At 47.4% G+C, this 72,089-nt stretch overlaps 1 protein-coding gene across 1 annotated transcript; it reads left to right on the top strand.

Moving 5' to 3' along the window:
* The first annotated feature begins 12,735 nt into the window (after positions 1–12,735).
* LOC140457008 (membrane-anchored junction protein) lies at positions 12,736–52,453 on the top strand. The gene is made up of 6 exons (XM_072550906.1): positions 12,736–12,777; positions 20,582–20,701; positions 27,245–27,290; positions 37,740–37,815; positions 46,795–46,920; positions 50,583–52,453. The coding sequence occupies exons 2-6, from the start codon at positions 20,601–20,603 to the stop codon at positions 50,633–50,635; spliced, it is 402 nt and encodes a 133-aa protein (XP_072407007.1). The 5' UTR covers positions 12,736–12,777; positions 20,582–20,600; the 3' UTR covers positions 50,636–52,453.
* Positions 52,454–72,089: the final 19,636 nt, after the last annotated feature.

The raw sequence follows: 72,089 nt of genomic DNA, 5'->3' as shown, positions 1-72,089 counted from the left end.
ACTGATAGCTGATTTATTCTGAAATAGGGACCATTCAGCCCCTCAAACCTGCTCAGCCATTCCACCCGATCTGCCCATTGTCCCATGTTTCCCTTCCTGTCTAGCCATTGGTCACTTTCCGTCTCGGAATATGTTCAATGACTAAGCGTCCGCAGCTCCCTCAGTAGAGAATTCCAGAGACTCACAACCACCTAAGCAAAAAATGTCTTCCCTCATGTCACTCCTAAATGGCTTCCCCCCCCCCCCTTCCTCAACCTGAGACTAGGACCCCCATTTTTCTTGAATTCCCTGTCGGGTTTGGAGGTGTCACCTCGATCCTGTCAAGCCCCTTTGGGAAATTTGGCACGCTTGTGTCGGTCCCAAGGTGAAAAGATTCGGCAACAGGGTCTCCTTCCCAATCGTCCTAAAACTCCAGATCCACAGGCCTAGTCCATCAAGGAGGGAATTGAGAATTCAGTTAGTATGAGTGGTTATTCCGGACAGCCACTTGGCGGATTGGATGCCCCACCTTCCTGGCATTGCTTGGCTCATTTGGCGTTCTCTGCATTTTTCCAGTGCACCCACATCAGGCAGGATGCAAAAGGTTTTCGGGAATGTGGAGTGGGCACCAAGGATTGGCAGGGTTGGGCTTCAGCTCATTGGAGAAGCTGAGACCGTCCTTCTTTAAACCAGTGAAGGTTAAAAGGAGCCTTTACAGATGTGTTTGAAATCAAGGATTTGGTGGCAGGGAAGGTAGAGCTGTGCAGCATTCTAGGCTTCATCACTAAAGGCACAGAAAGGGGGAGGTTACGGTGAACTGGGTGGCACGGTGGCTCAGTGGTTAGCACTGCTGCCTCGCAGCACTAGGGACCCTGGGTTCGATTCCCGCCTGTCTGCGTGGCATTTGCACATTCTCCCCCGTGTCTGTGCGGGTTTGCTCCGGTTTCCTCCCACAGTCCAAAGACATGCAGGTCAGGTGAATTGGCCATGTTAAATTGCCCATAGTGTTAGGTGCATTCGTCAGGGGTAGATATAGGGTAGGGGAATGGGTTGGATGGGTTTCTCTTCAGACTTGTTGGGCCGAAGGGCCTGTTTCCACACTGTGGAGAATCTAATCTAAAAGAAAACCTTATTTAGGACGCTGTTAGATCCCAGTTGGAGTCTTGTGTGGACTTCTGTGCACCACTTGGTCCAAAGGAATGGTACATGGAGAGAGTAGTGAAAGTAGTTCACAAAAATAGTTCCAGGGATCGGAAGTTTCAGGTAGAGGGTTGGAGAAGTTGGGACTGTTCTGCTTGGAAAGTAGAAGTCAAAAGGGGGGTTTCATCGAAGTCGTTGGGGGTCCGGACTGAGGGAGAAACTAGTCCTGCTTGTCAAAGGATGGAGGAACAAAGGGCACAAGGGTTTTCAAAAATGTTCCGTGAAAGAAGCAATTGTAAAGTTTAGAAAAAAAGCTTTCTCACACCGCAAGTGCTCAGGGTCTGGACTCACTGCCTGCTGGGGGCAGGTTCAGTTGAGGTGTTCAAGAGAGACACTGGGATGATTATTTAAATGGGAACAACTTGCAGGTTCACAGGGAAAACGCAGCAGTTGGGCACTGAGGCAAAATGTGCAAACGGGCCAAATGGTCTCCATTCTTCGGTTCTGTGATGCCGATGGGGTTGATAGAGTCAAAACCGTTCCCAAGGTCGGGAGGCTCAGTAATCATGGAGGTGGGGGGGAGGGGATGATCAGCAAAGGCACCCAAACAGGAGACGAGAACCTTTCGTTAACGCAGTGCGATCTTGGAAGTGCAGCCTCAGAGAGTGGTGGAAGGAGATTCAATCGGAACTTTTGGGAAAAAAAAAGAACAGGGGTGGAGGATAAATACCTGAAGAGAGGGGGAGAAACGTAATTTGTAGAAAGATGGCAGGGTGGATTGGGGTGGTGGTGGGGTCAATCGGACAGCCAGTGGCCTGAATGAACCCGCCAGTGTCGTAGGAATCCACAACCTCTTACCCCCCTTCCCCTTAGTCCTTTTGGGGAGAAAAGTGTGGATTTGTGTGCATTAACCCCTGGGGCTTGTGAAACAGATGAAGTCCTGCCCATGTTGCTCTGATGTAGCGTGCTCTCTCCACGTGCCACAGAGTTGATGGAGGAAACGAGCAGCATTACAAGAAACAGTTCTTGCCGAGGAGATTTATACACTAAACAGAAATAAGCTCAATAGACACCGTCCCCTTACCTCAGTGTAAGATACGCCTTCATTTTGTAAAGTTAATGTATAAAGTTGTGTAAGTCCAGTTTTGGATGTGCATCCATTCTTGTTGAATTCAGTCAATCCTTTTTATATAATAAAAAAATAAAGATAAGAAAACAGACTCAGACTGTGGACTTTCCCACATGACACGTTCGAATTGAGTGGGCGCTGGAGGGGAGGGGGGGGGTAGGTGGAGATGGTCTCCCAATAGTAACTCACTCTGGTGGGTTCTGAGGCCTCACTTGAGGGTGCGGTTTATATTTGAGGGGATATGCTTGGGGGAGGGGGGTTGGGGAAACCCACTGGCTGAACATGCTTTTAAAAATAAAGCCCCGTCGAAGGGAACATCGAAACAACTAAACATTCATTTTAGCTGGGGGCGAGGGAAGGGAAATTTTAAATAGTTGTTGGGGGGGTGGGGGGGGGGGAAGATAACCCGCAGAAAGTGGGTCACTGGCAAAGAGCTCACGGTGGTGTGCGAGGGGAAAACTTCTCGCAAGCGGTTAAAACGGAGGAGGTGAGCTATCAGTGCTCTGCCGCACAGGTACCTTTACCCAAGAGAGAGCTGCGTCAGAGTTGGTCCTTTCTCCCTGACCACGCGTGTACTCGCAGCTGGAGGATTGATACCTCTTCACCAAGCAGACACCCACCCACATCCTGTTTTGATCGGCTTTCCAGTAAATGACCTTTGTGAGATTTTTTTTTGGGGGTGCTTTAGCCGACATGACGTTCTGACATCCTGGTGTCTGAAATTCCATTCTCTCGAACAGGATGTTTTTTTTTTCAAACCTCTGCCTTTTTTTTTACTACGAGAGAGAGAGAGAGAGTACAATTGTCCTGGCAAAGTCTCCACAGGCCCATTTTGTGTTGCACCAAACTCCCTCCACCCAGCCCATCATCTTAGCCTCATCAACATGTCCTTTCCTCCCCTGTTAAGAATCACCAGGTTACAGTCGAACGGGTTTATTAAGTCGCTCCCCGTTCAAGACACGAGGCAGCAACACACCCCATCCGCGTCCCCCAATCCTGCCCCTCCGTCCGGATAATTGATATATTGGATAATCGAGGTTCCTCTGTAAAGGTTTGGAGAGGTCGGTGTTGGACAGGGGTGGACAAACTTAAAAATCACAGATTCTGGATTAGTGGTGCTGGAAGAGCACAGCAGTTCAGGCAGCATCCGAGGAGCTTCGAAATCGACGTTTCGGGCAAAAGCCCTTCATCAGGAATAAAGGCAGTGAGCCTGAAGCGTGGAGAGATAAGCTAGAGGAGGGTGGGGGGTGGGGAGAAAGTCGCATAGAGTTCACGACGTGGTTGAAGAGCTTCAGGGCAGAGGAAATGACCTGGGAGTTGCAGTGGGAGAGGGACTCCCTGAGATTCTTGTAGAGAGAGGAGGAAAACTTATTCAAGGCAGGCATCCTTGCAAGAGGATTCGCAGTAGGGTTAAAATCAACTAGGTAAAAACAAGGACTGCAGATGCTGGAAACCAGATTCTGGATTAGTGGTGCTGGAAGAGCACAGCAGTTCAGGCAGCATCCAAGTAGCTTCGAAATCGACGTTTCGGGCAAAAGCCCTTCATCAGGAATAAAGGCAGTGAGCCTGAAGCGTGGAGAGATAAGCTAGAAGAGGGTTATCACACAACACCAGGTTACAGTACAACAGGTTTAATTAGAGGCACGAGCTTTCCGAGTGCTGCTCCTTCAGGTGATTGAAAGCTAGTGTGCTTCCAGTCAAACGTGTAGGACTGTAACCTGGTTTTGTGTACTTTTTAAGTTTGTCCAACACCGGCATCTCCAAATCATGACTTTTCTCCCCTTGACTTTATCCATCAGTCCTCCGAGGAATGTGTCTGTTGTATTCACATCCGTGGTTGATATTTCCACATTCGCCCACTCTCTAGTGAAGGAGGTTTCTCCCATGGAATTCCTATGTGGAAGCAGGCCATTCAGCCCACACCAAACCCCTCCCCTTCCCAGGGAGTATCCCACCCAGACTCATCCCTCTGCTCTGGGCACTATGGGACAATTTAGCATGGCCAATCCACCCTAACCTGCACATCCCTGGGCACTACGGGACAATTTAGCACGGCCAATCCACCCTAACCTGCACATCCCTGGGCACGATGGGACAATTTAGCACGACCAATCCACCCTAACCTGCACATCCCTGGGCACTATGGGACAATTTAGCACGGCCAATCCACCCTAACCTGCACATCCCTGGGCACTATGGGACAATTTAGCACGGCCAATCCACCCTCACCTGCACATCCCTGGGCACTATGGGGCAATTTAGCACGGCCAATCCACCCTAACCTGCACATCCCTGGGCACTATGGGGCAATTTAGCACGGCCAATCCACCCTAACCTGCACATCCCTGGGCACTATGGGACAATTTAGCACAGCTAATCCACCCTAACCTGCACATCCCTGGGCACTATGGAACAATTTAGCATGGCCAATCCAGCCTAACCTGCACATCCCTGGGCAATACGGGACAATTTAGCATGGCCAATCCACCCTAACCTGCACATCCCTGGACACTATGGGACAATTTAGCACGGCCAATCCACCCTAACCTGCACATCCCTGGGCACTGTGGGACAATTTAGCACGGCCAATCCACCCTAACCTGCACATCCCTGGGTACTATGGGGCAATTTAGCACGGCCAATCCACCCTAACCTGCACATCCCTGGGCACTATGGGACAATTTAGCACGGCCAATTCACCCTAACCTGCACATCCCTGGGCACTATGGGACAATTTAGCACGGTCAATCCACCCTAACCTGCACATCCCTGGGCACTATGGAACAATTTAGCACGGCCAATCCACCCTAACCTGCACATCCCTGGGCATATGGGACAATTTAGCATGGCCAATCCACCCTAACCTGCACATCCCTGGGCACTATGGGACAATTTAGCACGGCCAATCCACCCTAACCTGCACATCCCTGGGCACTATGGGACAATTTAACACGGCCAATCCACCCTAACCTGCACATCCCTGGGCACTATGGGACAATTTAGCATGGCCAATCCACCCTAACCTGCACATCCCTGGGCACTATGGGACAATTTAACACGGCCAATCCACCCTAACCTGCACATCTCTGGGCACTATGGGACAATTTAGCACGGCCAATCCACCCAAACCTGCACATCCCTGGGCACTATGGGACAATTTAGCACGGCCAATCCACCCTAACCTGCACATCCCTGGGCACTATGGGACAATTTAGCACGGCCAATCCACCCTAACCTGCACATCTCTGGGCACTATGGGACAATTTAGCATGGCCAATCCATCCTCGCCTGCACATCCCTGGGCACTATGGGACAATTTAGCATGGCCAATCCACCCTAACCTGCACATCTTTGGATTGTGGGAGGAAACCAGAGCACCCAGAGGAAACCCACACAGACACGGGGGGAATGTGCAAACTCCACACAGACAGTCGCCCGAGGCTGGAATCGAACCCGTGTCCCTGGCGCCATGAGGCAGCAGTGCTAACCCACTGAGTCACCGTGCTGCCATAAAGCGGCGATTATTGCTCACTGCCCTTTGTAAAGGTGAGTGGTGAGCTGCCTTCTTGAACCGCTGTAGTCTATTTGGTATAGGTGGACCCACACTGGGAAGTGAGGTCAGGGACCAAAGGTTGACTGATTAACATTGACTGATATAGAGGAAGGTGGGGACGTAGAGGAGATTCACCAGGATGTTGCCTGGGAGGGAGCATTTCAACTTTGGAGAGAGGCTGGATAAGCATGGGTTGTTTTCTTTGGTGCAGTTGGGGGGGTTGGGTGGTGCCTGACAGAGGTGTAGAAGATTATGAGGGTGGATAGAAAGCAGCTTACAGGAAGGGTCAAGAACAGGAGCATAGGTTTAAAGTGAAAGACAGGAGGTTTAGAGGGGATTTGAGGAAAAATAGAGGGTGGAGTGGGTCTGAAATGGAGGATAGTTGAGACAGGAAACCTTACAAACAGTCCTTGAATGAGCACTTGAAGTGTCATAACATTCAAAACGCTATGGCTAGTGCAAGCAAGTGGGACTAGAGTGGTTTTTTGAGCAGTACAATCTTGATGGGCTGAAGGGCCTGTATGATCCTATGAATGTGGACTGCTTGAGGCCTGAATAGTGGCAGTGTGTACAAGAAGAGGTGGTGGTGTTGCGGGAATGTCTCAGGTTCACCGATCTGGTGAGTCAGGCTAATGGTCTTGGAGGCATGAGTTCAAATCCCATCACGGCAATCGGTGGAATTTGAGCTCAACAGATGAATCTGGAAGTTGAGGCCATGGTGATTGTCATAAAAACACATGGGTTGGTTCACCAAAGCCCTCAAGGGAAGCAAATTCCCTTCACTAAACTGGTCTGGCCGACATGTGACTCCAGGCCCCTCACAAATTAACTGCTCCTAACAGTTGTATCAAACTACTACCCCAGTCTAAAAGGAATGTACTGCATTGATTTGAAAGGTAGCTCATCACCTAACATTTTGGAGGGAGATTAACATGACCTCAAGGGGTATTTAGGGACAGGCAACAAATTCGGGCCTAGCTAGGATTGCCTACATTCTGTGGACGAGTACATCAACTGGATAAGTACATGGTGGAGGAGGGAGGTCAAGAAATAGGTAGAAAGACAGGGTAAGGTGAAGAGGGGTTGGCCTATTTTCATGCTGCACTTTTCTATTCATGTCAGATTGACCCCATCTTCTCCTCCCTGGAGATGGTAAGGGAGGAGATGAGAAGGGGGAATAATGGGCGCGAGATGGTCTTGGGGATTGACTGTCCTGCTTTGCCACCTTTGCAATTAATTTCTAGGCACAAAGGTCCACTTTCTCGACCTGCTGCTAATTAAGGCCATTAACTGATCACTTAATGGCTAGTTAAGGCACTCAAGCCCACACCTTCCATCATCTACCTCTGTGTCCAGGGTGAAGGGATGGATTGTATGGCTGCCAAACTGGCTGATGACACAAAGATACATAAGTTGTGAAAGGGACAATAAGGGGGCTATAAAACAAGAGAGACTGGCTAAGTATGTGAGCAAAGATCTGGAAAATGGTGTCCAATGTGACAACAAGTATTTATATGACAAAATGCTGAGAGATTGCAGAGCTTTGAGATGCAGAGAGATCTGGGTGTCCTCATGCACAAATTACAAAAGGCTGGTGTACGGGCACAGCAAGGAATTAGGAAATTGAACAGAATGCATGGTTGATCGTGAGGGGAATTGAATACAAAAGTAGGGAGGTTGTGCTCCAGGTCTGCAGGGCACTGGTTGGACTCCATCTGGAATACTGTGTAGTGTATTAATCTCTTCTCATTCAAGGGAGGATGGAAATGTGTTCAAAGCAACTCAGAGAGGGTTTGTTAAATTAATGGAACATAGAACAGTGCGGCACAGGACTGGGACCTTTGGCCCACTATGTTGTGCCAAACATAGACTAGAGCAGCGCAGTACAGGCTGTTCGGCCCTCGATGTTGTGCTGACCTGTGAAATCAATCTGAAGCTCGTCTGACCTACACTATTTCCATTCTTGTCCGTTTGCCTATCCAATGCCCTTAAAGTTGGTGTGTCCGCTACCTGTTGCAGGCAGGGCGTTCCATGCCCCCTACTACTCCCCGAGTAAAGAAACTAGCTCTGACATCTGTCCTCTATCTATCACCCCTCAAGTTAAAGCTGTGTCCCCTCTTGCTAGCCATCGCCACCCAAGGAAAAAGGCCCTCACTGTCCAATGTGATGCCAAATTAAACTAATCCCTTCTTCCTGCCCACGGTTAACATTCCTCTATTCTTTGCATATTCATTCCCTTCTGTAAAAATTGCTTAAACACCCCAATCATATCTGCCTCAACACCACCCCTAGCAGCATGTTCTAGACTTCTACCACCCTCTGTATAAAAAACATGCCCCTCACATCTCCTTTGAGCCTCCCCCCTGCCGCCCCCCCCCCCCCACCCTATAATTTTAGACATTTCAACTCTGGGAAAAAGATTCCGATCATCAACCCCATCTCTGCAGCTCATAAGTTGATAGACTTTTATTACGTCTCCCCTCAGTCTCCACCACTTCAGAGAAAACAACCTGAGTTTTTCTAGCTTCATCTTACAGTCCATACACTTTAATCCAAGGAGGCATGCTGGTAAATGTCTTCTGCGCCCTCTCCAAAGCCTCCACATCCTTCCTGTGATGTGGCGGCCAGAATCGAATGCAATGATAATACCTGAGTTGCTTTATGAGGAACGGTTGGACAGGCTGGGCTTGCCTCCTCTGGAGTTTGGACGACTAAGTGGTGACTTGCTTGAAAGCTGTAAGACCTCAATAGGGTTGATGTGGAGAGAACGCTTCCTGTCATAGAGAGAATCTAGAATGAGGCGCCAATCTTCCAAATTAAGGGGTCAGCCATTTGAGGCACTGCTGAGGCGAGAGGAGCAGGAATCACAGAGCGTCAAGAATCTTTGGAGTCCTCTTCCTTAAAAGTTAACAATCACAACACACCAGGTTACCGTCCAACAGGTTTATTTGGAAGCACTAGCTTTCAGAGTGACGCTCCATCATCACGTGATTGATGAAGGAGCTGCGCTGCGAAAGCTAGTGCTTCCAAATAAACCTGTTGGACTATAACCTGGCGTTGTGTGATTTTTAAACTTTGCACACCCCAGTCCAACATCGGCGTCTCCAAATCATTCCTAAAGAGGCAGTGGGAAGCAGAGTCTTTGGATATTTTTACAGCAGATGCCGAGTAAGCAAGGAGGGGGAGTGGAACGGCAAATTTGAGGTGGCAATCCGATCAGCCATGGTTTTATGAAATGTACAAGCCAGTTGGAGGGCTAAATGTTCTACTGCTCCTTGTCTGTATGTTCAATAAGGTGACCTCTCAATTTGCCTTTCTAATCACTTGCTGGACCTGCACACTAACCTTTTGGGTTTCATGTACCAAGAACATTCAGAGCTCACGCACCGCAGTGTTGTGCAATCTCTCCCCACTTAAAGTGTTTGCTGCTTTTTAAAAATTCATCCTGTTAAATTGAACAAGATTGCACTTTCCCATTTTATATTCCAGTTGCCAATTTTATTGCGGTGGATGGAGGGGAACAGGTGGATGTAGTATACTTGGATTTCCAGAAGGTGTTTGATAAGATGCCACATAAAAGACTCACCCCTAAGATAAGAATGTATGGAGTAGAGGGGAATGTACCAGCATGGATAGAGGACTGGTTAACCAATAGATAACAGAGAGTTGGGATAAATGGGTGTTTCTCTGGTTGGAAATAAGTGGTGAGCGGGGTGTCACAGGGGTCAGCGTTGGGCCTGCAACTGTTGCTGATATATATAAATGCTTTGGAAGAGAAGACCGAGTGGAACGTATCCAAATTACTGATGACACTGAATTGAGTGGAAAGGCTAACTGTGCAGGGGATGCGGAGGATCTGCAGAGGGATTTAGATGCAGTGTGAGCGGGCACGGGTCTGGCAAGTGGAGTACAATGTTGGTAAATGTGAGGTTATTCACTTTGGAAGTAAAAATAGTAGGTCAGAGTATTATTTAAATGGTGAAAGACTGCAGCATGCTGTTGTGCAGCGGGACTTAGGAGAGCTTGTACATGAATCACTAAAATTTGATTTGCAGGTGCAACAGGTAATCAGGAAGGCAAACAGAATATTAGCTTTCATTGCTAGAGGGATTGAATTTAAGAGCAAGGAGGTTCTGCTGCGATTGTACAAGGTGTTGGTGAGGCCGCACCTGGAGTATTCTGTGCTGTTCTGGTCTCCTTTTTTGAGGAAGGATATACTGTCTTTGGAGGTGATGTAGAGGAGGTTCACCAAGTTGATTCCGGAGATGAGGGGGTTACCCTATGAGGAGAGGTTGAGCTGCCTGGGACTATACTTGCTAGAATTTAGAGGGATGCGAGGGCATCTGATAGGAACATTCAAAATTATGAAAGGAATAGATAAGGTAGAGGTTGTTTCCAGTGGTGGGTGAGACTAGGACCAGGGACATGGCCTCAAGATTAGGGGGAGTAGATTTAGAGATGTGGAGAAACTGCTTTTCTCAGAGAGTAGCGAATCTATGGAAATCTCTGTAAAGACAGCTTCATTAAATATAGTCAAGACACAGCTGGATGGGTTTTTACATGGTAGGGGAAATTAAGGGTTATGGGGATAATGGGATAGGAGCAGCTGAGACGATGGATAGATCAGCCATGGTCTTAGTGAGTGGCAGAGCAGGCTTGATGGGCCAAATGGCCTACTCCTGCTCCTAATACTATGAAACTATGAAATCTGTTGCAGACCTCTAATGTCAGGAGTTCCCAAATAATTATCCACGATGAACCGGCTTCAAGACGAGTGAGAGTGAGGGTCAGGGGATGGGAGGGTGCCCTAGAGTGGCCATTGCTGTCTTGGAAATTGTGACTCCAAAGTCCCAGCTTGAGAGTCACACACCCCTCCACAACTTCCTTTCCTGCCTAGGTTTTGTGCCATCAGCAAGCTTAGCAACTGTACACTCAGTCCCATTATCCAAATCGGTGACATAGAATGTAAATAGCTGAGGCAAGAGCACTGATGCCTGAGGCGTTCCACTGATTACATCTTACCAATCCAAAGTGCTCAGTTGTTTTTTTTGCCATTTAACAAATACTCTGACCTACTATTTTTACTTCCAAAGTGAATAACCTGACATTGACCAACATTGCACTCCACCTGCCAGACCCTTGCCCACTCACACTGTATCAGAATCTCTCTACAGACCCTCCCCACATCCCCTGCACAGTTTGCTAGTTACCCAACCCTATATCTGGGCTCATCCATTAGCCACTACACCATGGATGCCTTGCTGTGTGCTGTAACCTTTGATGTGGCATTTTATCCAAGGCCTTCTGGAAATCCCAGTACACTACATCTACGGAATCTCATGTGTCCACCTTGCTGGCTACTTCCTCAAAGGACTTAATGGGCCGAATGAGTCATAGAGTCATGGAGATGTACAACACGGAAACAGACCCTTCGGTCCAACCTGTCCATGCCGACCAGATATCCCAACCTAATCTAGTCCCACCTGCCAGCACCCGGCCCATATCCCTCTAACCCCTTCCTATTCATATACCCATCCAGATGCCTTTTAAATGTTGCAATTGTATCAGCCTCCACCACATCCTCTGGCAGCTCATTCCATACACGTACCACCCTCTGGGTGAAAAAGTTGCCCCTTAGGTCTCTTTCGTATCTTTCCCCTCTCACCCTAAACCTATGCCCCTCTAGTTCTGGACTCCTTGCTTCTACTCCTATGTCTTATGGTCTTACAATAACATAGTTTAACACGGAGCGGAGGTGGACAAAGTCAAAAGTCACACGACACCGGGTTATCGTCCAACGGGTTTATCTGAAACCGCCAGCTTTTGGATCTCCCACGCCTTCCAGCAGCTAGTGAGAGAGAATACGTTGGAGACTGAATGTATCAGTAAAAGATTCTCTGCCCGATGATTCGGAGATGCCGATGTTGGACTGGGGTGTACAAAGTTAAAAATCACCCAACACCAGGTTATAGTCCAACAGGTTTATTTGGAAACACACTAGCTTTCGGAGCGACGCTCAGGTGGACAATCACCTGATGAAGGAACGTCGCTCCGAAAGCTAGTGTGCTTCCAATTACACCTGTTGGACTATAACCTGGTGTTGTGTGATTTTTAACTCTCTGCCCGGTGTATTCTCCCTCAGGAGCTGCCTGAGTAAGGGGCAGGGGCTCCTTATTGGATAGAGCTCTTAAAGATAGTGGAGTCAAGGGTTATGGAGATAAGGCTGGAACAGGATACTGATTGGGAATGATCAGCCATGATCATATTGAATGGCGGTGCAGGTTCGAAGGGCTGAATGGCCTACTCCTGCATCTATTGTCTATTGTCTATTGAATGCTAATGGTCTCAGTTACACCTGTTGGACCATAACTGGGTGTTCCTGTGACCTTTGACTTAGTTGAACACAATTTCTTTGATAGATCCATCCTCCCAATGGATTCCCATGGGGAATGGTCACCCTCTCCATCCTGTTGGCAGCAGTGACCCCTCAAACACGTGACAAGGAATTCCCGCCTCCAGTCAGGGGGCGGGGCTAACGGGTCTCCCGGCTCAAGGGGGCGGGGTTAACTCATCACGAGCGTCACGGGGTGGGGCTAACGGATCTCCCGTGTCTGGGGCGGTGCAAAGGGGTGCACGCGTCAGGGGGCGTGGCTAACGGATCAACAGCGTCAGGGGCGGGGTTAAATGATTTTATACGTCAGAGGGCGGGGCTAACGGCTCTCCCGGTTCAGGGGCGGGATGAACGCAATTCTTACGTCATGGGGCGGGGCTAACGGCTCCCCAGTTCAGGGGCGTGGTTAACGGATTTCTGACGTCGTGGGGGGTGGAGCAGAGAGGAAAAGATCTCCCGCGTCAGGAGGCAGGACGAAGTCATCTCCCGAATCAGATGGCGGGGTCAAAGGTCACTAGTGACAGGCGCGGGACCAACGGTCACTGGGATCAAAGGGGCGGGGCTAACGGATCTCCTCTGTTTGAGGTGTGGGCACTAACAGATCCCCGTGTCAGGGGGTGTGGGCACTAACAGATCCCCGTGTCAGGGGGTGTGGGCACTAACAGATCCCCGTGTCAGGGGGTGTGGGCACTAACAGGTCCCCGTGTCAGGGGGTGTGGGCACTAACAGATCCCCGTGTCAGGGTGTGGGCACTAACAGGTCCCCGTGTCAGGGGGTGTGGGCACTAACAGATCCCCGTGTCAGGGTGTGGGCACTAACAGGTCCCCGTGTCAGGGGGTGTGGGCACTAACAGATCCCTGTGTCAGGGGATGTGGGCACTAACATATCCCCGTGTCAGGGTGTGGGCACTAACAGATCCCCGTGTCAGGGGGTGTGGGCACTAACAGATCCCTGTGTCAGGGTGTGGGCACTAACAGGTCCCCGTGTCAGGGGGTGTGGGCACTAACAGATCCCCGTGTCAGGGGATGTGGGCACGAACAGATCCCCGTGTCAGGGGATGTGGGCACTAACAGGTCCCCGTGTCAGGGGGTGTGGGCACTAACAAATCCCCGTGTCAGGGGGTGTGGGCACTAACAGGTCCCCGTGTCAGGGGATGTGGGCACTAACAGGTCCCCGTGTCAGGGGGTGTGGGCACTAACAGATCCCCGTGTCAGGGTGTGGGCACTAACAGATCCCCGTGTCAGGGGATGTGGGCACTAACAGATCCCCGTGTCAGGGTGTGGGCACTAACAGGTCCCCGTGTCAGGGGGTGTGGGCACTAACAGATCCCCGTGTCAGGGGGTGTGGGCACTAACAGATCCCCGTGTCAGGGGGTGTGGGCACTAACAGATCCCTGTGTCAGGGGATGTGGGCACTAACAGATCCCCGTGTCAGGGGGTGTGGGCACGAACAGATCCCCGTGTCAGGGGGTGTGGGCACTAACAGATCCCCGTGTCAGGGGGTGTGGGCACTAACAGATCCCCGTGTCAGGGGGTGTGGGCACTAACAGATCCCCGTGTCAGGGGATGTGGGCACTAACAGATCCCCGTGTCAGGGGATGTGGGCACAAATAGATCCCCGTGTCAGGGGATGTGGGCACTAATAGATCCCCGTGTCAGGGGGTGTGGGCACTAACAGATCCCCGTGTCAGGGGATGTGGGCACTAACAGATCCCCGTGTCAGGGGGTGTGGGCACTAACAGATCCCTGTGTCAGGGGATGTGGGCACTAACAGATCCCCGTGTCAGGGGATGTGGGCACTAACAGATCCCCGTGTCAGGGGGTGTGGGCACTAACAGATCCCCGTGTCAGGGTGTGGGCACTAACAGATCCCCGTGTCAGGGGGTGTGGGCACTAACAGATCCCCGTGTCAGGGGGTGTGGGCACTAACAGATCCCTGTGTCAGGGGATGTGGGCACTAACAGATCCCCGTGTCAGGGGATGTGGGCACTAACAGATCCCCGTGTCAGGGGGTGTGGGCACGAACAGATCCCCGTGTCAGGGGGTGTGGGCACTAACAGATCCCCGTGTCAGGGGGTGTGGGCACTAACAGATCCCCGTGTCAGGGGGTGTGGGCACTAACAGATCCCCGTGTCAGGGGATGTGGGCACTAACACATCCCCGTGTCAGGGGATGTGGGCACAAATAGATCCCCGTGTAAGGGGGTGTGGGCACTAATAGATCCCCGTGTCAGGGGGTGTGGGCACTAACAGATCCCCGTGTCAGGGGATGTGGGCACTAACAGATCCCCGTGTCAGGGGATGTGGGCACTAATAGATCCCCGTGTCAGGGGATGTGGGCACTAATAGATCCCCGTGTCAGGGGGTGTGGGCACGAATAGATCCCCGTGTCAGGGGATGTGGGCACTAATAGATCCCCGTGTCAGGGGGTGTGGGCACTAATAGATCCCCGTGTCAGGGGATGTGGGCACTAATAGATCCCCGTGTCAGGGGGTGTGGGCACTAATAGATCCCCGTGTCAGGGGATGTGGGCACTAATAGATCCCCGTGTCAGGGGGTGTGGGCACTAATAGATCCCCGTGTCAGGGGGTGTGGGCACTAATAGATCCCTGTGTCAGGGGGTGTGGGCACTAATAGATCCCCGTGTCAGGGGATGTGGGCACTAATAGATCCCCGTGTCAGGGGGTGTGGGCACTAATAGATCCCCGTGTCAGGGGGTGTGGGCACTAACAGATCCCCGTGTCCGGAGATGTGGGCACTAACAGATCCACGTGTCAGGGGATGTGGGCACTAACAGATCCCCGTGTCAGGGGGTGTGGGCACTAACAGATCCCCGTGTCAGGGGATGTGGGCACTAACAGATCCCCGTGTCAGGGGATGTGGGCACTAACAGATCCCCGTGTCAGGGGATGTGGGCACTAACAGATCCCCGTGTCAGGCGGTGTGGGCACTAACAGATCCCTGTGTCAGGGGATGTGGGCACTAACAGATCCCCGTGTCAGAGGATGTGGGCACTAACAGATCCCCGTGTCAGGGTGTGGGCACTAACAGATCCCCGTGTCAGGGTGTGGGCACTAACAGATCCCCGTGTCAGGGGGTGTGGGCACTAACAGATCCCCGTGTCAGGGGGTGTGGGCACTAACAGATCCCCATGTCAGGGGGTATGGGCACTAACAGATCCCCGTGTCAGGGGGTATGGGCACTAACAGATCCCCGTGTCAGGGGGTGTGGGCACTAACAGATCCCCGTGTCAGGGGATGTGGGCACTAACAGATCCCCGTGTCAGGGGGAGTGGGCACTAACAGATCCCCGTGTCAGGGGGTGTGGGCACTAACAGATCCCCGTGTCAGGGGGTGTGGGCACTAACATATCCCCGTGTCAGGGGGTGTGGGCACTAACAGATCCCCGTGTCAGGGGGTGTGGGCACTAACAGATCCCCGTGTCAGGGGGTGTGGGCACTAACAGATCCCCGTGTCAGGGGGTGTGGGCACTAACAGATCCCCGTGTCAGGGGATGTGGGCACTAACAGATCCCCGTGTCAGGGGGTGTGGGCACTAACAGATCCCAGTGTCAGGGGGTGTGGGCACTAACAGATCCCCGTGTCAGGGAGTGTGGGCACTAACAGATCCCCGTGTCAGGGGATGTGGGCACGAACAGATCCCCGTGTCAGGGGGTGTGGGCACTAACAGATCCCCGTGTCAGGGGATGTGGGCACTAACAGATCCCCGTGTCAGGGGATGTGGGCACTAACACATCCCTGTGTCAGGGGGTGTGGGCACTAACAGATCCCCGTGTCAGGGGGTGTGGGCACTAACAGATCCCCGTGTCAGGGGGTGTGGGCAGTAACAGATCCCCGTGTCAGGGGGTGTGGGCACTAACAGATCCCCGTGTCAGGGGACGTGGGCACTAACAGATCCCCGTGTCAGGGGACGTGGGCACGAACAGATCCCCGTGTCAGGAGACGTGGGCACTAACAGATCCCCGTGTCAGGGGATGTGGGCACTAACAGATCCCCGTGTCAGGGGGTGTGGGCACTAACAGATCCCCGTGTCAGGGGATGTGGGCACTAACAGATCCCCGTGTCCGGAGATGTGGGCACTAACAGATCCCCATGTCAGGGGGTGTGGGCACTAACAGATCCCCTTGTCAGGGGGTGTGGGCACTAACAGATCCCCGTGTCAGGGGGTGTGGGCACTAACAGATCCCCGTGTCAGGAGATGTGCGCACTAACAGATCCCGTGTCAGGGGATGTGCGCACTAACAGATCCCCGTGTCAGGGGGTGTGGGCACGAACAGATCCCCGTGTCAGGGAGTGTGGGCACGAACAGATCCCCGTGTCCGGAGATGTGGACACTAACAGATCCCCGTGTCAGGGGGTGTGGGCACGAACAGATCCCCGTGTCAGGGGGTGTGGGCACGAACAGATCCCCGTGTCAGGGGGTGTGGGCACGAACAGATCCCCGTGTCAGGAGATGTGGGCACTAACAGATCCCCGTGTCAGGGGATGTGGGCACTAACAGATCCCCGTGTCCGGAGATGTGGGCACTAACAGATCCCCGTGTCAGGGGATGTGGGCACTAACAGATCCCCGTGTCAGGAGATGTGGGCACTAACAGATCCCCGTGTCAGGAGATGTGGGCACTAACAGATCCCCGTGTCAGGGGGTGTGGGCACTAACAGATCCCCGTGTCAGGGGGTGTGGGCACTAACAGATCCCCGTGTCAGGGGGTGTGGGCAATAACAGAACCCCGTGTCAGGGGGTGTGGGCACTAACAGATCCCCGTGTCAGGGGGTGTGGGCACTAACAGATCCCCGTGTCAGGGGATGTGGGCACTAACAGATACCCGTGTCAGGGGATGTGGGCACTAACAGATCCCTGTGTCAGGGGGTGTGGGCACTAACAGATCCCCGTGTCAGGGGGTGTGGGCACTAACAGATCCCCGTGTCAGGGGATGTGGGCACTAACAGATCCCCGTGTCAGGGGATGTGGGCACTAACAGATCCCCATGTCAGGGTGTGGGCACTAACAGATCCCCGTGTCAGGGGATGTGGGCACTAACACATCCCCGTGTCAGGGGGTGTGGGCACTAACAGATCCCCGTGTCAGGGGGTGTGGGCACTAACAGATCCCCGTGTCAGGGGGTGTGGGCAGTAACAGATCCCCGTGTCAGGGGGTGTGGGCACTAACAGATCCCCGTGTCAGGGGACGTGGGCACTAACAGATCCCCGTGTCAGGAGACGTGGGCACTAACAGATCCCCGTGTCAGGGGATGTGGGCACTAACAGATCCCCGTGTCAGGGGGTGTGGGCACTAACAGATCCCCGTGTCAGGGGATGTGGGCACTAACAGATCCCCGTGTCCGGAGATGTGGGCACTAACAGATCCCCATGTCAGGGGGTGTGGGCACTAACAGATCCCCTTGTCAGGGGGTGTGGGCACTAACAGATCCCCGTGTCAGGGTGTGGGCACTAACAGATCCCCGTGTCAGGTGTTGTGGGCACGAACAGATCCCCGTGTCAGGGGGTGTGGGCACTAACAGATCCCCGTGTCAGGGTGTGGGCACTAACAGATCCCCGTGTCAGGGGATGTGGGCACTAACAGATCCCCGTGTCAGGGGATGTGGGCACTAACAGATCCCCGTGTCAGGGGGTGTGGGCATTAACAGATCCCCGTGTCAGGAGATGTGCGCACTAACAGATCCCGTGTCAGGGGATGTGCGCACTAACAGATCCCCGTGTCAGGGGGTGTGGGCACGAACAGATCCCCGTGTCAGGGAGTGTGGGCACGAACAGATCCCTGTGTCCGGAGATGTGGGCACTAACAGATCCCCGTGTCAGGGGGTGTGGGCACGAACAGATCCCCGTGTCAGGGGGTGTGGGCACGAACAGATCCCCGTGTCAGGGGGTGTGGGCACGAACAGATCCCCGTGTCAGGAGATGTGGGCACTAACAGATCCCCGTGTCAGGGGATGTGGGCACTAACAGATCCCCGTGTCCGGAGATGTGGGCACTAACAGATCCCCGTGTCAGGGGATGTGGGCACTAACAGATCCCCGTGTCAGGAGATGTGGGCACTAACAGATCCCCGTGTCAGGGGGTGTGGGCACTAACAGATCCCCGTGTCAGGGGGTGTGGGCACTAACAGATCCCCGTGTCAGGGGGTGTGGGCAATAACAGAACCCCGTGTCAGGGGGTGTGGGCACTAACAGATCCCCGTGTCAGGGGGTGTGGGCACTAACAGATCCCCGTGTCAGGGGATGTGGGCACTAACAGATCCCCGTGTCAGGGGGTGTGGGCACGAACAGATCCCCGTGTCAGGGGGTGTGGGCACTAACAGATCCCCGTGTCAGGGGGTGTGGGCACTAACAGAACCCCGTGTCAGGGGGTGTGGGCACTAACAGATCCCCGTGTCAGGGGGTGTGGGCACTAACAGATCCCCGTGTCAGGGGGCGTTGGCACGAACAGATCCCCGTGTCAGGGTGTGGGCACTAACAGATCCCCGTGTCAGGGGGTGTGGGCACTAACAGATCCCCGTGTCAGGGTGTGGGCACTAACAGGTCCCCGTGTCAGGGGCTGTGGGCACTAACAGATCCCTCATGTCTGCCAGGAAAAAGTGGTTTTAAGAATTCTACAGTGGTGGTTGGTGCTGATGGTTCCCAATTTAATTTAGACTGTGGGACACTGAATGAATCTGTGGATTCCTGCTGTCATCTTCACACTGAGGCTAACGGTTAAATAATACCCCACGGCATCGAGTGCAGGGCACCATCACCCTCCCTTCCCTTTCTCACAGTTTCTCTTTGAAAAGTCTGTCGAAGATCCCCCCTTGCTTTTCTATTGCTCTCATTTTATCCGATTTACTTTGGTAGGTCACGGTTGAACCTGTTTCCGATGCCCTTTCACCTCTGACCTCCTCGCTGCGCAACTTGGTGGGGTTGGTCGCACACCTCACTCCCAAATCCACAGCACCGTGTCCCATGCTGGGTTTGAGGGGGCACAATTCCAGGCTGGCACCCCTCAGGGGCAGGACTGAGGGAATGCTGAACTGTTAGAGGCGCTGCCTTTCAGGTGAGGTGGTCAACCCTGGCTCCGTCTGCCCTCGCCCATCCTCCAGGGTGCCCTCAGCCCAGTGTTTATCCCTCAGCCGGCCGAAGCAAATTATCCGGTGCCTACAGCTTCGCCGTTACTGGGAGCTGACTGTGCACAAATTATATGAAGCCATGGTTCTCTCCAATACAACAGTGACTGCTTTTTCAGGTGTAGGGGCCCATCAGCTCAGTTCTCTAGTTTGTGCCGCTAACCGCGTGGGTTCGGTTCCTGCACCGGCTGAGTTTACCATGAAGGGTTCTCCTTCTCAACCTCCCCCCTTACCTGGGGTGTGGTGACCCTCAGGTTAAATCACCAGTCATCTCTCTCTCTCCCTCCCCTTCCTCTCTCTCTGCACCCCCCCAATCTCTATCTCCCCCCCGCCCCTCTCTATCTCTCTCTCCCCCCTCTCTCTCTCTTCCCTCTTTCTCTGCCCCATCTCTATCTCTCCCTGCCTCTTCTCTCCCCACCTCTCTCTCTCCCCCCTCTCTACCCCCTCTCTCTCCCCACTCTCTCTTCCCCCTCCCTCCCTCTTTCTCTGTCCTGCCTTTCTGTCCCCCTTCTGTCTCTCTCTCCCCCGTCTCTCTCCCCCCCCACTCTCTCCCCCTCCCTTTCTCTCCCCTCTCTCCCCCCCTCCCCACTCTCTCTTCCCCCTCCCCACTCTCTTTCCCTCCTCCCCCCACTCTCTCTCCCCCTCCTCTCTCTCTCTTCCCCGTCTCTCTCCACCCCACTCTCTCTCCCTCCCTTTATCTCCCCTTTCTCCCCCTCTCCTGCTCTCTCCCCCTCTCCTCTCTCTCCCATCTCTCTCCCCACCCCCCACACCCCTCCTCCCCTCTCTCTCTCCACATTCACCCCCCCTCCCCCCTTGCCCCCTCTCTCTCCCCCCTCCCCCCTCTCTCGCCCCCCCCCCCCCCCCCGTCTCTCACCTCCTCTCCCCCCCCACCCCACACCCCTCCTCCCCCCGCTCTAATGATCCTCTCGGACAAGGGTGGCTTTTATATACTTCAAATAGTACTTAATTTACCGTGAGGCACTTTGAAATGCCCCGAAGTCATGAAAATGGCTATATAAATCTTTCCCAATTCCCCTCTGCTTCATTTGTCATTTGCCTTAAATCTGCATCTTCTGTTTATCACCCTTCTGCTGCTACTCTGTTGCAGTATTAAGTTTCAAAAATTTTATTAAATGTTCTCTTAGTCTTTTCTACCCTTAACCGCCCCCTTCTCCCCACTTATATCTGGTCCGTCATTCCAGCAAAGCCCTTGGCGTTCTTCCTGAAGGTTGACCCTTGCTTTATTCTTGTAGAATTCCTGCAGTGTTCCCAATGCCTCTGAAAGCATTCACCTATCCGCTACCCGCGACCAGGTTTGTCCATGCAGGAAGGACTGTCTACAAACTGAAGATGCGTTACAGCTACCACATCAAGTAAGTTCAGGACTTTGTACCAACTTCCTCATGGTTTGGCTGCCTCAGTAGTGCTGGAGACAGATACAGTGTAAGGGGCTTCTCCAATACAACAGCCAGGAGATTCTCACATCGCAGACCAAGCCTCAGACAATGGTGAGGGTATTCAAAATGCTGCACCACTTGTGAGCTTCTTAATGGACTTCACCTCTGGCTCAGCTAATCTGCTGATTGAAAAGTCAAAAGAACTGCAGATGTTGTAAATCAGAAACAAAAAAAAACAAGAATTGCCGGAAAAGCTCAACATCTGTGAAGAGAAATAGTTAAAGAGTTAACGTTTCAGGTCCAATGACCCTTGCTCAGAAAGGCCTGGACAGAGTGGACATTGGGAAGATGTTTGCATTGACTGGAGAGCTGAAGGCACAAGGGCACACGTTAAGAGTAAAGGGAAGACCCTTTAAAATGGAGATAAGAGAGTGGGGAATCTATGGAATTCACTGCCACAGAAGGCTGTGGGGGCCAGATCATTGAGTACGTTTAAAACAGAGATAGATAAGTTCTTGGTTGCCAAGAGGTTAGAGGGTTACGGGGAGAAAGCAGGAAAATGGGGTTGGAAACCTTATCAGGAGAAAGTGAGAGACTGCAGATGCTGGAGATCAGAGTCGAGAGGGTGGTGCTGGAAAAGCACAGCGGGTCAGGCAGCATCCGAGGAGCAGGAGAATCAACAGTTCAGGCATAAGCCCTTCATCAGGAATCCATTCTTGATAAAGGGCTTTTGCCCAAAACGTCGATTATCCTACTCCTCGGGTGCTGCCTGACCCTGCTGTGCTTTTCCAGCATCACACTCTCAACTTTGAAAACCTTATCAACCATGATTAAATGGCAGAGCAGACTCGATCGGCTGAATGGCCTAATTTCTGCTCCTATCTCTTATGGTCTTATGATCCTTGTGGAACACCATTGGTCACAGGGCTCCTGTCTGAAAAGCAACCCTTCACCACCACCCTCTGTCTTCTATCTTTGAGCCAGTTCTGCATCTAAATACCTAGTTCTCCCTGTATTCTATGTGATCTCACCTTGCTAACCAGTTTGCCGTGAGGAACCTTTGACGTGACAATGGCAGGTTTTCCTAAAGGACAATTGTGAACCCGATGGGTTCTTACAAGAATCAATGATTGTATGACAGTTATTATGTCCTGAGACTGGCTTTATATTCTAAATGCCAAGTTGAGATTGAACCCAGGTCCAGGGAGCATTGACCTGAGCTGGATTACTGGTCCAGTGTGATTCCATTGTAGCGCCATATCATGTGAAGCACCATTGCAGAGTTTATAAGGTAAAAGGTGTTAAATAGATATAGGTTGTTGCATATGATCATATACCTACTGCATTCCATGCTGGGTTTGCTGGCTTAGAATATAGAACAGAGAACAGGACAGCATAGGAACAGACCCTTTGCCGCGCAATGTTGTGCCAAACATGATGCCATGTTAAAGTAATCCCTTCTGCCTGTCCATATCCCACCATTCCTTGCTTATTCACGTGCTTATCTAAAAGCCCCTTACACTGTATCTGTCTCCAGCACTACCCCAGACAGAATGTTCTGGGCACCTTCTGTGTAAAAAGACTTGCCTCTTACATCTCCCTTTGAACTTTTCCCCTCTTACCTTAAATGCATGCCCTCTAGTATGACACATTTCAACTCTGATAAAAGATCCTTGCTGTCAACCTGATCTATGCCACTCAAAATTTGATAAACTTGTATTGGGTCTCCCCTCACCTTCTGCTTTTCCCGAGGAAACAGCTCCAATTTTTCCAGTCTCTCCTTCTAGCTCACACCCTCTAATCCAGGCAGCATCCTGACAAACTTCTTCTGCACCCTCTCACAAAGCCTCCATGTCCTTCCTGTAGTGTGGCAACCAGAATTGAATGCAATATTCTAAAAAGGCGGCCTAACTAAACTTTTATAAGCTCACTTCCTGTCTCTTGTACTCAGTGTCTTGACCAATAAAGGCAAGCTTCCCATACGCTTTTCTTACAGCCCTGTCTACTTATGTGGCCACTTTCAGGGAGCTATGGACTAGAACCCCAAGATCCCTCTGTATATCAAGCATGTTAAGTGTCCTACCATTAACTGTATACTTTTCCTTAACATTATCACCTCACACTTGCTCGGATTAAACTCCATCTGCCATTTCTCTGCCCATATTCGCAACTGATCTATATCCTGCTGTATCCCTTGACAATCTTCTACATTATCCATGACTCCATGATCTTTGTTTCATCTGCAAAATTACTAACCCATCCATCCGTAAGACCTTAAGACAAGGAGCAGAAATTAGGCCATTCAGCCCATCAAGTCTGCTGCACCATTCAGTCATGGCTGATAAGATTTTCAACCCCATTTTCTCATTTTCTGTCAGTAACCTTTGATCCCCTTGGCAGTCAAGAAGTTATCTATCTCAGTTTTAAACGTACTCAATGACCTGGCTTCTGCAGCCTTCTGTGGCAATGAATTCCATAGATTCCCCGCTTTCTGGCTGAAGAAGTTTCTCCATATCTTCGTTCTAAATTCTTCCCTTTATTCTTAAGCTATGCCGTAAGGTCCTCATTTCTCCTACCAATGGAAGCATCTTCCCAACGTCCACTCTGTCTAGGCCACTCAGTTTTCTGTAGGTTTCATCAGATTCCCCCCCTTCCCCATCCTTCTAAACTCCATTAATTATAGTCCCAGAGTCCTCAAACATTCCTCATATGTTAAGCCTTTCATTCCTGGAACCGTTCTTGTGGACGTCCTCTGGACCCACTCCAGGACCAATGCATCCTTCCTGATGTATGGGTCCAAAATTGCTCACAGTACTCTAAATGTGGTTTGACCAGGACCTTATAAAGCCTCAGAAGTACATCCCTGCTTTTATGTTTTGGACTTCTCGAGATGAATGACAACATTGTGTTTGCTTTCCTAACGACTAACTCAACCTGCCTTCTTCCACACAGCTAATCTTCTATCCATGCTATTTCCTTACCGCTAACACCATGGGCCCCTATCTTACTCAGCAGCCTCCTGTGCGGCACCATATCAAAGGCCTACTGGAAATCTAGACAGATAATATCCATTGGCTCGCCTTGGTCTAACCTGCTCGTTACCACCTCAAAGAATTCATGGCTTGGTCTGGTTAGCATCACTCTCTCTCCCCACTGATGTTGGACTGGGGTGGACAAGGTCAGAGGTCACATGACACCAGGTTATAGTCATAACATGGAAACAGGCCCTTTGGCCAAAACTGGTCCCTGGTCCCCACTCAGCTAGTTCCAATTGCCTGCATTTAGTCCATATCCCTCTAAACCCTTCTCATTCATGTACCTATCCAAATGTTTTTTAAATGATGCTATTGTACCTGCCTCAATCACTCTCTCTGGCAGCCCATTCCATGTACACTCACTGTGTGAATAAGTTGCCCTTCAGATCTTCTTAAACATTTCCCCTCTCACCTTAAACCTACGCCCTCTAGTTGTCAATTCCCCGTCCCTGGGAAAAAGACTATATACATTCATCCTATCTATACCCCTTATGATTTTATACACATCAGTAAGGTCACTCCTCATTCCAAGGAATGAAGTCCAACCTCTCCCTATAACTCAGGCCTGGCAACATCCTCGTAAATCTTCTTTGCGCTCTTTCCAGTTGAACTATGTCTTTCCTATAACACTGTGACCAAAACTGTATGCAGCACTCCAAGTGTGGCCTCACCAATGACTTATACGGCTATAACATAGCATCCCAACTCCTATACTCAGTGCCTAGACCGATGAAGGCCAGCAAGCTAAATGCCTTCTTCACCACCCTGTCTCCCTGTAACACTGCTTTCAAAGGACTATGTACTTGTACTCCTAAGTCCCTCTATTCCACAACAATAGTCCACCTGGTTTATTTGGAGTCACAAGCTTTCGGAATGCTGCCCTTTGTTAGGTGAAACGAGGAGAAACATACAGGCACAAAACTTATAATCAGAGACCTCAAACAAATGGTGTGAGTGGACTGTCCAGGCTGAAGAATAGATCTCTGCAGGTAATCTAGAGTGTCAGACAGTCTGATTAAAGTGTCAACAGCCGAATAGCATATGAAGGCATAATCTACAGTATAATCTGATGAATTGAGGCAGAGAGATAATTACAAAAAAATTAAAAATAAAGTGATGTTGGAAACAAATCGAGTGACTAGAATAACCTGATAGGTATAAGAATTGTATGCCAAGGATCTAACCAAAGTAACAAGTACCTATCTTAATTAGTTTACACACTTTTGGATTGATTTGGGATGCCGGTGATGGACTGGGATGTACAAAGTGACAAATCACACAACACCGTTATAGTCCAACAGGTTTAACTGGAAGCACACTAGCTTTCGGAGCACCGCTCCTAGTGCTTCCAGTTAAACTTGTTGGACTATAACTTGGTGTTGTGTGATTTGTCACTTTTGGATTAGTTGTTACTTTGGCATGCAATGTGACTCTTACACGTATCATAGTATTCCAGTCCCTTGGTTTGTCTCCAGCACCATCATATTTCTAATTTTCTATAATTATCTGTCTGCCTGAATTAATCAGATTATAGGTCATCCCTTTGCATGCTGTTCAGCTGTTGACACTTTACTCAGATTGTCTGATACTCTTGATTACCTGCAGAGATCTATTATTCAACCTGTCGATACTGCACTCGCACCATTTGTTTGAGGTCTCTGATTATAAATTCTGTGCCTGTATGCTTCTCCTCACTTCACCCGACAAAGGGGCAGCGCTCTGAACACTTGTGATCTCAAATAAACCTGTCGGACTATAACCTGATGTTGTGTGACTTTTGACCTTGTCTCCACTGAGACAGGGACTCGAGTCCCAATCTCAAGAGTTGATGGCCAAGGAGCTTGCATACATAATGCAGCCAGAGAGCTGGAGAATCCACCTTTAAGTCCTAACAACAGAGGCCATTGGCAGGTTGTAAATCCAGATATTGCTGGTCAGCCATTTGATGGAAAGAAATCAGAGCTTCTACTATCAGTGTCCATAGCTGTGGGATACAGCATGCATGTAATGGTGTGCACTGCTACAGCAATGCAGCAGGGTGATGGTTTGGTTGGCCTGGATGGCTGGTGTAGATCGATTTGGTGTCACCAGCTCCGGATTCGATCCCTGATCCAGCTGTGGTGAATTCAGGACCTACCTTCTCGGCCTACCCATGATGGCAATAACAGCACCATGATTTGGGCCAGCAATTGGGGAGTGAACTCAAGAAGTGTGAGGGAAAAAAAAAAACGATCATTTCTGGAGCCTTTATTTTGTCATGTTATGTAGTCAGATTGTGCTTTTTTGCTGCCTTGTGACTTCATCTGCATAGCATTTCTATAAATCCTGGAACAAACCTCACCCACCTCCAACTCCCTAACAGTGGTGTATCCACAACATGGAAAAGACCCTTCGGTCCAGTCAGTCCATGGCGACCATAATCCCAAACTAAACTATTCCCATCAGCCAACGCTTGGCCCATATCCCTCCAAATATTTCATATTAATTTACTTACCTAAATGTCTTTTAAATGTTGTAACTGTACCTGCATCCACCACTTCCTCAGGAAGTTCATTCCACACACAAACCACTCTTTGTGTAAAAACAAAAAAAATGCCCCTCATGATTTTTTAAAATCTTTCTCCTCTGACTTTAAAAATAGATCCCGTGGTCTTGAAATTCCCCACCCTAGGGAAAGGAGACCGGCCATTCGCCTTATCTATACCCCTCATGATGATAAATCTCAATAAGGTCACCTCTCAACCTCCTATACTCCAGTGAAAAAAATCTCAACCTATTCAGCCTCTCCTTATAACTCAAACCCTCCATTCCCAGCAACATCCTGGTAAATCTTTCCTGAACCCTCTCCAGCTTGATAATACCTTTCCTATAACAGGACGACCAGAACTGGACCCAGTACTCCAGAAGAGGGCTCAACAATGCCCTGTACAACCTCAACATGACATCCTAATAGGACTAGAGTGAGGGGTTGCAGAAGGCAGTTCACCACCACTGGGGACAATTAAAGATGGGCAATGAGTGTCAGCCCAGCCAGAAAAGTCTACATCCCACAAACGAATAAAAAAAAAACTCCCAAGTCCCACAACTGTTTGACTCTTTCCTCCTCCGAATGCAAATTACTTGACTGGAACTATCTGCAGCAGTCTCTCTTCACTTGAAAGACATTTGCACAAAATGCAAATCCAAGCTGGTGAGTTTTGGGTGAGTGGGCGATCCTAGTCACTCTTGCATTATGAAGCACTTCATTATTTAAATTCTTTGTAACAATGCGTTTTTTATTCTGTCACACAAACTCGTACTGCTGCCCTTGCGTGTGGTGAGACACAGAAAAATTTGGAAACCCACAGTTCAATCTGATAAATTGCTTTCTTTATCCCCTGGGCTCAGTAATTCTGCACCTAGTTGTTCAAACAGATGTGCAAAACCAGAGCTGTTAATCCTGACTGTTACCGTGTATCATTTCTCTTTCCATTGGTTTTCCCAGGGAGGACATGGGGATCGACAGAGAGCAAGTCAGGCAAGAATTGGAGGTAGGGAATCCATGTTCCACTACTTCAGAACACAGGTACAGGAAATTAGAAGGGAAGGATGTTAGACTCATTTCAAATGTACAGACTGCCAGAATGAAATGGGAAAGGTGGTATCTTTGAAAATGGGGATTTCACAGATCTTGACCAGGTGATGATTTCCCCTGAATTTGAGCGGAATTCACAGTAGAAGTTGGGTTTTCTGGCCACACTGACTAACCAAGTCAAATCAACGATTCCTGGCCAGACAGGGAGAAGGGTGGGCTGTATGGATAAGAGGACAAAGACAAGAAACAATGAAGCACACTCTTTGATCCGGCTGACCTGTAGGACGACTCTTCTAACTGAAAGTAAAACTAAAAGCCTTCCTGGGTCTATGTGAGTCCTCATCCTGCCCACTCATGAATCCTCTGTATCATTTTTTTTAAAGACAAAAAACACCCAGGGAGAACTCAAAGCTCTTTACCAACTCCCTGTCTGAAGGAGATATTTCGGCGCCACCACATCTGCAAGAGAAACAGCACAGAACCACTCTTAAGATCAGGCTCATCACACCTTCAAATTTAGTTACTATCCTTTTGTTCTCCCATCTAAGTATATATATTGTAAGAAGCTGAGGTTGCAGCACAAACTTCACGTTGTCACATCCTGCCAATCTGAAATAGACCAATTTAAGGATACTGTTTCTTTTCTGCCAGCCAACCAATCTTACTTAGAATCCCTACAGTGTGGAAACAGGCCCTTCGGCCCAACAAGTCCACACCGACCCTCCGAAGAGTAACCCACCCAGATCCATTCCCTTATTTCCTCTGCATTTCCCCTGACTAATGCACCTAACACTACAGGCAATTTAGCATGGCCAATTCACCTAACTTGCACATCTTTGGATTGTGGGAAAGAAACTGGAGCACCCGGAGAAAACCCACACAGACACGGGGATAACGTGCAAACGCCACTGAGTCGCCCGAGGCTGGATTCAGACCCAGGTCCCTGATGCTGTGAAGCTGCAGTGTTAACCACTGAGCCACTGTGCCACCCCAGTCCCCTACACCATGCGCGGCTACTTTGTTCAGTAACATTTTATGCAATGCCTTATCAAATGCCTTCTGGAAATCCAAGAACATTATGCCTACAGGCGTCCTGTATGTTACTCCTTGATAAAAACTTCAATAAATTAGTTAAACACGTTTTCCCCTTCACAAAATCACGATGGCTGTTCCCAAAAACCTTGGGTTATTCTAAGTGCCCAGTTATAAACTCCTATTGATCAATTCTGACAACATCCCCAAGATGGACCTCAAGTAACTGGCATATAGTTTCCGTGTTTCCTGCCTTCCACACCCTTCTCGAACAGATGAGTTATGTTTGCTGCTTTCAAATCAGATGGAAACTTTCCTGAATCTAGCAAATAGGAAAATCAATACTAACCCACCAGTACCTCATTAAACATCACCTTTAAGACCCTGGAATAAAGTCCATCAGGACCTGGGGACTCGTCAGCTACGGCACCACCAGCTTGCCTCGAGATTGTAATTTCATTAGGTTTGACACTGCCTTTCACTTCTTGATTTGCAAATATAATTAGAGTGTCTCTGTATCCTCAATAGTGAAGACAAATGCAAAATATTTGTTACATTTGTCTGCTGTTTCCTTATTATCTACAATGACCTCTTCATCTCATTCTCATTCTCTGGAGAAGCAACACTCAATTGACATTTTTATTTTTACATCTAGATAAAACATCTTGCTATCTGTTTTTCTAGCTAGCTACCTCTCAGACTCTAATTTATTTATCCTTATTAATAATTAGGCATTCTCTGCTGTAATGTATATTCTGTACAGTTATCTGATAGCCACTCAACTTTGTGCAATTATACATTTTTTTCTTAAGTGTAATGCTTTTCTTAGCTGCTTTCCATAAACCTAGATGATGGCTTTTCCCCTTATAAATATAATTGTTCTGACTATTTTGAAATGTCCCATTAAATGCCCTCAGTTGATCAATTCCGTAGCCAGGATGCCAGTTCACTTTAGTTAACTCAGCTTTCATGCACACATAATTGCCTTCATTTAAATCTAAAATAACAGTCTTCTGCACCTTCCCTGCATCTGTAACATTGTATTCTGCATTCTGTTCTGCCACCTTAATGCACTTCGTCTGCTTCAATCTCTCAATATAGGATACTTTTCACTGTATCTCAGCATATGTGACAACAATAGATCAAACTCAAACACTGTCTCCCTTTCAAACTCAGTGTGAATTCAGTCAGAGGGGTTACTTTACTCTGAGGTCTTGAAATAATCCTGTCATATTACACAGTCCACCAAGTCTAGTATAATTTGCTGTCTAGCTGGTTCCAGAACATTCTGACTATTCCTAAGGTCAACCCAAACCAATTCCATATCCCGATCTCCTGAACCAAGATCATGCCTAATTAATGCATTCATTCCATCCTTGATTGACAATGCTTTCCTTCCACCTTTACCCAGCTTCCTATTCTTCTTGAATGTCATATACCCCACAATATTCAGGACTCGATCCCTGTCATCATTCAGCCAACTCTGTCACAGAAATTAGATCATATGTATTTTCTTCAGTGTGCATTATTGTTATGATCCCAGCTGAAGTTAATTCTGGATATATCAGATCTCAGAGTGATAGATCATACGTTTTAAATAATGGTTACCATGGTGGTCAGTCACTAAACAGTCACTAAGCATAGTCTGTCAGTGTCCTTTTAACAAAAGTACACAAAATAAAAAGCAAAGCACTGTATAAGATAATTTAGAAAGATCTTGGCATAAACAAAGAAAAATTCAACTCTTTTCCCAGTAATATTCTTTACAGTACATCAATCCAGTGAAGTCTCATTCCTATTGAATCTCTTTCATTTCTTATTTAATTGATGAGGTTATAAGCATTTCCTTTCAATTACTTTCTAAATATTCATCAGTTATGTTTCTAGCATTTCCACCTTTTTCACTGACATTTACTAGCTAAACTGGAAGGAAAACCTTGATTACTTAAACTGCAAAAATGATTTTAAGATTTCTTTCTAGCTTTGAAAGCATTGGTTGCCCCAAACTAAACTGCCTTTCTGCTAGTGTGAAACTGCTCTTCTGAGCTCAGTCTACTAGTGGCCCCTGATATCAAACTTAACTACAAAATTCATCAATTAACTCCCAAGTAGTTGATATAGTCATTTAACATAAGTCACAAATTTTCCTTGAAGAAGCTGTCTGAATGCAATGTTAAAAGATGACTTTCTAACCTACGTCAAGTCACTTTTACAGAACTGAAAGCTAAAATGCATTTTTCCCCCTCTTTCAAATCCAAATTTCCAAATCATAACAACATCCTGCAACTAGTGGCTCAGAGGTTAGCACTTTTGCCTCATAGCACCAGGGACCCAGTTTTGACTCCAGCCTCGGGCGACTGTATGTGTGGAATTTGTACATTCTCCCTGTGTCTGCTCCTCCGGTTTCCTCCCACAGTACAAAGACGTGCAGGTTAGTTGAATAGCTATGCTAAAATATTGCCCATAGTGTTCAGGGGCGTATAGGTGAGTGCACTTCTCAGGATTAAATGCAGAGTAGTAGGGGGATGGGTCTGGGTGGGTTACTCTTCGGAGAGTTGGTATGGACCTGTTGGGCCAAATGGCCTGTTTCTACATTGTAGGAATTTGAAATAAAACTAAATCATACTATCATTTTGTTTAATTTGCGATGAATGCTATGTGCATTCAGATACAGAGCATTTAGTTTTGTCTTTTTGTTGTTTTTGTAATATCTAGTGTTGTATATTCTCAGGTTGGTTCTGTCTATCTCTTCCTAACCTTCATTTGCTAGATTATTATTTTGCATTCCTGCTTTTATGATACAGGGGGTACTGCATTTACCTATGTCCAACTTACGAATGCTTGTACTTCCAAATGTGATCCCGTACAAGGGTGTAATTTTAAAGGCCCAACATTTCCTGTACCTACTGTTGTGGGGAAAATCACCAGCCTTGCAGTCAGAGTCTGGGTTCAACATCAGAGTTTATTGTACAGGAGACTACCGGAGCTCCGGGGAGAGAAAGACACCAGCAGCACAGAGTTCTCTCGACCCGGACCACATGTCAAGATACTTCTATACATTTTGTGATATAATAGGTCAGTGATGAGATTATTGCCTCTGTAATATAGTTTGTTTGTTGTAAGCAATGCAGAAGCGTTGATAGTTTCATGTTAGTTCCAGCACAGCCTTTGTTAATTGCAGCACGGTTGTTGTCAGTTTCAGTGCAGACATTGTAAGTTTCAATGTACGTGCGGACGTCCGTTGCTCTAGTAATGCATGCCAATCACACTTCCTGAGAAGGACGAGTACTGCAGCCCTGGCTATTAGCACTTTGTATTGAGTCCGTATCAGACTGTTAGCATTTCTATCAAAGGTGTTGGCTGGACCCAGACACTTCGGCGGGCAGTATACGCTCCTCATGTGTAATCTCTCCCCTACCTGCTTTAAACTAATCAACTAGGTTGTGAGAGATTGTGCTGGCATTCTGGTAGCCCCAGACAGTGTGTGTGTTTGTTCTGCTGTCTCTCTCCATATTGTGGTCCGGTGGCCATCTTGTGTGTCAAGTGGCCATTTTACGTCTCAGCAGCCATCTTGTGTGTCCATGTGCATCGTGTCGCCCTGCCCTGTGCCATCTCCCACTTCACTATGAACAGCTGCTTTATATTGTCCTGCATTGTGTTCAGACTTCCGTACAAATGGACTCAAGACTGGAACCCGTTTGCAACCATTCCAGGGGGACTGCTTGGACCTTTGATTTCCCACGTCAATCCAAACCTGCTCCTTCACTCCTATTGTTTAATCTAAAGCCCTCTCTACTTCCCTAATATATTGCTTGCTGGATCATTGGTTCTAGCACAATTCAGGCATAAACCATCCCAATGGTATAGCGCCAACTCTCCCCACTATAGATGCCAGTTTTCCATAAACCAGAACCCACTTCTTCCACAGCAGTCTTTGATGTATTTATTGCAATACCTTATGCTCCCTCTGTAATTAGTACATTCTTCAAGTAATAATAGTACAAAGATTATTGCTCAGGAGGTTTTGTGACTTAGTTTAGTGCCTAGCTCCTCATTGTATTTAAGCTGGATCTCTTTTAAAGTCCAGACTATGTTGATGGTACTTACATGAATAACTGGATCCTCTCCCTCTCACTCCAAGTTCCCATCCAGCCCTGAGCAGATGTCCTAAACCCCCAGCACTATGGAGCCTTCTGGACTCACTCAACTGAATGCACTAGATCAGTGATTGTCCCACTCACTGTGCGATCTCCTACTCCCACTACATTCCTTATTGTTCCTCCCAGTTAAAAGACACCCTGAACCAAAGTGCCCTCTTATTCTTAAAACTGGAATACGCGACAATGTTCCATGAATATCATTCACAAAGAAATAGGGAAGTGTTTCAGCCTTTTCCATTACAAAATGAACACTGCCAAGCACTGAATGGATTTGTTCTCCAGTGTCTGTGCCATTAAGTTCACAGCTGGTAAACTCAGCTTAGACTGCTGGCTGTGCACTGTATTTGTAGAGCTCTGATGAAACAGATCCACTCAATGCATGCTTGAGTTCATCAGTTTCTGCATCTGATTTCAATGTTCTGTGCAAGTATTCTTCCTCCCACACATCAAAACTATCTTTCGTCTGGGTGTTCAGCATCTGATTCTAATTTTTTTTGCATGAGTATCCTTTCTCCTCTGATATTAAACGCACTTGTTTTGCCGTGTCTATGGGATTTGATTCCACTTAGTTTCCCAAAGTACTGCTTAAGACCAAGGAATCTTCTGAAAGAACTCTTTACTCACAGCTGCATTGGCTGAAAATTTCCCCTCCCTGCTAAGGTGACAAGATAGGGTGAAAATGTTTTTTATAAGTTAGGTTCTCAACATCGAGAAGAGTTTTCCCAATTTTCCCCTCTTTGCCCTTAGCAATGACCAACTTATTTCCAAGTTATTTGCAACTCATTGAAGTCTCAACTTGCCCTATTTACGTTCCACCTGCAGTTCCCCTCTCCTTAATCGAGAAACTATACAATGCAAATTCCCAACATGTAAATCAGACAGGTACCCAGAAGCTGCAGTTTGCCAAGTGTCTGTCCCAGCCATTGTATTGCCACTCCCTAAGTGCAACATCCCAACATAGTCCATGGCCAACGTCGTCCATCGCCTTCCATCCACATCGGCAAACTGTCAGCCTCACAAAAATCATCGAGCCTGTTCTCAGATCAATTCAGACACCACTTCAGGCCTTCAACACTTTACTCTGGAGCTAATGGACTTGCTTCTGCTAGGTTGATTTGTGCTCAGGGGCACCTCCATCGCAGAGTTCTAAGCACTGACTCCCTTTAGTGTTTATTTAGAGGCTGCTGGCCTCTGTTTGCTTGTCACTAATTTCTTAGAACTCACTGACCTTACAGGCTGTCAGCCTCTGCTTGCTTCTGAGTGTCAGGGGACAGCTTGTGGTGGTGGGGAGATCTTGTGCGGACCTACTGAGAGCTGTAGTCCATACGCCTTGGGGGTAGAGTTAGAGGGAATGCTCTGTTTGTAAGCATGATGTAGCAGAGAGAATATGGTGGTACTCACCTGTAGAGAGTGCAGAAGATTATGGACCTACTTGTGGCATTACTGGGCATCCCTTCTGACAATGGAGAGTTAGCTTGCCTTTCCTTTGAAAGATCAACATGGTCAAGAACTGTAGTTTGGGAAGTGGTTCCTGGCTTACAGTGTTATGGACCAGGTCAGACCCCCTCAAAATATTTCAAGAAGGTAGCCTAGATCCTAACTGTTCCTTATTATAAAGGCTGATGTGAAGGGAATATTCTAGGTTTGATGCAGCTGGCCAAACCACTCTGCTTTAAGCAAAAACAGACTTTCTTTAAAGACTGCAGTTGAAACATGAACAAAAGAAAACGGAATTTAGGTTAACTTAACTATTTGAAAACTCAACCGACACGATATCGCGACTTAACTAAGCAGCTGTTCCAACTCCCGTAACATTCCATAAATGCACCCCTTGGCAGAAGATAAATTCAGACACAGGTTCTTACAGGCCAGAGAGATTTCAGAGAGAAAAGTCAGCCAGGGATCATCTGCTGAAGCATGGAGCATTTTCTCGGCAGCAGCTTCTGCGGTACAACTAAACCAAACTAGGAAAAACCTGAACCAGGAGGACTCTTCACTCCCCTGCCATTGTTAAAGTAGGCTTGCTTCCGAGACATTTTGACACCTCTGCCTTTACGACCTCTCTTGATAAAAAGCCCAAACATAAAGTGACCTTGTTAAAGTGACAGTGTCGTCATGACAGCATCTGGACTGCTGTGCTGCTGGATTTTAAAAATGCAGCCAGAGGAACCAAAAGGTCTTGCCAGTGACAAGCACTTCCTCCTGTCTGCTATTCCCTGAGAAAAAAGAGCCCCATAGCTCAGTTACATAATTAAAGAGGGAAAGCGTGGAAGCTTGCCTGAGGAAATTTGCCCTATGTCATAGAGTACTGGACAGAATGAAACCTCAGCAACACATTTTAAAGGCAAATAGTTTCCTTAGGACCCTGGTGGAGTTACTGCTCCATAATAGTTCTCTCCAGACAGGCAGTGGAGATGGACATCATCATTCTGCCATCAAGATCATTGCACATAATGTTACTGCTGACGCCAAGATTTGACATCTCTTCATAAGTCTTTAGCCCCCTTATCAGCATAACATGCATATCTCCACAGGAAGGAGAAAGTGAGGCCTACAGGTGCTGGAGATCAGAGTCGAGAGTGTGGTGCTGGAAAAGCACAGCAGGTCAGACAGTAACCGAGGAGCAGGAGAATCGACATTTCGGCCATAAGCCCTTCATCAGGAATTAAACTTGTGGGTCAGGGCAGTGTCTCTATCTTTATGCCTATCTTTGGGCCAGACACTGAGCCCTGTCTCTGGGCCAGACATACAGACACTGAGCCCTGTCTCTCGGCTCATTCCTGAAGAAGGGCTGATGCCTGAAACGTCGATTCTCCTGCTCCTCGGATGCTGCCTGACCTGCTGTGCTTTTCCAGCAACACACTCTGGACTCTTCCTCCACAAATCGTCTCCATTGTTTCAGACATACAAACACAGAGCCCTCTCCCTGTGGACCAGACAAATACACACACACACAAAAAGAGCCCTTTCTCTGAGACAGTATACACAGACACAGAGCCCTGTCTCTGGACCAGACAGACAAAAACAAAGCCCTCTCTCTGAGCCACACACACAGACACAGAGCACTCTGACTCTGGACCAGACACACAACACAGAGTCCTCTTTCTCTGGACGAGAAACACAGACACACAGCCTTTTGTCTCTGGATCTGACACACACACAGAGCTCTCTTTCTGGACTAGACACAGAGCCCTCTTGACCAGGGAACACAGATACACAGTTTAGATCAGAGTGGTGCTGGAAAAGCACAGTAGGTCAGGCAGCACCCGAGCAGCAGGAAAATCAACGTTTCGGGAAAAAGCCCTTCATCACAGCCAGATACAGATACACAGCCAACTGTCTTAGTCAGACAAAGAGCTCTCTCTCTCTCTGGGTCAGACATAGACACAGAGCCTTCTCTGTGGGTCACACACAAAACACAGAGCCCTGTCTCTGGGCCAGACACACAAACATAGAGCCCTGTCTTTGTGCCACACACACAGACACAGAGCCCTGTCATTGGGCCAGACACACACTGTCCTGTCTCTGGGTCTGATATGCACACACAAAGCCCGGTGGCACAGTGCTACCTCACGGTGCCTGGGACCCAAGTTCGATTCCAGCCTCAGGCGACTGTCTGTGTGGAGTTTGCACATTCTCCCTGTGTCTGTGTGGGTTTGCTCTAGGTTCATCCCACAATTCAAAGATGTACAGTTTAGGTGAATTAGATTTCCTACAGTGTGGAAACAGGCCCTTTGGCCCAACCAGTTTACCCAGACCCATTTCCCTCTGACTATTGCACATAACACTATGGGCAATTTAGCATGGCCACCAATTCACCTACACATCTTTGGTGCTGTGGGAGGAAACTGGAGCACCCGGAGGAAACCCACACAGACATGGGGAGAATGTGCAAACACCACACAGACAGTTGCCTGAGGCTGGAATTGAACCTGGGACCCTGGCGCTGTGAGGCAGCAGTGCTAACCACTGAGCCACCGTGCCACCCTGCTAAATCACCCATAGTGTACAGGGATATGTAGATTAGGTGCATTAGTCAGGGGAAATGTGGGGGAATAGGTCTGAGTGGGTTACTGTTTGAAGGGCCGGTGTGGACCTGTTGGGCCTAGTGGCTTGTTTCCACACGGTAGAGATTCTATAATTCAAATACACAGACACAGATTTCCTCTCTGTGCTCTGGATCAGATGCATAGACACTGAGCCCTCTCTCTGGGCCAGACACAGAGCCCTCTCTCTGGGCCATGGTATGCAGACACTGGACAATCTCTCTGGCCCAAATTCGTTATTGCTGCAACTTGGCACAGACTCATGACTATGAAAGGGATTCTGCTCAGCCAACTTGAATCTCCAGTAGGAAATTATCTCTTGGTGACGGGCTCACAGCTTGCATCTTTAGGACACTCCCGTGATGTCTGGGCCTGACTCCTAACTTACCTTCCTACTTTTGCATCGGTGTACCTTTATAGTTTCTTCACACTAATGGGAAATCGTGGCCAGGCTAATGAATCAAGTTATGGTTAATTGGGAGTTGTTTTGGTGAGCTGTGATAAGATAATGTTTTTTTGTAAAAGTGAATTTTATTCCAACACAGCTTTATCTGCTGTGACACTGAAATTGAATATTTCTGTCGCATGCGAACATTTCTCACCTTTTGAAGAGTATAGCTCCTGTCAGTGCTGAAATCAGGTACTGCAGCAGTTACTGTACTCAGCGATCCAGTGATAAACTTTAATACCAACCCTGGATGTAACAAGTTTCTTAAGACTTAGTTTATGCCCACCTCCAAGATAACATACACTGTGCTTTTAATAGTTTTAAATAATATGGTATGTATGCTCTCCTGAAAGGCAGGCCCTTGATCCATTATCCTGCGCTATTTCCTTGTCAGTGCTGGTTTGCCATTGCCATTAATTCTCGAGGGCAGGGGAAGAAGTCTGCGCAGCCAGAATGGGTATTGAACCTGTGATGTTGGCATCATTCTGAAGCATAGTCCAAGCCAAAAAGCCAACTTAGCGAACCAACCCCAATGTTATTCATGTAACAATGTATAATTCATAATCATGCTCAAATAATAAAACCCAAGAAAATCACTCGTCTTGATAAAGAAAAAGATACAGTATTGGTAAGGATAATTAAAATGCAATCAGTGTGGATGCTGTGAGTTGAGAATCTGTCACCTCGTGCTATAATACATTGATATTGGTTTGTTGCAGGATGCTATCCGTGCAGTACTTGGAAATCTGGACAGGTTACAACCATTTACCACAGAGCACTTCACCATCTTCCCATGTATCCTTTGCAGCTTGATCAAAAGGGCCTTATCGAACTTGAGAGGGTGCTTCCACCCACTTACGAGTTATAGGAAGAACGTTACTAAGGTTTTGAACAGAGTGATGCTCCACAACCTGGTTACCAGTGGCCACCACATTGGTAAATTATGTTAAACACTAGTAAAATTGTCGGGCTGTAACATACAGTGCTGCTGGTGCATGTCTTTATACAGCGAGGATTCAAAGGGAAACCTAGGGCCTAGCATTGCTGAGGTGGAAGCAGGAAAATACATCTCTGATGAAAGGAAGATAACTAGTGATACGTTCTTGGACAGAATGAGAGGAGGGGATCTATTTAAACCTTTCAAGGGTTTTGAGACCGATTATCTTCTTCACTGGTTGAATGTCAAGAATAATATGTACATTTAGCATTAGCACTTAAAACAGAGAGAGGCAGGTCAGAAAGGAAATTTTCATCAAAATGTTATTGGAACGAGGGGTGCTCTGGTTATCGAAGCTTAACCAATCATGTACTCAAGAGGGAATTAGATAAACACTGGAGGAAAATAGTTAGAGGTGTATGGTTAAAACAGAGGAATAGAATTGGAGCAGCAGTAACTGGGAACTCACTGCCTACAAGGATAGTACAAACAGAAACAAACTGTGATTTCAATTGGTTGAGCGTTTGAAGGAAGTACGTGTACAGGGTATACAACATATGTGACTAACTGGATTACTCTACAGAGAGCTCGCATAGACACAATGGGCCAAATAGCCTCTTCGTGGGCTGTAACTGGTCATTGAGTGAGGGACTAGCACTACTGTATGCGTCTGATGGAGCAAATGGTGTTTGTGTGGTAGCCTACTGGATTAATGATCTGGAGGCCTCATCTCATGATTCAGATTTGAGTTCAAATCCCACGTTGTAGCTGGAAAATTTAAACTCAGTTCATTAATATACTTAGAATTAAAGAGTTAGTTTCAGTAATGGTGACATTGAAACCATTGGATTGTCATTAAAAAAAAAACCCATCCAATTCACCACTGTCCTTCAGGGAGGGAGATCTGCCATCCTTACCCATTCCAGACTTGACTGCCATCTGAAATGATCTGATAAACCAGTCAGTTATTTTCAAAAGGGCAGCTCAACAGCAATTTCCTGAGGACAATGATTCCTGTCCTTGCAAGTGATGCCAGTGCTCTGTGAATAATTAAAAGAAGAGACACTTACAATGCGGGGGGATTCAATGATTCTGCAGAATCAGAAGTGAGCCCGTCTCCAGCTAGGAAAACTGAGGAAACGATCCATCTCAGAGGAAGTCCCCAACCTTACAGATGCCAGTTTTCACCCCAATGCACTCCACATAATATCAATAAACATCTGATGCCAAAAAAGCTGTGAACCCAGAAGTGTATTGCCAGCAATTGTCATTCAGAAGTTGACAGCTCCTTAGGCAAGTTGTTCTAGTCCAGATACAACACTGATATTTACCCACTAATATGGGAAATTGCCCTGCTATGAAAAGCAGGACAAACTCAGTGAGTTACTGCCCATCAGCATACTCATAGTAATCAGTAAATGGGTGGAGGGGTCATAAACAGAGTTATCAAGCAGCAGTTGCCGAATAATAACCTGCTCCATGGCATCCATTTTGGGTTCCGCAGAGCCACTCAGCCCCTGACCTTATTATAAACTTGGTTCAAACATGAACGAAGTAGTTAAACTCTCGAGGTGAGTTAAGAGTGATTGCCCTTGACATCAAGGCCGCATTTGACTCAGTCTGGCATCAAGGAGGCCTAGAAATACTGCAGTCAATGGGAACTTTTAAAAATTCACTCATGGGATGTGCACATCTCTGGCTAGGCCAGCATTTATTGGCCATCCCTAATTGCCCAGAGGGCAGTTAAGAGTCAACCACATTGCTGACGGTCTAGAGTCACATGTAGGCCAGGCCAGGTAAGGACATTATTAAACCAGGTAGGTTTTTCCCGATGGTAGGCAGTCGTCACTAGACTCTTAATTCCAGAGTTTTTTTTTGTTGAGTTCAAATTCCATCTGACATGATGAGATTTCGACCCAGATTCCCAGAACATTAGCTGAGTCTTTGGATTAGTAGTCTACCATGAGACCATTGTCTCTCCATTCTTTAGAGTCATTCATAGCACAAACGAAGGTGGTTGTGGTCGTTGGAGGTCATTTATTTCAGTGTCAGGATATCTCAACAGGAGTTCTTCAGAGTAATGTCTTAGACCCCATCAGCTTCATTTGCTTCATCAATGACCTTCCCTCCCTTATGAGGTCAAAAGTGGAGATGTTCACTAATGTTTGCACAATACTCAGTATGATTTGTCAATCCTAGATACTGAAGCAGCCTGTCTAAATACTGCAAGACCAGGACAATATCTAGGCTTGGGCTGACAAATGGCAAGTAACATTTGCATCACACAAATGCATGAGAATGACTGTCTCCAACAAGAAAAAGATCTAACATTGTCCCTTAATTTACAATGGCATTATGATCACTGGATCCCCCTGTTATAAATATGCTAGGGCTTACCATTGACAAGAAAATGAACTTGACTAGATATATACATACCTTAGCTATAAGACCAGGTCAGAGACTTGGAATCCTGCTACAAGTAACTCACCTCCTAACTGCCTAAAGCCCGATCACCATCTTTAAGGCTCAAGTCACCACTCTGATAGTCTATGCACCACTTGCTTGGATGAGTGCACCTTCCAGAACATCCAAGAACCTTGGAAGCCTTCAAAGCAATACAGCTCACTTGACTGGCACCACATCCACAAATATTCACTGTTTCCACCACCAATGCGTCGAAGCAGCTGTGTGTACCACCAATGAGGTGCGCTGCAGAAATATATTACCTTTCATTGGGTGGGTCAAAATCCTGGACTTACCTCCCTAACAGCATTCTGTGTCTACCTCCATTAAATAGACTGTAGCAGTTCAAGAAGGCAGCTAACCACCACCTTCTCAAGGGTAATACAGCCTGAGCAATTAATGCTATAATGCAATGAAGCCCACATTGCTGTAAGGACTTTTAAAAAATTGACTCAGAATGCTTGTGCCAACTCACTAAAACAGTCCCAAATTTAAATCTCAATTTCCTGTTCTATCTCCTACTTCTGATGTGTTTTTTCTAATGTTTACGCACTACCGTTTCAAAAGCTGTTATCAATTTTGCCATTGCTTTCCTGACTTCAGTTTAGTTCCTCTGGTGCCATGCAGGATAACATGCAGCAAATCCCTGTCACCAGACTCAATTCGTCATAGTCTCTTTTACTCCAGCCAAAGTGGTGTCCCACTGTTGAAGGTCCATCTCAATGCACTTTGTCAGGTCTTTTTGGCCAGCCATACCTTCTTTTCCCATGTCGGGTGTCCATTCGACTGCCCCTCCAACAGGGCGGATGGCCCTTGAGGTGGAATGCGTACCCGCTAGTTAGTGTCTGTTGTCACTCTGTGCCAGTGCCTTGTGTAACACTTCAACATTGGTGATGTTGTCTCTTCAAGTAATGCCCAGGACTTTGCATAGGCAACACTAGTGGAAGGTAGGCGGTTTATATGGTACCTTTGCTACTCTCTTCCATTTCTTGTTGGCATTAGATGGGCAGTTTCAATGAATCTTTCAATGAGAGCACCATGGCCCAGTGCAGCCTTACAGTACCATGGACCCAGGTTCGATTCCAGCTTTGGGTGACTGTTTGTGTGGAGTTTGTACATTCTCCCTGTGTCTGTGTGGGTTTCCTCCCACAGTCCAAAAATGTGCAGGTTAGGTGAATTGGCCATGCTAAATTGCCCATAGCGTTCAGGGGTGTGTAGGTAAGGTGCAGTAGCCAGGGGTAAATGTAGAATAATAGGGTAGGGGAATGGGTGTGGGTGGGATACCCTTCGGAGGGTCAGTGTGGATTTGTTGGCCGAAGGGCCTGTTTCCACACCAAAAAAAAAGGGGTGGCTCAGTGGTTAGCACTGCTGCCTCACAACACCAGGGACCCAGGTTTGATTCCAGCCTTGGGTGACTGTCTGTGTGGAGTTTGCACAATCTCCCCGTGTCTGCGTGGGTTTCCAAAGATGTGCAGGTTCGGTGAATTTGCCATTCTAAATTGCCTCTAGTGTTAGGTGCTTTAGTCAGAGGGAAATGGGTCTGGGTGTGTTTCTCTTCGGCGGGTCGGTGTGGACTTGTTAGGCCGAAGGGCCTGTTTCCACACTGTAGGGAATCTAATCTTCTAGCCCTGACGAGATGGGCCACGATGACAAAGTAGGTAAAGTCACATGACCAGTGAAAAGTTTCTGTCTGTCAATAGTGAAAAGTCCCATTTTTCAACCAAGTTTTGAACAGACAAACTCCTTGCTTGTGAAAGGCGAGAGGCCTATTTATATGTATTAGCATGTATTGACACTTTTTATTATCCAAGCTTGCCTCATTAATAAGCATTTGAGCTGAGTCCTGGATTGGAGGCCGTCACGGAGAAGCGAGTCCCTGGACTGGAGGCAAGACATGGATTGGAGGCTGTTGTGGGAAGGGCGAGTCACCAGCGTGAACTGGAGGCAAATGCCCGGACTGGAGGAGAAGCTTCACATTTCAGACTCTGGCATGGTCTGGAGACTTGGCCCGATGTGGTCTGGAGACTAGATGCTGGCATGGGCTGGGTGGAAGGACTGTGAATTGTATACTTTTATTTTTTTACTTTTCCTTTTCATACTTATGATAGAATTTTTACTTATTATTTTTTCTATTTTGTATCAAGTATTTAAGTATCTGTACCTTGATATCTTGCACCTAAGATGGTGTCATAAGTAGTGACTTGTAAACTTTTCGCTGTACTCATTCAAGGACATGTGACAATAAAGCGAATTCAATTCTCTAACCTGCTAGGTAGAAACTAGACTCCTCAGCGTGAAAGGATAGGTAGGCTTCAGATTGGCTGTACAACATCGAGGGCCGAAGGGCTTGTACTGCGCAGGAATGTTCTATGTTGTATGAAGGTCAGAGCGGTATCCTGGTTACTCCAGCTCACTGCTTACTCCTCCAGGCCTCCACTTTGTATACCAAGCACCAACATCTCAGGCTTTGAAAGTCAATGGTGGGAGGAGGGGTGGTGATATTATCAGGAAATACTGCCGTACTAGGGATGTTGGGGGAAATCGGTGCTTTGGATTGGAGGTAGCAACCTAGGATGCAGAGGAGACAAGAATGATGAAGAGGGAAGATTGGACATTTAAGAGGTTTAACAGTAGCACATGGGAGGTCATGCCATATTGTGGGAGCAGAGGTTAAGTGATCACCACAGCAGTGGCATAAATGTGGGAGCTGTGCTGCAGGATATTGAGTAAACCTATGCTACAGGGCAGAGATTCAGTGGGTCACAGTGAAAGCTACAAATGTAATTCCAGGCATTAACAGCTCAGGGTACATTCCATGGACAGCTATCACACACATTACCCATCCACGGACCTTGGAATCAGACACATATCAGCCTCACCACTTCGTTGTGACACACTTCCAGTCCAGTTATGATACAGTTATGCATTTTAAATGGTCCACTTTGGATCACACATATGTTTTTCATTGCACTGCTGCTGCCAGGGCACTTTGCATGCAGGGATAGGCCCCAGTTGAACCAGGCTGCATCTCGAGGCTGCTCACTCACTCACTGTCTTATTGCTCACTCACTTTGTGCTTGCTTAAATACTCACAGCATCCTGCTTTTGTGCCAACTTGAGTACTCACAACGTCCCTGCCTTTGGTGCTAGCTCCCTCACCAGAGCTTAAAGGCTCAAAGAACTTTGATCCTGCCTTGCTATTTAGCTCAGACATAAAGATTGATGTAGTTTTCAGCATTGGTCAGATCAGACATGTTGCATGGCACCGTGTTTTGCCAATCTCAGATATACAGCATGTGCCACCAGTCTAGGTAGCAAACATGATTCACGTGCATAGTGCATAGCCCTATCTCAAAGTTTAAGCAGAGTGGACCCAAGTCAAGGAGGCCTGCTGTCATTCAGACGTTCTGGCACAGAAAATCTTGCGCGTCGTCTAATCTCAGTCCAGGGGATGAAGAAAGTCAGTCTACCGCTGGACTGGACACAGTTAAGGGGTGTGTCGCACTTTAGTCTGTTGCTGATTGAAGAGGCAAACACAGCTTCTACTTCTTTATTGTTCACTTCTGCTGCTGTTGAGTGAAAATGAATGTTTTGAACCGTTCGAAGGCTGCCCTGTATGTAATGGCCCCACATTAAGCAGTGGGAAGATTTTGAGTTACATTGGGCTTTGGGGAAAGAGCAGCTGTCATTTAGATAGGGTGTTGAGATGGGACAGGGCTACCTATGGATAACTGTGGCTTGCATCCTCAACAGCAATTGATGTGAAACTGTGGACTTGTGTGTGCAATGAAATGTCAGCTGAGGCCTCTTATGTGTCCAGGGGAGTGTTGATTTGTGGTCGCTTTCCCATTACATCCATGGTGAATAACAACTCAGGACTGCCAATGTTTGACTGACATTGGTGAGGCCTCTTCTGGAGTTCTGGTTAGCCTGTTATAGGAAAGATATTGCTGAAAATGTGTTGCTGGAAAAGCGCAGCAGGTCAGGCAGCATCCAAGGAGCAGGAGAATCGACGTTTCGGGCATCAGCCCTTCTTCAGGAATGAGGAAAGTGTGTCCAGCAGGCTAAGATAAAAGGTAGGGAGGAGGGACTTGGGGGAGGGGCGTTGGGAATGCGATAGGTGGAGGGAGGTCAAGGTGAGGGTGATAGGCTGGAGTGGGGGTGGGGGCGGAGAGGTCAGGAAGAAGATTGCAGGTTAAGAAGGTGGTGCTGAGTTCGAGGGATTTGACTGAGACAAGGTGGGGGGAGGGGAAATAGTGAACTCAGATTTCTCCAGTTTCCTCATTTCCCCTCCCCCCCACCTTGTCTCAGTCAAATCCCTCGAACTCAGCACCGCCTTCCTAACCTGCAATCTTCTTCCTGACCTCTCCGCCCCCACCCCCACTCCGGCCTATCACCCTCACCTTGACCTCCCTCCACCTATCGCATTCCCAACGCCCCTCCCCCAAGTGCCTCCTCCCTACCTTTTACCTTAGCCTGCTGGACACACCTTCCTCATTCCTGAAGAAGGGCTGATGCCCGAAACATCGATTTCTCCTGCTCCTTGGATGCTGCCTGACCTGCTGCGCTTTTCCAGCAACACATTTTCAGCTCTGACCTCCAGCATCTGCAGTCCTCACTTTCTCCTCATAGGAAGGATATTATCAAGCTGGACAGGGTTCAGAAAATATTAACTAGGATGTTGCCAGGAATGGAAGGGAGGGGCTAAATAGCCTTGGGCGTTTTTCACCAGAGTGTACACGTAGAGGGCTGGCTTTATAGAGATTTTTTAAATCATGAGGGGTAGAGATAAGGTGAACGGCAGGTGTCTTTTCCCAGTGGTGAGGGATTTCAAGACTAGGGTGGCATATTTTTAAAGTGAGAGCAGAAAGGACATGAAGGACTACATTTTTACACAGAGAGTGGTTCATGTGTGGAATGAACATCCAGAGAGTCAAGTCAAGGCTGGGCTTCAAACAAGGTGCAAGCATCAGGGCCCGGCCATGTCCTGAAGAATAGGGTGTGCAGGTCACCATTGGGAGCATGGTGCATAAGGCAATGAGATGGGTATGAAACATTTGCGCTAGAAACCTGCTGGCCTCACAAGGAGAAATATACCGTGAGACTCATCAAAATGGCACGTGGTGGATTTCTGGTACAATACAGCCATCAAGAGTTGCAGTTTCACGTCTGTTTTGATGTTGTTGGGTGTCCACAGTGCGTGGAGTTCTTTGTTTTTTACAATTGACACCTGAATGATTCTTTTGTAAAAAAAAACTTAGCTTCTACCTTTGAATCTTCAGTTTGATATAGTTTTGTATTAATTAGATTAGATTCTCCTATAGTATGGAAACAGGCCCTTCAGCCCAACAAGTCCACATCGAACAGTAACCCACCCAGACCCATTCCCCCACCCTATATTTACCCCAGACTAATGCACCTAACATTACGGGCAAGTTAACATGGCTAGTTCACCCTAACCTGCACATCTTTGGACTGTGGGAGGAAACCGGAGCACCCGGAGGGAACCCACGCAGACACGGGGAGAATGTGCAAACTCCACACCGACCCAAGGGTGGAATCAAACCCGGGTCCCTGGTGCTGTGAGGTAGCAGTGCTAATCACAGAGCCACCATGCTGCCCCAAATCAGTGGGAAAAGAAGTGTTTACCCCAATTTTTAACATCTATCCTCTTAGTGCTTCTCTGTATTTCCCCCATTTGCCCTTTTAAATCTGCACTGATTATTCCTATTCTTCTAATGTCTGTGACTCTTTTTGCCTTTGCCTTCCTACATCCTTTAGGTCTCCTTCTTCATCTAACTACTATCAGTTATTCTGTCGTTTATTTCAGTGCTGCCTGGGGTCTTCAATGTGTGCATACCATTTGCCGTGTTTCCCCACAATACATTAGTAACTGGACTTCAGAAGTGACTCACTCCTGGCGTAAAAGGAAGTCCTTTTAGAAATTTCTTCAGCTGGAGAGTGATGAATCTATCATTGCCACAGAAGGCAGTGGAGGCCAGGTTATTGAGGATATTTAAGTCTGAGATGGACAGGTTCTTGAGTGTCAAGGGGATCTCCTTGGGGGAGAAAGCGAGAGACTGCAGTTGAGAAACTTATCAGCCATGATTGAATGGTGGAGCTAACCCGATGGGCTGAATGGCCTAATTTCTGCTCCCACATCTTGTGGTCTTATGGTCCAAATTCTTTGGAATACCCTGAGGTTGTAAAAGGTCTAATATAAATGCACCAAGTCCTTTCTTTCATAAATGTGTGCTGTGTAATGTCTGTGTAGTTTGCTGGAATGCCTTTTATTTAATTTCAGTATAACTGATGCCAAAGGGACAGCTTGCAACAGATTCTTCTTTATGGCTTTCACTTTAACAGTGTACAAGATAAAAATGAATGGGAAAGATTATCAGAACTTCAGTTTAAACAAGGTGACAAAATCCTCATCTCTTACCCGTATGTCTGTACCTTGTATGTTGAATTAAGGTCAGATCACCAGCATTCGTTAGCAGGTAAATGCGTTTCTTTAAAATAAATGTTTAGAGTGTATGATTACAGGATTAAACAATATGAGATGTATTCCCTTTTACTTAGCTTTCAATGCTTCCTTTCTAACTTTTATTTTCCTCTCCCTCTGTTACTCGTCAAGCATCATTGTCCATCCAAGAGATTATTTGGCAGACCAGAGCCAAGCCTCATCACTTCCTGTGGAAGCTCATTCCATACACTCACCACCCTCTGTGTGAAAAGAAATTGCCCCTTAGGTCCCTTTTAAAGCTGCTGTATAGGGCAAGCAAGGAGGCACACTGAGCCCTTAGAGCTGTACAGCATGGAAACAGACCCTGCCTTCCAACTTATCCATGCCGACCAGATATCCTAAATTAATCTAGTCCCGTTTGCCAGCACCCGGCCCATATCCCTCTAAACCCTTCCTATTCATATACCCTTTTAAATGTTGTAATTGCACCACTTCCCCAGGCACCACCCTCTTAGGTCCCTTTTAAATCTTTCCCTTCTCACTTTAAGCCCATGCCCTCTAGTTTGTACTCCCCCACCCCAGGGAAAAGATTTTGTCCATTTACCCTATGCATGTCCCCCATGATTTTATAAACTTCTATAAGATCACTCCTCCGACGCTCCAGGGAAAACAGCCCCAGCCAATTGTTGACTGAACCCAACCCATCACACCCTTACTCCCACTCATCTGCTTCTGATCGGGTGGATCAGGATTTTGTTGTGGCAGGAGCTGTATGATTGCTTGGGTAGCATTTAATTTTAAAATATCTTGTGCTTTGTCCATTTTCTCCAACTCCCCAGCCCTTCACTCCTGATTGTTCTGCCTTTCGTCCCTTGATCAATTGGTCTGGAATTCTCTCTATAAATCCGTCTGCCTGTTCGTTTAAGAACTCTCTCTTTTGAACCAAGCCATTCATCAGTCCAACTGATTTCTCTGTTCTTACCAGTTGTTTTCGTCCTAGGGATTAAGACATGTGTGTCAACTCAGCACAGACTGGGAATTGAATTTGGGACCCTCTGGTTACTTTAAGTAGTAATTTAACCCTCAATAATTGAGAGACTTCTGCTAATTCTTTAGTGTAATTTTTGAGAGCATGACATTTGTCAGTTAATACATTTCAAAATCAGACAGGGTATTGAGTACCAGAGTTGGCAGGTCGTGTTACAGTTGTATAAGACTTTGGTTCGGCCACATTTGGAATCTTGCGTACAGTTCTGGTCACCACGTTACCAAAAGGATGTGGGTGCTTTGGTGAGGGGTGCAGAGGGGGTTCACTAAGATGTTGCCTGATATGGAGGGTGCTAGCAGTGAAGAGTGGTTGAGTAGATTAGGATTGTTTTCAGTAGAAAGATGGAGGTTGAGGGGGAGACCTGATTGTGGTCTACAAAATCATGAGGTGTACAATATGGACAGGGTGGATTGCAAGAAGGTTTTTCCCGGGGGTGGAGGGGGGGGGGGGGGTGGTGGTCTCTTACGAGGAGTCACGAGTTCAAAGTGAGAGAGGAAAAGTTTAGGGGAGATTTGTGTGGAAAGTTCTTTACGCAGAGGGTGGTAGGTGCCTGGAACACATTGCCAGCAGAGGATCTGGATCAGCATAGGCTTGTAGGGCCGAAGGGCCTGTCCCTGTGTAATAATTTTCTTTGTTCTTAAAAACAATGACAACAGCATGTTAAACTGTACATGTTGCAATTTTTGAAATCTTATGCGATTGGAATTAAGTGAGATTACACTTTATTTTTACATTTCACGTTGCAAGATGCAAGTTGCTATGTCCCAGCTAATATTGGATGCCAGGCTCAATGGTGAAACCTGACTTGATAGGCCATAAGTTTTACTTTTGAGATTTGGTTACCATCATAGTTAGTCACTGAACATATTCAAGTGACATGTTTCCCTCATTTCTGTCCTAAAAGATTTGAAGACTGCATTCCTTAGCTCTGGACTCACCTACATAAATAATATCTTTTTCACGTCCACCATGTTACGAGTGTTTGGGATTTGATAAACTGCAATCAAATCATCCCTCACTTTTCTAAACTTAGGTGAAACCTTGCTCAGCTTGTCCAACCTTCCCTCATAAACCAACTTGCTCAATCCAGGTTTCATTCTGGTAAACCTTCTCTGAACTGTGCCCAACACATTTACTTTCTTACTTAAGTAATGAGACCAAAACTGCACACAGTATTCAGGATGTGTTCTGACTAGTGCCCTGTAACCTGAAGCATAACATCCTCACATTTATGTTCAAATTGCTATCATAGTAAAGAATAGCATTCCAGTAATCACTTGATGTATCTGCATCCTAATCCTTTGCAATTCATGCATTAAACCACCTAGATCTTTCTACACCTTGGAATTCTGCAGTTGTTCACCATTTATATAATACTCTGCTTTTTTTTTCCTGCCAATGTAAACAACATCACATTTTCCTACATTATTCACCACCTGCCAGAATCTTGCTCATTGATTTAACCTATCTGTGTCAGTCATAATCGTTATTAGGTCATCTTCACAACATGAGCTATAGGGAAAGGTTGAACAGGCTGGGGCTGTTTTCCCTGGAGCGTCGGAGGCTGAGGGGTGACCTTATAGCGGTTTATAATATCATGAGGGGCATGGATAGGATAAAAATATCAAAGTCTTTTCCCTGGGGTGGGGGAAGTCCAAAACTAGGGGGCGTAGGTTTAGGGTGAGAGGGGAAAGATATAAAAGAGACCCAAGAGGCAACCTTTTCACTCAGAGGGTGGTACGTGTATGGAATGAGCTGCCAGAGGATGTGGTGGAGGCTGGTACAATTGCAACATTTAAAAAGCCTCTGCATGGCTAAATGAATAGAAAGGGTTTGGAGGGATATGGGCTGGGTTGTGGTAGTTAGGTTAGGATATCTGGTCGGCATGGACGAGTTGGAGCGAAGGGTCTGTTTCCGTGCTGTACATCTCTATGACTCTGAAAACAAGACCCTGCTGTTCTATCATTGTTGCTCATTTGATAAGTTGGAACTCTGAACCTAACTCCCTACCTACCTGCACCATGCAGAAGTTCAAGAAGGAGTCTCAGACCACTTTCTCAAGCCAACTAGGGTTGGGCAGTTAATGCCACTTCACCAATGGCCCCCTACAATTTTTATTAAAGTTCAAAGGATGTGCTTTAAAGTTTGAAGATAGATGGATTGCGTGTGAACACACTTTAAAACTGTTGAGGGTGTTCTGATGATGTGCAAGGCATTACATAAATGTGCAAGTCCTTCTTTACTCTCTTTGCTTCAACAGCTTTTGTGAAAGTGCTGTCTAGAGTCCAGAACTGGTGACTGTTGACATAACAAAACTGAGTGAAAGATGTTGACAGAAAAGTGTGACCAGAAATCACGCTATGGACAGAAGGAAAGTACCCCTCATGCAGGTTTTTTTTTTAAATGATGTGCAATGATGGTGGTCATTGTGGAGTGGAATGGTGCTCCAATCGATTTAATGTTGTACAATCAGCTTCATAGTTCGACTGTATCACTCCTGCTCAATTTGGTTTCCATTTATGTGTTTTTCAAAAGTTTTACAAACTCACCTTTTCACGTCTTAAGGTACAAATTGAGAGCCATTTATCTCCTTGACTTTGAACAGGGCTGAGTGACTTCTTGACTGATTTGTGTTCCCTTTGTTTCAGCTGCAGGTCAATGCCATTTCACTGATTGTGTAAGTAATTGTAATTGTAAGTAAAAGGAATTGTAATTTTGCATCATGATCCTTGATATTCACTGACAAGAAGCCACACCGTTCCAAATAGTACTTTGTAGTGTGATGGGCTTGGAGCTGCTTTTGTATGAAAGGGGCTATAAAAATACAAGGTTAATTACAGAAAAATGCCTGGTCTTCTCTTTCAGAAGGAAGAAATATAGAAATTAGGGGTTGGAAGAAGCCATTCACCCCTATGATCCTGCTCCATAATTTAGCAAGATCACGGCTGGTCTTCTACCTCAACTCCATCTATTCACACTATCTCCATATCCTTCATTCCCTGTGTACCCAAAGATCTATTGACCCTGGTCTTGAATGTATTCAATGACTGAGCACAACAGGTGTAGAAAGTTCCAGCGATTCACAACCTCTCACATCACAGGCCAAAATGGCTGGCCCCTCAGTCTGAGACTGTGGCACCGCATCCCAGACTTACAAGCCCAGGGAGACATTGTGTCGGAAAAGCACCGCAGGTCAGGCAGCATCTGAGGAACAGGAGAATCGACGTAAGCCCTTCAGGAATATTCAGGCTTATGTCCAAAACGTCGCTTCTCCTCCTCGGATGCTGCCTGACCTGCTGTGCTTTTCCAGCACCGCACTCTCGACTCTGATCTTCAGCATCTGCAGTCCTCACTTTCTCCCAAAAATCAGATGACACCAGGTTATAGTCCAACAGGTTTGTTTGAAATTGCAAGCTTTCGGAACTCAGCTCCTTCCTCAGGCATGGTATGATAGAGAGATATAAGACACAGGATTTATAGGCAAAACATTAACAAGCTGAGGTCAGGTTTTTTTTGACAGAAAAGAATCATGAATGAAATAATTCCCCTTGTGTGTCTGAGTGTGTGTGTCTGAGTGTGTGTGTCTGAGAGTGTGTGTGTGTCTCTGAGTGTGTGTGTCTGAGTGTGTGTGTGTGTGTGTGTCTGAGTGTGTGTGTGTCTGAGTGTATGTGTGTGTGTGTGTGTGTGTGTGAGTGTGTGTGTGTCTGAGTGTATGTGTGTGTGAGAGAGAGAGAGAGTGTGTGTCAGAGAGACAGAGTGTATGAGTGTGAGAGAGAGATTATGTATGAATGTGAGAGAGAGAGAGTCTGTGTCTGTGTCTGTGTCCGTGTCTGTATGTCTGTGTGTATTTGAGAAAGTGCAAGTGTGTTTCCCTCTTGAGACAGTCTCTTCATTTCAGGGAACCAGTCAAATTAACTTTGGAAGAACTTCCTCAAAGGCAAGTAGTTCTTCCTTAGTGCGTGGGTTTCCTCCGGGTGCTCCGGTTTCCTTCCACAATCCAAAGATGTGCAGGTCAGCTGAATTGGCTACGCTAAATTGCCCACTAGTGTTAGGAGGGAAATGGTTCTGGGTGGGTTACTCTTCGGAGGGTCGGTGTGGACTGGTTGGTCCAAAGTGCCTGTTTCCAAACTGTAAGGAATCTGATGTAATATAATCTAAAGAGAGCAAAACTGCATACATTAATCCATGTGGCTTTATCAACATCCTGTATAATTGTTGCAAGACTCCTTTTGTACTTCAAACCCTTTGTAACTCAAGCTAACATAATTTATTGTTGTGTTAAATGTTGCAAACTTTCTGTGATTCACATACAAGGATGCTCACATCCATCTGCAAGGGGAACTTTCCACCATTCAAAAGAATTCTACCTTTATTCCGAGCCAAGTAGAAAACTTCTTAATTCATTACAATCTATTCCATCCGTTATGCTCATTCCCACCTTTTCCAGCTTAGTATTGTCAGCAAACTTGTAAGATGTTCCCCTCCTCCAAGTCATTGAATATAAAATTTATTATAAATAGCTCAGGCCCAAATGCTGATCCTTACAGCAGTCTGCTAGCTTTAGCCAGCGAATCCTGTTAACTAATTCTCAATCTATGTTATTAAATTATCCGCAGTCCCAAGTCCTACTTTTCTGCAATAGTCTCTTGTATAATACCTTCTTAAGTGTCATTTTTAAAATCTACACTCACTACATACACTGCTTACCCCATAGGAGAATTGGTTGCGGACTCTGGATCTGCACTCAGTGGAGTTTAGAAGGATGAAGGCGGGGGGGGTGGTGTGGTGGGGAGGGATCTGATCGAAACTTACGGAATACTAAGAGGCCCGGATAGAGTGGACATGCAGGAGATGTTTTCACTAGTAGGAGAGACTAGGACTTGAGGGCACAGTCTCAGAGTGAAGGGCCCTTCCTTTAGAACTGAGATGAGGAGAAATTTCTTCAGCCAAAGGGTCACAAATCTGTGGAACTCCTTACTGCAAAAGGCGGTGGAGGCCAGGTCATTGAGTATATTTAAGATAGATAAGTCCTTGATTAGTAAGGAGATCAAGGGTTACTGAGAGAAGGCAGGGGTTGAAAACTTATCAGCTATGATCAAATGGCAGAGCAGACTCCATGGGCTGAATGGCCTAATTCTGCCCCTGTATCATATGGTGTTTTGATGTTATCCATCGTACTAGCTACGTCCTCAGAAAAAACGAATAGATTTACATACACAATTTCCCTTTGATAAATCTGTGTTGACTTTGTCTAATCATATGATTTTCAAGTGCCTTGTTGCCACATTATTAATAGGCAATTCTTAACATTAATAGACAAGTTTTGCCTGCTACTAACAGTGGGCTAACTTCCCTGTAGTTTCTGTTTTCTCTGTCCCTGTTCCCTTAAATAATGGGGTTACTTTTGCTACCCCCCAATCGTCAGTCTAGAATCTAATTCTGAAAGATCAAAGTCAAAGATCAATGCATCCTCTATTTCTGCAACCACCTGTTTGAAAACCACTGATTTCACCAGCACTGTATGTTTACTTGTACAGGGTGCTTTGAGTTCCTCATTCTTGCTAGACAGTTGGTTTACATTAATTCACCAGACTCCGAGCTATCTTACTCTTGCTTCTCTGTTTTCCCTTTATCAAGTTCTTGATCCACTTTACTGAATTGTAAAATCCTGTAGCCTTTCAGCATTACTAATCTTTCTGGTAACATTTTAAGCCTCTTTCTTGGATCAATAATATCTTACGGCTTGCTGGCCAGACTTGGATCACTTTTACTGTGAGGTCTTTGTGAGGCTCAGAGGGAAGCATATTTGTTACAAATCATGAATGAATTCCTTAAATATTAAGGAATGTGGCTTGTCTAACTGCATGTATTCCAATATGGTTTTCTAATCTACCTTAGTTAACTCGACCTCAAACCGACTAGATGGCATTGTGTAAATTTAAATCCCCAGTCACTTTTAAGCTGAACGTAACTGCTATTATATTATAATCACTATTGGAGGTCAAATCTGCTAGCCCTTTCACAATAAACTATGCTGGTAACAAAATAGTCTGCTTTCTATTTGGTTCTCCAACTTACCGAACTAAAAAAAAGCTATCTTGGTTTCTCATGTTCCTCTTGTTGGTCTTTTTGTTAAATACCCTCTAAATTACCAATCCTCTTGCCACTGGAATGGTTTCTCCTTATTTATAGTATCAAAGCCCTCTATAATTTTTGCCACCGACCCCAAGGCTCCCAAAATATCCCTCCGCTCTCAGAAGAGTTCCATGTAACTGAACTCCCTGATTCCTCATCACATCCAGGAAATCTCTTCTGTACCCACTCCAAGGCCTTGTCATCATTCGTAACGTGTATGGTGAGGAGAATTTAAATTGTCCCATCGTTTTCCTGTCTCTACTTCTTTTAATAAAGCCACTGTTCTCACATGCTTTTTTAAACAGTCTTCTAAATGTGTCTTTCTGCCTTCATTTGTAAATGAGCAACTTTGTTCATTCAGCATCTTGGAAAATGTATCATTTAGTTAATCTTGTCTCTTTGTGTTCTTCCTGTTGTTTGCACAGTCTCCCAGTGTCTGCGTGGGTTTCCTCCGGGTGCTCCGGTTTCCTCCCACAGTCCAAAAATGTGCAGATTAGGTGAATTGGCCATGCTAAATTGCCCGTAGTGTTAGGTGAAGGGGTAAATGTAGAGGAATGGGCCTGGGTGGGTTGCTCTTCGGAGGGTTGGTGTGGACTTGTTGGGCCAAAGGGCCTGTTTCCACACTATAGGTGATCTAATCTTTAAAAAATGTAAGTAAACTAATTTAAACTAATCATGTCGAATGCTGTCTTTGTTTACTACATTTTCAAGTTTCATCTCATCTGCAAACTTCTAAATTATGCCTTGTATTCTCAAGTCCAGATCGCTTAACTGATGTTAAAATGTGGAGTAGTCCTAATGCCAACTGTGTGGATCATCACTGTACTTTCTGGAATAAAAATCAGCTGTTCACCATCATTTTCTCTCCTGTTGACAAATTTGTATCCATGGAAATGTCATGGGCATTGTTTCAATAATGAATCTATTGTCCTACCTTTTAGTAGTGTTCTACAACACCACTATTCTGCTCCTTGTGTCTGTGCTGGGATTTTCAAAGAACTAGTCAATTAGTTCCACATAATAATGACTCACTTCCTAATAGGATTCACATCTGCCTTCTGACTCCAATGTCAATTACATGAATTCCTGTCTTCTGGTTACCAATGCTCCTTCCAGTACAAACAGTTCCTTATTTACAAATTGCTTCACAGATTTGAACATCACTATCAAATCTTTCGGCAACGGTGGCTCAGTGGTTAGCACTGCTGCCTCACAGCACCAGGACTCAGGTTTGATTCCAGCCTCAGGCGACTGTCTGTGTGGAGTTTGCACATTCTCCCCGTGTCTGCGTGGGTTTCCTCTGGGTGTTCCAGTTTCCCCCCACCATCCAAAGATGTGTAGGTTCAGTGAATTGGCCATGCTAAATTGCCCCATAGTGCCCAGGGATCTGCAGGTTAAGGTGGATTGGCCGTACTAAATTGCACCATGTGCCCAGGGATGTGCAGGTTAAGGTAGATTGGCCGTACTAAATTGCACCATGTGCCCAGGGATCTGCAGGTTAAGGTGGATTGGCCGTACTAAATTGCACCATGTGCCCAGGGATGTGCAGGTTAAGGTGGATTGGGCATGCTAAATTGCCCTATAGTGCCCAGGGATCTGAAGTTTAAGGTGGATTGGCCGCACTAAATTGGCCCATTGTGTTCAGAGGTGCATTAGTCAGGGGAAATGTAGAGTAATGGGGTTGGGGAATGGGTTACTCTTCGGAGGGTTGGTGTGGACTGGTTGGGCCAAAGGGCCTGTTTCTACACTGTCGGGATTCTTTCTTTAATCTTCCAGTTCAAGGACAGCAAAGGCCAATTCTCCAGATTTTATTAGGTAGACATAATAAAAAAAGCTAGGGCCTGTAAATATAAGATTTACTAATAAATGCACTGTGGAATTCAGGAGAAATCTTTTTACACAAGAGAGTGTGGAGCTCACTACCATGAGAAGTAGCAGAAGAAAATAACATGCAGGAGAAAGGAACAGAAGGACATATAATCAGGTTGGATGGAAAGGATTTGGAAGAGGCTAATATAGAGCATAAAAACAGCAACGATCAGTTGTGCGGAAAAGGACTTTATGTGGTATTTTGCCAACCAGAGCATTATCTGCATTACTTGTATCGACTTATTCCATTATTTCATCAAAAACATCGATCAACTTAGTCAAAAATGCGAGGTGCAGATTTTTATTATTTGCCCATCCTTTGACAAATTTGACAAATCTGAATCGTAAATACTAAACTATGAGTGTGGTTTTTTTTCGAAGTGTGGGGGATCATTTTTTTTAGGTGGTGATGAACATGCTATCCCCACTGCAGAGATAACTCACCAGATTTTCCCATCGATCAGCTCATTCGGAGCTGACAGGCAGAACAGAGACAAGTATCTCACCCTAACGCAGGGAGAAGTTGGTAGAAGCTTACACCTCAGGGGATTCTTCAGAGAAAAATGTATCCCTTTTATTTTCCCTTCTGAGGGGTTGAGGGTTGCAGGCTGAGGGGGCCAGAACAATTGGAAGCAAGATCAAGGAGATGCATCTTTCTGAGGTCATCCTCTTGGTCATCACTCGGGCCTCAATTCCCCCCATATTGGAGCAGTTAGAATCCCCCAACCCCGCCCCACTCCACAGATGGATCATCCTGTCTTCTTAATCAGGAAACTATCTACCTCTCATCTTGCTGGGGAGGCATGTGAGGAGCGAGTTGGGGAGTTGAGGCCCTTACCTGATTGGTAATTGACCTCTTAAAGGCCTTAACGGCTGGTAGATTGGGAAAGTCTCCAGTGGACCCTTTTGCCCATTGGCGAGTCTCTTCCCAAGGCCAACGTGTTCCGTTATTTCAAAACTGAAAGAACGATAGATGCTGTAAATCGGAAACAAAAACACAAACGACTGGGAATGCTGCTGTCAGAACTGCTGAGCTTTTCCAGCAGTTTCTGTTTTTGTCCCGTTATTTTCCCTTCTTGCCACTTCCAGGGAGGGAAAATCACAGCATTGGTTCGAGCAATGGAATCCAGTTATATCAATGCCTTCCCTGTAGCTAGAAGTCAGACTCCCATGATGTTATGACTATTTATCACCTATGACTTCAATGCACGAACAACCATTACTTCTGCTCCCTTTTCTGGCTCATGGAAAATGTATCTGTCACCCCAAATATGCAAGACTGCCTAATCCACAACAAAAGATAAAATTATACAATTTATTCTTTATTTAACGATTGTCTCTTTGGGAACTTACCTGAGACAACGTGTAGGAATCTCGATAGTGGTAATTATGTTAAGATAGCTCAAAGCCACTGAAATCTAATGAACTCTTCAGGTTGAGACTGAACCCAAGCCAAATAGCCAATTTAAATTGAAAAGTGATTAAAACATGATCCCTCATGCAAAACACACAAAACTAGACTTTTAAACTAGAGATTGCTTGCAGGCTTTGAAAATAATGCTGTCTCACAATCTTAGATTCCCTACAGTGTGGAAACAAGCCCTTCGGCCCAACAAGTCCACACCGACCTTCCGAAGAACAACCCACCCAGACCTAATTCCTTACATTTACCCCTGCACCTAACACTACAGGCAATTTAGCACGGCCAATCCACCCTAACCTGCACCTCCCTGGGCACTATGGGACAGTTTAGCACGGCCAATCCACCCTAACCTGCACATCCCTGGGCACTATGGGACAGTTTAGCACGGCCAATCCACCCTAACCTGCACATCTTTGGATTGTGGGAGGAAACCGGAGCAAACCCGCACAGACACGGGGAGAATGTGCAAACTCCACACAGTCAGTAGCCCGAGGCTGGAATTGAACCTGGGTCCCTAGTACTGTGAGGCAGCAGTGCTAACCTCTGAGCCACCATGCCGCCCCAGATGAAATTGCAATTAAGTCATCATAATAACTGCATTCAAATGTCGAGAGTCGATATTACAGTGCAATGAAACCTAAACCAGTAAACCAAATATTCACATCATAGAAATAAAAAACCTTGGTGTTTCTTTTTAGAATAGAGATTCTGTATGACTCTAATTGTAATTTTTCTCATTGTAGTTGTTGGAAAGGGGATAGTGGTACGGGCCTAATATGTTGAGAACCCTGTTGCTGTGCTATAATTTTAATGATTCTATAAGTTACAGTGACTCCATGCAAATGGAGCCCTGAGCAATAATCTTCACGTCCTGCAACTGTATAACAGCACACTTCCATCTGCTGAATAATTTTCTGTCTTTTGAAGACTTCCTGTACTGCAACTGTGCACTGCTTATGCAAATTGAAGTGCACAGTAAGTTCATGAATTAAAATTTTACTTTTAATTTGAAGCATCCTGTGGAAAAGCTGACGGAAAAGACGGTAGCATTCCCAGTAACAAAAGAAGCCAGTGAGGAGAAACCGGAGAGATCACATTTACGGTCGAACAGGAAAAGGTCAGTGATGTAGAAGTTACAGCACAGAAATAAGACATTCATCACATTGTGCTACGGAGCTTTGGTCCAGTCATGAGGAAAGAACTGTAATTCAAGGGGTGAGCTGAGGAACTGCCTTTGACAGCAACGTAACGTTTGATTGACAGTGGCATGAAGGTGTACAAGCAAAACACAAGTCGGTAGGCACAGAGGAAACCTTTCTAGAGGTTGGTGTCTTAGCCAGTCAAAGAAAGATGGTCGTTGGAGGCAAATTATTGCTATCCAAGCACTGCACCGTGTTCCTTGGCCCAACCATCAGCTGTCACTTCACCAATGACCTTCATACTTCCCCACCCACCTTGAGTTCTAATCTGGGGTTCCTATCACCGTGAACTCTAGTCTGGGGTTACTGTCACCGTGAAGTCTAGTCTGGGGTTACTGTCACCATGAACTCTAGTTTGGAGTTACTGTCACCGTGAACTGTAGTCTGGTGTTACTGTCACCGTGAACTCTAGTCTGGAGTGATTGTCACCGTGAACCCGAGTCTGGAGTTACTGTCACCGTGAAGTCTAGTCTGGTGTTCCTGTCACTGTGAACTCTAGTATGGGGGTTACTGTCACCGTGAACTCTAGTCTGGACTGATTGTCACTGTGAACTCTAGTCAGGAGTTACTGTCACCGTGAACTCTAGTCAGGGGTTACTGTCACCGTGAACTCTAATCTGGGGTTACTGTCACCGTGAACTCTAGTCTGGGGTTACTGTCACCGTGAACTCTAGTCAGGGGTTACTGTCACAGTGAACTCTAGTTTGGGGTTACTGTCACCGTGAACTCTAGTATGGGGTTACTGTCACCGTGAACTCTAGTCTGGTGTTACTGTCACAGTGAACTCTAGTATGGGGTTCCTGTCACCGTGAACTCTAGTATGGGGGTTACTGTCACCGTGAACTCTAGTCTGGGGTTACTGTCACCGTGAACTCTAGTCTGGTGTTCCTGTCACCGTGAACTCTAGTCTGGAGTTACTTTCACAGTGAACTCTAGTCTGGTGTTACGGTCACCGTGAACTCTAGTCTGGAGTTACTGTCACCGTGAACTCTAGTATGGGGGTTACTGTCACAGTGAACTATTGTCTGGGGTTACTGTCACAGTGAACTCTAGTCTGGTGTTACTGTCACCGTGAACTCTAGTATGGGGGTTACTGTCACCGTGAACTCTAGTCTGGTGTTACTGTCACAGTGAACTCTAGTATGGGGTTCCTGTCACCGTGAAATCTAGTATGGGGGTTACTGTCACCGTGAACTCTAGTCTGGGGTTACTGTCACCGTGAACTCTAGTCTGGTGTTCCTGTCACCGTGAACTCTAGTCTGGAGTTACTGTCACCGTGAACTCTAATCTGGGGCTACTGTCACCATGAACTCTAATCTGGGGTTACTGTCACCGTGAACTCTAGTCTGGGGTTACTGTCACCGTGAACTCTAGTCTGGGGTTACTCTCACCGTGAACTTTAGTCTGGGGTTACTGTCACCGTGAATCCTAGTCTGGGGTTACTGTTACCGTGAACTCTAGTCTGGGGTTCCTGTCACCGTGAACTCTAGTCTGGGGCTACTGTCACCGTGAACTTTAGTCTGGTGTTACTGTCACCGTGAACTCTAGTCTGGGGGTACTGTCACCGTGAACTCTAATCTGGGGTTCCTGTCACCGTGAACTCTAATCTGGAGTTACTGTCACCGTGAACTCTAGTCTGGTGTTCCTGTCACCGTGAACTCTAATCTGGGGTTACTGTCACCGTGAACTCTAGTCTGGGGTTACTGTCACCGTGAACTCTAGTCTGGAGTTACTGTCACCGTGAACTCTAGTCTGGGGTTACTGTCACCGTGAACTCTTGTCAGGAGTTACTGTCACCGTGAACTCTAGTCTGGGGTTACTGTCGCCGTGAACTCTAGTCTGGAGTTACTGTCACCGTGAACTCTAGTCGGTGGTTACTGTCACCGTGAACTCTAGTCTGGAGTTACTGTCGCCGTGAACTCTAGTCTGGAGTTACTGTCGCCGTGAACTCTAGTCTGGGGTTACTGTCACCGTGAACTCTAGTCTGGAGTTACTGTCACCGTGAACTATAGTCTGGGGTTCCTGTCACCGTGAACTCTAGTCAGGGGTTCCTGTCACCGTGAACTCTAGTCTGGGGTTACTGTCACCGTGAACTCTAGTCAGGGGTTCCTGTCATCGTGAACTCTAGTCTGGAGTTACTGTCACCGTGAACTCTTGTCAGGAGTTACTGTCACCGTGAACTCTAGTCTGGGGTTACTGTCGCCGTGAACTCTAGTCTGGAGTTACTGTCACCGTGAACTCTAGTCTGGAGTTACTGTCGCCGTGAACTCTAGTCTGGAGTTACTGTCGCCGTGAACTCTAGTCTGGGGTTACTGTCACCGTGAACTCTAGTCTGGAGTTACTGTCACCGTGAACTCTAGTGTGGGGTTACTGTCATCGTGAACTCTAGTCTGGGGTCCCTGTCACTGTGAACTCTAGTCTGGGGTTCCTGTCACCGTGAACTCTAGTCTGGTGTTACTGTCACTGTGAACTCTAGTCTGGAGTTACTGTCACAGTGAACTATTGTCTGGAGTTACTGTCACCGTGAACTCTAGTCTGGTGTTCCTGTCACCGTGAACTCTAGTCTGGAGTTACTGTCACCGTGAACCCTAGTCTGGAGTTACTGTCACCGTGAACTCTAGTCTGGAGTTACTGTCACCGTGACCTCTAGTCTGGGGTCCCTGTCACCGTGAACTCTAGTCTGGGGTTACTGTCATCGTGAACTCTAGTCTGGGGTTACTGTCACCGTGAACTCTAGTGTGGGGTTACTGTCATCGTGAACTCTAGTCTGGGGTCCCTGTCACTGTGAACTCTAGTCTGGGGTTCCTGTCACCGTGAACTCTAGTCTGGTGTTACTGTCACTGTGAACTCTAGTCTGGAGTTACTGTCACAGTGAACTATTGTCTGGAGTTACTGTCACCGTGAACTCTAGTCTGGTGTTCCTGTCACCGTGAACTCTAGTCTGGGGTTACTGTCACCGTGAACTCTAGTCTGGAGTTACTGTCGCCGTGAACTCTAGTCTGGAGTTACTGTCACCGTGAACTCTAGTCTGGAGTTACTGTCACCGTGACCTCTAGTCTGGGGTCCCTGTCACCGTGAACTCTAGTCTGGGGTTACTGTCATCGTGAACTCTAGTCTGGGGTTACTGTCACCGTGAACTCTAGTGTGGGGTTACTGTCATCGTGAACTCTAGTCTGGGGTCCCTGTCACTGTGAACTCTAGTCTGGGGTTCCTGTCACCGTGAACTCTAGTCTGGTGTTACTGTCACTGTGAACTCTAGTCTGGAGTTACTGTCACAGTGAACTATTGTCTGGAGTTACTGTCACCGTGAACTCTAGTCTGGTGTTCCTGTCACCGTGAACTCTAGTCTGGGGTTACTGTCACCGTGAACTCTAGTCTGGAGTTACTGTCGCCGTGAACTCTAGTCTGGAGTTACTGTCACCGTGAACTCTAGTCTGTGGTTACTGTCACCGTGAACTCTAGTCTGGAGTTACTGTCACCGTGAACTCTAGTCTGGGGTTCCTGTCACCGTGAACTCTAGACAGGGGTTCCTGTCACCGTGAACTCTAGTCTGGGGTTACTGTCACCGTGAACTCTAGTATGGGGGTTACTGTCACCGTGAACTCTAGTCTGGAGTTACTGTCACCGTGACCTCTAGTCTTGGGTTGCTGTCACCGTGAACTCTAGTCTGGGGTTACTGTCACTGTGAACTCTAGTCTGGGGTTACTGTCACCGTGAACTGTAGTCTGGAGTTACTGTCACCGTGAACTCTAGTCTGGTGTTACTGTCACCGTGAACTCTAGTTTGGGGTTCCTGTCACCGTGAACTCTAGTCTGGGGTTATTGTCACAGTGAACTCTAGTCTGGTGTTCCTGTCACCGTGAACTATTCTCTGGTGTTGCTGTCACCGTGAACTCTAGTCTGGGGTTACTGTCACCGTGAACTCTTGTCAGGAGTTACTGTCACCGTGAACTCTAGTCTGGGGTTACTGTCACTGTGAACTCTAGTCTGGGGTACTTGTCACCGTGACCTCAAGTCTGGGGTTGCTGTCACCGTGAACTCTAGTCTGGGGTTACTGTCACTGTGAACTCTAGTCTGGGGTTACTGTCACCGTGAACTGTAGTCTGGAGTTACTGTCACCGTGAACTCTAGTCTGGTGTTACTGTCACCGTGAACTCTAGTTTGGGGTTCCTGTCACCGTGAACTCTAGTCTGGGGTTATTGTCACAGTGAACTCTAGTCTGGGGTTCCTGTCACCGTGAACTCTAGTCTGGAGTTACCGTCACAGTGAAGTCTAGTCTGGTGTTACTGTCACAGTGGACTCTAGTCTGGGGTTACTGTCATTGTGAACTCGAGTCTGGGGTTACTGTCACCGTGAACTGTAGTCTGGAGTTACTGTCACCGTGAACTCTAGTCTGGAGTTACTGTCACCGTGAACTCTAGTCAGGGGTTCCTGTCACCGTGAACTCTAATCTGGGGTTACTGTCACCGTGAACTCTAGTCTGGGGTCCCTGTCACCGTGAACTCTAGTCTGGGGTTACTGTCACCGTGAACTCTAGTCTGGAGTTACTGTCACCGTGAACTCTAGTCTGGAGTTACTGTCACCGTGACCTCTAGTCTGGGGTCCCTGTCACCGTGAACTCTAGTCTGGGGTTACTGTCATCGTGAACTCTAGTCTGGGGTTACTGTCACCGTGAACTCTAGTGTGGGGTTACTGTCATCGTGAACTCTAGTCTGGGGTCCCTGTCACTGTGAACTCTAGTCTGGGGTTCCTGTCACCGTGAACTCTAGTCTGGTGTTACTGTCACTGTGAACTCTAGTCTGGAGTTACTGTCACAGTGAACTATTGTCTGGAGTTACTGTCACCGTGAACTCTAGTCTGGTGTTCCTGTCACCGTGAACTCTAGTCTGGGGTTACTGTCACCGTGAACTCTAGTCTGGAGTTACTGTCGCCGTGAACTCTAGTCTGGAGTTACTGTCACCGTGAACTCTAGTCTGTGGTTACTGTCACCGTGAACTCTAGTCTGGAGTTACTGTCACCGTGAACTCTAGTCTGGGGTTCCTGTCACCGTGAACTCTAGACAGGGGTTCCTGTCACCGTGAACTCTAGTCTGGGGTTACTGTCACCGTGAACTCTAGTCTGGTGTTCCTGTCACCGTGAACTCTAGTCTGGGGTTACTGTCACCGTGAACTCTAGTCTGGAGTTACTGTCACCGTGAACTCTTGTCAGGAGTTACTGTCACCGTGAACTCTAGTATGGGGGTTACTGTCACCGTGAACTCTAGTCTGGAGTTACTGTCACCGTGAACTCTAGTCTGGAGTTACTGTCACAGTGAACTATTGTCTGGAGTTACTGTCACCGTGAACTCTAGTATGGGGGTTCCTGTCACCGTGAACTCTAGTCTGGAGTTACTGTCACCGTGAACTCTAGTCTGGGGTTCCTGTCACCGTGAACTCTAGTCTGGGGTTACTGTCATCGTGAACTCTAGTCTGGTGTTCCTGTCACCGTGAACTCTAGTCTGGGGTTACTGTCACCGTGAACTCTAGTCTGTTGTTACTGTCACAGTGAACTATTGTCTGGGGTTACTGTCATCGTGAACTCTAGTCTGGTGTTCCTGTCACCGTGAACTATTGTCTGGTGTTGCTGTCACCGTGAACTCTAGTCTGGGGTTACTGTCACCGTGAACTCTAGTCTGGGGTTACTGTCATCGTGAACTCTAGTCTGGAGTTACTGTCACCGTGAACTCTAGTCTGGAGTTACTGTCACAGTGAACTATTGTCTGGAGTTACTGTCACAGTGAACTCTAGTCTGGGGTTACTGTCACCGTGAACTCTAGTCTGGAGTTACCGTCACCGTGAACTCTAGTCTGGAGTTACCGTCACAGTGAAGTCTAGTCTGGGGTTACTGTCACCGTGAACTCTAGTCTGGAGTTACTGTCACCGTGAACTCTAGTCTGGGGTTACTGTCACCGTGAACTCTAGTCTGGGGTTCCTGTCACCGTGAACTCTAGTCTGGGGTTACTGTCACCGTGAAGTCTAGTCAGGGGTTACTGTCACAGTGAACTCTAGTCTGGGGTTACTGTCACCGTGAACTCTTGTCAGGAGTTACTGTCACCGTGAACTCTAGTCTGGGGTTCCTGTCACCGTGAACTCTAGTCTGGGGTTACTGTCACAGTGAACTCTAGTCTGGAGTTACTGTCACCGTGAACTCTAGTCTGGTTTTCCTGTCACCGTGAACTCTAGTCTGGGGTTACTGTCACCGTGAACTCTAGTCTGGAGTTACTGTCACCGTGAACTCTAGTCTGGTGTTACTGTCACAGTGAACTATTGTCTGGGGTTACTGTCATCGTGAACTCTAGTCTGGTGTTCCTGTCACCGTGAACTGTTGTCTGGTGTTCCTGTCACCGTGAACTCTAGTCTGGGGTTACTGTCACCGCGAACTCTAGTCTGGGGTTACTGTCATCGTGAACTCTAGTCTGGGGTTACTGTCACCGTGAACCCTAGTCTAGAGTTACTGTCCCCATGAACTCTAGTCTGGAGTTACTGTCACAGTGAACTATTGTCTGGGGTTCCTGTCACCGTGAACTCTAGTCTGGTGTTCCTGTCACCGTGAACTCTAGTCTGGTGTTACTGTCACCGTGAACTCTAGTCTGGGGTTACTGTCACCGTGAACTCTAGTCTGGTGTTACTGTCACAGTGAACTCTAGTCAGGGGATCCTGTGACCGTGAACTCTAGTCTGGGGTTACTGTCACAGTGAACTCTAGTCTGGTGTTACTGTCACCGTGAACTCTAGTCTGGGGTTACTGTCACCGTGAACTCTAGTCTGGAGTTACTGTCACCGTGAACTCTAGTCTGGGGTTACTGTCACCGTGAACTCTAGTCAGGAGTTACTGTCACAGTGAACTATTGTCTGGAGTTACTATCACCGTGAATTCTAGTCTGGGGTTACTGTCACCGTGAACCCTAGTCTGGGGTTACTGTCACCGTGAACTCTAGTCTGGAGTTACTGTCACCGTGAACTCTAGTCTGGTGTTCCTGTCACCGTGAACCCTAGTCTGGAGTCACTGTCACCGTGAACTCTAGTCTGGAGTTACTGTCACCGTGAACTCTAGTCTGGTGTTCCTGTCACCATGAACCCTAGTCTGGAGTTACTGTCACCGTGAACTCTAGTCTGGGGTTCCTGTCCCCGTGAACTCTAGTCTAGAGTTACTGTCACCGTGAACTCTAGTCTGGTGTTACTGTCACCGTGAACTCTAGTCTGGTGTTCCTGTCACCGTGAACCCTAGTCTGGTGTTCCTGTCACCGTGAACTCTAGTCTGGGGTTACTGTCACCGTGAACTCTAGTCTGTGGTTACTGTCACCGTGAACTCTAGTCTGGAGTTACTGTCACAGTGAACTCTACTCTGGGGTTACTGTCACCGTGAACTCTTGTCAGGAGTTACTGTCACCGTGAACTCTAATCTGGGGTTCCTGTCACCGTGAACTCTAGTCTGGAGTTACTGTCACAGTGAACTATAGTCTGGAGTTACTGTCACCGTGAACTCTAGTTTGGGGTTACTGTCACAGTGAACTCTAGTCTGGAGTTACTGTCACCGTGAACTCTAGTTTGGGGTTACTGTCACCGTGAACTCTAGTCTGGGGTTACTGTCACAGTGAACTCTAGTCTGGAGTTACTGTCACCGTGAACTCTAGTCTGGTGTTACTGTCACCGTGAACTCTAGTCTGGGGTTACTGTCACAGTGAACTCTAGTCTGGGGTTCCTGTCACCGTGAACTCTAGTCTGGGGTTACTGTCACCGTGAACTCTAGTCTGGGGTTCCTGTCACCGTGAACTCTAATCTGGGGTTACTGTCACCGTGAACTCTAGTCTGGGGTCCCTGTCACCGTGAACTCTAGTCTGGGGTTGCTGTCACAGTGAACTCTAGTCTGGGGTTCCTGTCACCGTGAACTCTAGTCTGGAGTTACCGTCACAGTGAAGTCTAGTCTGGGGTTACTGTCACCGTGAACTCTAGTGTGGGGTTACTGTCATCGTGAACTCTAGTCTGGGGTTACTGTCACCGTGAACTCTAGTCTGGAGTTACCGTCACAGTGAAGTCTAGTCTGGGGTTACTGTCACCGTGAACTCTAGTCTGGGGTTACTGTCATCGTGAACTATTGTCTGGTGTTACTGTCACAGTGAACTCTAGTCTGGGGTTACTGTCATCGTGAACTCTAGTCTGGGGTTACTGTCACCGTGAACTCTAGTCTGGAGTTACTGTCACCGTGAACTCTAGTCTGGGGTTACTGTCACCGTGAACTCGAGTCAGGGGTTCCTGTCACCGTGAACTCTAATCTGGGGTTACTGTCACCGTGAACTCTAGTCTGGGGTCCCTGTCACCGTGAACTCTAGTCTGGGGTTACTGTCACCGTGAACTCTAGTCTGGAGTCACTGTCACCGTCAACCCTAGTCTGGAGTTACTGTCACCGTGAACTCTAGTCTGGAGTTACTGTCACCGTGACCTCTAGTCTGGGGTCCCTGTCACCGTGAACTCTAGTCTGGGGTTCCTGTCACCTTGAACTCTAGTCTGGTGTTACTGTCACTGTGAACTCTAGTCTGGAGTTACTGTCACAGTGAACTATTGTCTGGAGTTACTGTCACCGTGAACTCTAGTCTGGTGTTCCTGTCACCGTGAACTCTAGTCTGGGGTTACTGTCGCCGTGAACTCGAGTCTGGAGTTACTGTCACCGTGAATTCTAGTCTGTGGTTACTGTCACTGTGAACTCTAGTCTGGAGTTACTGTCACCGAGAACTCTTGTCAGGAGTTACTGTCACCGTGAACTCTAGTATGGGGGTTACTGTCACCGTGAACTCTAGTCTGGAGTTACTGTCACCGTGAACTCTAGTATGGAGTTACTGTCACAGTGAACTATTGTCTGGAGTTACTGTCACCGTGAACTCTAGTCTGGAGTTAATGTCACCGTGAACTCTAGTCTGGTGTTCCTGTCACCGTGAACTCTAGTCTGGGGTTACTGTCATCGTGAACTCTAGTCTGGTGTTCCTGTCACCGTGAACTCTAGTCTGGGGTTACTGTCACCGTGAACTCTAGTCTGGTGTTACTGTCACAGTGAACTATTGTCTGGGGTTACTGTCATCGTGAACTCTAGTCTGGTGTTCCTGTCACCGTGAACTATTGTCTGGTGTTGCTGTCACCGTGAACTCTAGTCTGGGGTTACTGTCACCGTGAACTCTAGTCTGGGGTTACTGTCATCGTGAACTCTAGTCTGGAGTTACTGTCACAGTGAACTATTGTCTGGGGTTACTGTCATCGTGAACTCTAGTCTGGAGTTACTGTCACAGTAAACTATTGTCTGGAGTTACTGTCACAGTGAACTCTAGTCTGGGGTTACTGTCACCGTGAACTCTAGTCTGGAGTTACCGTCACCGTGAACTCTAGTCTGGAGTTACCGTCACAGTGAAGTCTAGTCTGGTGTTACTGTCACCGTGAACTCTAGTCTGGAGTTACTGTCACCGTGAACTCTAGTCTGGGGTTACTGTCACCGTGAACTCTAGTCTGGGGTTCCTGTCACCGTGAACTCTAGTCTGGGGTTACTGTCACCGTGAAGTCTAGTCAGGGGTTACTGTCACAGTGAACTCTAGTCTGGGGTTACTGTCACCGTGAACTCTTGTCAGGAGTTACTGTCAGCGTGAACTCTAGTCTGGGGTTCCTGTCACCGTGAACTCTAGTCTGGTGTTACTGTCACAGTGAACTATTGTCTGGGGTTACTGTCATCGTGAACTCTAGTCTGGTGTTCCTGTCACCGTGAACTATTGTCTGTTGTTGCTGTCACCGTGAACTCTAGTCTGGGGTTACTGTCACCGTGAACTCTAGTCTGGGGTTACTGTCATCGTGAACTCTAGTCTGGGGTTACTGTCACCGTGAACTCTAGTCTGGGGTTACTGTCATCGTGAACTCTAGTCTGGGGTTACTGTCACCGTGAACCCTAGTCTAGATTTACTGTCCCCGTGAACTCTAGTCTGGAGTTACTGTCACAGTGAACTATTGTCTGGGGTTCCTGTCACCGTGAACTCTAGTCTGGGGTTACTGTCACCGTGAACTCTAGTCTGGTGTTACTGTCACCGTGAACGCTAGTCTGGGGTTACTGTCACCGTGAACTCTAGTCTGGTGTTACTGTCACAGTGAACTGTAGTCAGGGGATCCAGTGACCGTGAACTCTAATCTGGAGTTACTGTCACCGTGAACTCTAGTCTGGGGTTCCTGTCACCGTGAACTCTAGTCTGGGGTTACTGTCACCGTGAAGTCTAGTCAGGGGTTACTGTCACAGTGAACTCTAGTCTGGGGTTACTGTCACCGTGAACTCTTGTCAGGAGTTACTGTCACCGTGAACTCTAGTCTGGTGTTCCTGTCACCGTGAACTCTAGTCTGGTGTTCCTGTCACCGTGAACTCTAGTCTGGGGTTACTGTCACCGTGAACTCTAGTCTGGTGTTACTGTCACAGTGAACTATTGTCTGGGGTTACTGTCATCGTGAACTCTAGTCTGGAGTTAATGTCACCGTGAACTCTAGTCTGGAGTTACTGTCACAGTGAACTCTAGTCTGTGGTTACTGTCACCGTGACCTCTAGTCTGGGGTCCCTGTCACCGTGAACTCTAGTCTGGGGTTACTGTCATCGTGAACTCTAGTCTGGGGTTACTCTCACCGTGAACTCTCGTCTGGTGTTACTGTCATCGTGAACTCTAGTCTGGGGTCCCTGTCACCGTGAACTCTAGTCTGGGGTTCCTGTCACCGTGAACTCTAGTCTGGAGTTACTGTCACAGTGAACTATTGTCTGGAGTTACTGTCACCGTGAACTCTAGTCTGGTGTTGCTGTCACCGTGAACTCTAGTCTGGTGTTCCTGTCACCGTGAACTCTAGTCTGGGGTTACTGTCACCGTGAACTCTAGTCTGGGGTTACTGTCACCGTGAACTCTAGTCTGGTGTTACTGTCATCGTGAACTCTAGTCTGGAGTTAATGTCACCGTGAACTCTAGTCTGGAGTTACTGTCACAGTGAACTCTAGTCTGTGGTTACTGTCACCGTGACCTCTAGTCTGGGGTCCCTGTCACCGTGAACTCTAGTCTGGGGTTACTGTCATCGTGAACTCTAGTCTGGGGTTACTGTCACCGTGAACTCTCGTCTGGTGTTACTGTCATCGTGAACTCTAGTCTGGGGTCCCTGTCACCGTGAACTCTAGTCTGGGGTTCCTGTCACCGTGAACTCTAGTCTGGAGTTACTGTCACAGTGAACTATTGTCTGGAGTTACTGTCACCGTGAACTCTAGTCTGGTGTTCCTGTCACCGTGAACTCTAGTCTGGGGTTACTGTCACCGTGAACTCTAGTCTGGAGTTACTGTCACCGTGAACTCTAGTCTGGAGTTACTGTCACCGTGAACTCTCGTCTGTGGTTACTGTCACCGTGAATTCTAGTCTGGAGTTACTGTCACCGTGAACTCTAGTCTGGGGTTCCTATCACCGTGAACTCTAGTCAGGGGTTCCTGTCACCGTGAACTCTAGTCTGGTGTTCCTGTCACCGTGAACTCTAGTCTGGGGTTCCTGTCACCGTGAACTCTAGTCTGGAGTTACTGTCACAGTGAACTATTTTCTGGAGTTACTGTCACCGTGAACTCTAGTCTGGTGTTCCTGTCACCGTGAACTCTAGTCTGGGGTTACTGTCACCGTGAACTCTAGTCTGGAGTTACTGTCACCGTGAACTCTAGTCTGGAGTTACTGTCACCGTGAACTCTCGTCTGTGGTTACTGTCACCGTGAATTCTAGTCTGGAGTTACTGTCACCGTGAACTCTAGTCTGGGGTTCCTATCACCGTGAACTCTAGTCAGGGGTTCCTGTCACCGTGAACTCCAGTCTGGGGTTACTGTCACCGTGAACTCTAGTCAGGGGTTCCTGTCATCGTGAACTCTAGTCTGGAGTTACTGTAACCGTGAACTCTAGTCTGGAGTTACTGTCACAGTGAACTCTAGTCTGGAGTTACTGTCAGCGTGAACTCTAGTATGGGGGTTACTGTCACCGTGAACTCTAGTCTGGGGTGACTGTCATCGTGAACTCTGGTCTGGTGTTCCTGTCACCGTGAACTCTAGTCTGGGGTTACTGTCACCGTGAACTCTAGTCTGGTGTTACTGTCACCGTGAACTATTGTCTGGTGTTGCTGTCACCGTGAACTCTAGTCTGGGGTTACTGTCACCGTGAACTCTAGTCTGGGGTTACTGTCACCGTGAACTCTTGTCAGGAGTTACTGTCACCGTGAACTCTAGTCTGGGGTTACTGTCACCGTGAACTCTAGTCTGGGGTCCCTGTCACCGTGACCTCTAGTCTGGGGTTGCTGTCACCGTGAACTCTAGTCTGGGGTTACTGTCACTGTGAACTCTAGTCTGGGGTTACTGTCACCGTGAACTCTAGTCTGGAGTTACTGTCACCGTGAACTCTAGTCTGGTGTTACTGTCACCGTGAACTCTAGTTTGGGGTTCCTGTCACCGTGAACTCTCGTCTGGGGTTACTGTCACAGTGAACTCTAGTCTGGGGTTCCTGTCACCGTGAACTCTAGTCTGGAGTTACTGTCACCGTGAACTCTAGTCTGGAGTTACTGTCACCGTGAACTCTAGTCTGGTGTTACTGTCACAGTGAACTCTAGTCTGGGGTTACTGTCACCGTGAACTCTAGTCTGGGGTTACTGTCACCGTGAACTCTAGTCTGGAGTTACTGTCACCGTGAACTCTAGTCAGGGGTTCCTGTCACCGTGAACTCTAATCTGGGGTTACTGTCATCGTGAACTCTAGTCTGGGGTTACTGTCACCGTGAACTCTAGTGTGGGCTTACTGTCATCGTGAACTCTAGTCTGGGGTCCCTGTCACCGTGAACTCTAGTCTGGTGTTCCTGTCACCGTGAACTCTAGTCTGGTGTTACTGTCACTGTGAACTCTAGTCTGGAGTTACTGTCACAGTGAACTATTGTCGGAAGTTACTGTCACCGTGAACTCTAGTCTGGTGTTCCTGTCACCGTGAACTCTAGTCTGGGGTTACTGTCACCGTGAACTCTAGTCTGGAGTTACTGTCGCCGTGAACTCTAGTCTGGAGTTACTGTCATCGTGAACTCTAGTCTGGGGTTACTGTCACCGTGAACTCTAGTCTGGAGTTACTGTCACCGTGAACTCTAGTCTGGGGTTCCTGTCACCGTGAACTCTAGTCAGGAGTTCCTGTCACCATGAACTCTAGTCTGGGGTTACTGTCACCGTGAACTCTAGTCAGGGGTTCCTGTCATCGTGAACTCTAGTCTGGTGTTCCTGTCACCGTGAACTCTAGTCTGGGGTTACTGTCACCGTGAACTCTAGTCTGGAGTTACTGTCACCGTGAACTCTTGTCAGGAGTTACTGTCACCGTGAACTCTAGTCTGGGGTTACTGTCACGGTGAACTCTAGTCTGGGGTTCCTGTCACCGTGAACTCTAGTCTGGAGTTACTGTCACCGTGAACTCTAGTCTGGGGTTACTGTCACAGTGAACTCTA

Source organism: Chiloscyllium punctatum, chromosome 31, assembly GCF_047496795.1.
Source record: "Chiloscyllium punctatum isolate Juve2018m chromosome 31, sChiPun1.3, whole genome shotgun sequence".
NCBI lineage: Eukaryota > Metazoa > Chordata > Chondrichthyes > Orectolobiformes > Hemiscylliidae > Chiloscyllium > Chiloscyllium punctatum.
Note: the sequence above shows the minus strand (reverse complement) of the source record. Positions and strands in the feature narration are given on the sequence as shown.

Excerpts from the sequence above, each read along its gene's own strand:
- LOC140457008 (XM_072550906.1), top strand. The coding sequence starts at position 20,601 with ATGCCTCTGAAAGCATTCACCTATCCGCTACCCGCGACCAGGTTTGTC. Across the intron at positions 20,702-27,244 it reads CGTTACAGCTACCACATCAA|GGAGGACATGGGGATCGACA; the intron begins GTAAGTTCAGGA and ends TGGTTTTCCCAG. Across the intron at positions 46,921-50,582 it reads TCACCAGCATTCGTTAGCAG|CTGCAGGTCAATGCCATTTC; the intron begins GTAAATGCGTTT and ends CCTTTGTTTCAG.